Source organism: Pelecanus crispus, chromosome 3, assembly GCF_030463565.1.
Source record: "Pelecanus crispus isolate bPelCri1 chromosome 3, bPelCri1.pri, whole genome shotgun sequence".
In the NCBI taxonomy this organism is placed as follows: Eukaryota; Metazoa; Chordata; class Aves; order Pelecaniformes; family Pelecanidae; genus Pelecanus; species Pelecanus crispus.
Window position 1 is genome coordinate 43,533,338 of NC_134645.1, and position 70,675 is coordinate 43,604,012.

A 70,675-nucleotide genomic window follows, 5' to 3' on the forward strand; every position below is an offset into this window, starting at 1 on the left:
TTGGAGGGGTCCATAGCCCTGGGGCATGCTCCAGCTTGCTCACACCCCCCTGCCCTCTTTAGCTTCCCCCACACCCCAAACGGGGCTTGATCTGCAGCCTTGGAAAGTGGCAGGGGCACCAAGCCACCCTTTGCTTTTGCGTAATTACTTCCGTTCACATTTAAACTTTCATTATTCATTTCATTACCTCTTATTAAAGAGTGTTTATCCAATTTATGCCCACACTTTTATGGATGTGTATTTAAATTATAAATTTTTAATATATATAGCATATACACACTAAATAGGCACATATATAAATACATATAGGAAGTGGATCCACAAATAAAGACAAATATTTATAAATAATTGTATCTTCCTTCAGATATATATAACAGTATAGGCTTTTCTGTCTCATATGAATATACTTGAGCACTTCCTCGTCCAAAGGAAAGGGGCAGCCAATCAGAGAGTGCTCCGAGATCACGTAAGTAGGACAGTCTCAGAAATAAAATGGCAAAGAGCCAGTCAGAGAGCAGTATGAAAAGAGCTGAGGCCTGGCCTTGTGCTACAAGGAGGCTGCCACTGCTGTGGCGGGAGGGGGCTTCCTGTACTGAGGTACCGCGGGGTACAGGGAAAAGGATCAGGTCCTTCCAATAAATGTTTGCAGCACTAACTGTCACCTCTTTATAAAGGTGCCTGTTCACTCTTTGAACCTTACTTTATTCGTAGCTCTAACAACCTTTGATGGCAAAGAATTTCACAACCTAATTATACAGACATTCAAAGCTATATTCACGATAAATTGAGAGCAGGCATACCCTAAATTGCGTTAAGATGGTGCTTTGCTCTTGTATTGTGACAGGAAAAGAACAGCCTTCATTATAAGCTTTTCCAGGACATCCTTCCATCGTTTCTTCTGTTACCCTCTGATTCAAGATAAGCAGTGCCAGCCTCTTCAGTTCTTTGGTGTTTCTACACCCTTACAACAGCACAAGGAGGACAAAAAGTCCGACTGGATATTACAATTCAAATAGTCTTTGGTTTATACTTACAATTCCTCTTAACCTTACTAATAGTGTCAAGACTCCATCATATTCCTGGTGGGGTTTTTTGTTTTGTTTTTTTTTTTGTGTATGCCAGCTTAGAAAATCAATCAGATTATTAGCTCACCATTTCCAGTCTGCTCCATAGCAAGTATTCCAGCAACTGCACAAAAGATAAGTGAAAACAGTTTTCCTTTCAAAACAGAAGGTTTTTACCATAGGAAAGAAAAAAACTCAAACCCCCTCAAGTTTTAGGTTGTGTTTACCATGGCAGTATTTTCAAGCACCAGCCACAGAAGCAAAACAGTAGTGTTTCTCATTTTAATTGCATAAAACCAACATGAATAAATTTTATCAAGCCTGTAAGTATACAGAGGTGTATTTTTTTTTAATACTTTTTGTATACTTTTATTTTCAAAAGGAAAAGTGAGCCTACAGTTTCAAGCCAAATAAAAAGGACAAGGCTAAAAGTGGAAGAAGAGGCAGAAGAATGCGTGGGCTTTTACTTTTAAAAAAGTATCTGGAAGACAAATGAAGGACATACAAGGAGAGCTAACAGCCAGAGTGGCTGCTGATGCCCTTGAATTTGGAACAGCGTTTGAGAAACCAAGTCTTTTATCCCTCACTTAACGTGTGGTGAAAGAGTCCAAAGCAGAGCACTCCGTCAGATGTACTCTGGGGCGTTTGAAGCTTAGTAGCCATATTTTTCATTGAGATGAGTCTTGCCATCACCACTTTGACCTAATGGACAAAGAGAAAGAGTTGGATTATTTCGCCCCCGCCTCCATCCAAGATAAATGTGTATCCAAGTATGAAATAGTCTCTAGGCAACACCAGTCAGACAAGCACAAAGAGTATAAAAAGTCAGACCGGATATTACAATTCAAATTGTCTTTTGATTTATACTTAAAATTCCTCTTAACCTTACTAATAGTGGCAAGATTCCATCATATTCCTGGTGTTTTTTTTGTTTTGTTTTGGCTTTTGGTGTATGCCAGCTTAGAAGATAAATCAGATCATTAGCAGGCAGAGACAGAAAAAGGAGCTCCCTCTTATGGACACAGCTCGCTTGTCTATCCCAGATGAGACCTCTTCTTCAGAGTTACTGAATCAGGTATTTTGTTCCAGTGGATTCACATGCCAGAGAAATGCAGCCTTTTCATTGAACGATGATTCACCAGATTAGAGTTTTCTTCAGTGAAATTTATTCTCATTTTTCTTATTCCCTTTGGAGCCTACCTATATTATAAGCCTGCAACAGCCTTATAAAAGTTACAGTAATGAATCTACCAAATGAAGGCTAAGCTTTGAACTTACTATGAAAACCTCAATGCATGAAAATAAATTTTCCATTTTAGAGAAACTGAAAATTCATTACACTGTTTAAGAATAACCTCACTTAGCTAAAAACACTCTGGAACTAAAGTAAAAAAATTGTTCAACTTTAACATATATTGGACAAGGACACTCTGACTACTTATTAGGTAGATTCTTGAGTTATAGGACTAAAAATGGTAAGGAAGTCGTTGATACCTGCAGGAGGAATCCATATGCAGTAGTCTGGGTCATCGTCTGGGTACTGTGAGGAAAAAAAAGGCTGTTGGACCTGCAAAAGGAGAAAAGATTTTTAAGGTGCTGCACCCCTCCAGCAATGTGTCACAGCCACTAAATCTCTCATTAATTCAGAGACAAATAATGAAAGGTGAGTGTTACGTCTACAAGAGTCAGGGATGAAAACAGTAATACAGAGGAAAGAAGAAATATCAAACCCTCAAATAGATCCAGTTTATTCCCAGTAGAGTCATAGAATAATAGAAATGCTGGTTAGATGGGACCTCTGGAGGTCATCCAGTCCAGTCTCCCCCACAAAACAGAACCCATTGCCAACTGTCCGCTTCTGGACTGTTTAATCTTGTCATTCTAATGTTTGGTAGTGTCATTCGACACAGAATTTCTTTATGCAGGAAAAAGCTTTAGAGTAGAATTTTCAAGAAGTGCTTTACTAATTTCAATGTGCAGTCCTACTGAAAACTTTGGATTTAAGGTGACTTTCAAACTGGAATATATAAAAGTTTAGCTGTTATGTAAGGATAACTTAGTTTTTCAAAAGAAAAGAAAACCCAATTTCTTCAGGCCTCACTGGCATCACTGAAATGTTTAAAGCAAACCAAAACAGATCACTTGCAATTCAAATGTTGACACAGCAATGTCTTTTTGTCCCTAGACTTTTAAGTTTTGCCATATCAGCATCATTTTCTCAACAACTTTTGTTTTCAACAACTGCAGGTAGCTATCAAAAAAAATTCATGCAACTGTAGAGTGCAAGACTTCAGAGCTCAAAATGTAGCCAAGTTACTCAGCGCTGATTTGCATTACTCTGTAGTATCATGACACAGTCTTCAGTTATGCAGTTGAAGCAATTTTTCATTCCCTCAAAAACTTTCCTTCCCCAAATTAACCTCTAAAACAGTTCTTTTGGAAGACTAATGTTTTCCAAAACATTAGACTACAGAGTTGAACAGTATTTAAATATGGCTTATGAACAGTCACTTTAAAATTGTTTTTCCAATTTTATATGATTCAAAGTTATTCCTCAAATATTAAAAGGGGGGGGAAGCTGACTTCTGGTTGATATTTTCCATGCAAGATCTGAGCCCAAAGGCAGAGACAGCATGTGGAAAAAGTGATTTGTGATGGGAGAGAGAATACAGCTAAGCCATCTGGCATTTGGAGAATGCTCACTGTTAGTGGACTGTGTGCTGATGAGAGGTGCTGACTTGACTGCCTCAGCATGAGAAGCTGCCTTGTTCTCCCATATTCATAGAAACGGTATAATTTGGGCTTTAACAGCATAAATTTACTCTTGCTTTCTTTATCAACATGCTTTATAGGCCAGCAACAAAGGACAATTCTAAAGGCTATGCCTGCCCAATCCTTGGGTCCTTTGCCAGGACTAACAAGGCGGCAGTTAGCACACACAGGCTGCAGGGACTTAAGTTTTTTTTTCAGTGGTGCAGGGCTAAAATTAGATGGCCACCACAAAGAAATTGTCATAATGGTCAGAACTCATGGCCCACCAAGTATAGTAATCGTCTTTGATGGCAGTCAGCAGAAGAGAGGGATGCACTCTAAAGGGAAGAGCCTCACAATAATCATTAGGCTAAGAGCATGCTGTCAGAGAAGTTCCTTCCCAGCTCCAGGAAGGCAACAATTGCCTGCATCCCAAAATGTGCAAGGCTCACATACTTCACATTTTAATATAAAACTTAAGCACAGGAGGAACATTTGGTACATCTACTCAAATTTAGTAATAATTTGGTTGCAAAAGACAATAATCTTAGACTCATCTCTTTCCACATCTTACAGGGAAGGGTGAGGTTTGATAATGGCAATACAGACTAGCTACAACTTTAGTACAGCATGTTCTGTGTCAGTCAATACATGCTTCCCAAGCTACTCTCCAAGGAAAGTTTTGCAATGCCATTCCAAAGCTCAGAGGGCACCTACGTTCTACAACACTTGTGATACAGGAGAAGCAGCAATTAGCAGAGGCTAACTGCCAAGTGAAAAGGTAAAAAAAAAAAAAATTGTCATTTAATTTGGAGCCTCTACCACGCTTGAAATGCTGTGCTCTACCTTTTCATTGAAGACGCCAAAATCTGTGTCTAATGGCAGCGTGTGGTTCTACATTTGGGTCTTAGTCAGCAGACGAGCACTATTATCACCAAGTCATACTCAATCAAATTGTTACTATTTCAGTAAAAAAGAGCCTACTAAATGATTTCCTGAAACTTTTAAGCTGCAAGAGTCATGGTATCATAACTGACCTTGCTCGAGCTATTGATTTTCTTAACTTTCTCAGATGACTCTTCAGGTTCCTTATATACTGCCTCAGATGCTGGGAAGAAAGAAGATTTGTTTTATGACACATCACAAATGACCAATTCTATCAGAAATAAGCTTATAGGAAGTTCACAAGAAAATGGATACATCCAAAGGGAAATCCAAGACAGCTCACTGCAACAAAATTCATACTTAAGACTGCTGAACATCTTTTTGTTTTTCATAGATTTATTAACTTATGTTTAATACACTGTCAGTCACCTACCTGAATGCAGTTTAATAAGGTCCTCTATTTGGGATTCTGTAACACACTTTAGTTAATGGCAGATGTTTATTTTCTAAAAGATATTCTCTATCTGTAATCACTGCAGTGATTGATTTAGAAGGAGACAGGAGGAAATGCACAGGACCAACACAGGTTTGTTTGTTTTTTTTGTTTTTTTTAAAATAACTTTACAGTAACATAGGTGAGGGGAATACAGAAAAGATAGAAGTATGCCTTGTTTTTCTGCCACTTAATCTGTGAAATATCGAGACTCTGAAGACAGGACGACATTCTTAACAGTCTGAGGTATGAAAAAATAGAAAATTCATACAGATGTCCATGTTCAGTACAAACAGTCTTAATTTTGAGGAACTGATATTTTTTTGGTGTACATGTAGAGGGGTCGTCTGGGTCATTTATAAAATGCTACATAATATTAGCTAATAATTTGTTAAAAAGTTCTGTCCTTCTGTAGTGTTAAGAGCTACTGCAAGACAATAAAGGGGGGGGGGAAAGCATTACGTTTATGCTCCTAAATTAAAATAATTTTTCTTCTCTTCTCATGCTATTTTTTTAAAACAAAGGATCTCAAAGCAGTTAATGACTACGAAAAGCAAGGAGAACTGAAACATAGCTGAAGTGACCTGTCTTCCCCACACACTTACCACTTCCCAAGCAAACACAATCCTTCATTTCAATTCTAGATTCTTTAGGCTCTAGATCAGGCTTAGTTTCCTTCTACTGACAGAAGACAGTAAGTCCTGTAAACAGTTTCTAAACCCATATGCTACTGTACAGTAAGTACTAAATTGTAAGTCTAAATTGTACCGCTCACCTTGAGATTTCTCTTGTGAGGCTACCATCTGAGATTTATTCCTTATTATCTTTGGCTCAGGCAGAAAATGAACCCCTGCTAAAAAAACCAAAAAAGAGCTTGGTCAGCACTCCACAGTAACTCTGATGAGCACTAGCATCTCTGAGACAAAAGTACACAAGGGAACTCTTAGCTACATTTGTCTCAGGAAGAACTCTTCTCTCAAAAGTCCTCCAAATGATTTCATCCACCAAGTCCATCGCAATACAATATTAAAAAAAAAACCAACTTGTGACCAGTTAAAACATACTTTTCAAGAGCAACCTGTCCAGCATTAAGACAGAAAGTTAGAATTAGGTTTCTGTCAACCACATTATTTACTGAGAAACAACATTACTGAGTTTTCAAATGCATCAAGCTGATACAGAAAAGGAGGGATTGGAGATAAACCACACAGATACAAGTTAGATACCTCTCCATTACCACTTTTAAAATTGTTTTTCCTCCTTACAAACAGATCTGAAGCTTTACACAGACATTTGTTTTCTTATTAAGTCACTCTCCCTGCCAACACCACATTGTGGCTGTTTTCATATGGACACTCAATCTAATGAAAGCAGGGCTTACCAAAATAGGACCTTTCTTGAGTCCAGATTTCTTATATTTCACCAAAAGCATGAAAAACTGACTGGCAAGCAGACTTTCAGCTGAAACCATGTAAAACTCAGCTGTTGGCACACAGACACTGGACTCATGGCAAAAGTCTATGGAAAAGAAATCTGCTGGAGAACCTGGGACTCAAACCTTAGGAGATTCACATAGCTCTGAAAAATTCAGCAGTAACAGACTCAGTTTCATTACTGGAAAAATCAAAACCAATGCTTTACCATCCTGAAGGGATTCTAGATTCTTGTTATTGCAAGGAGAGCCATTGGGAGCATTAGTTTCTTTTCCTGTTTGTTCCTCTGTTGTCATTTTCATTTCCAGGTTTGATGCTCTGCTGTTTATTGCCTCTACTTCTTGCTCCTCTTCCATTTCTTCCTCTTCTTCCTCTTCCTCCTCCTCTGGTCCATCATCTTTCATTTTTAACAAGCTTTCAGGGATGTCTGGACGCTTAACAGGCAACTTCTACGGGAGAAAGACTTGTGCATCAGTGCTAAGATAAATGGAGCTAGATGTCACAGATATTCATTACACCACACATATTACTGTCATAGAGACAGCTGGTAAGGAAACACTCTCAGGATGAAGAATAGTTAGGTTTTAAGGAAAAGTTATTAGTAGAGATGGAAGATGGAAAAAATGTGTCCAGACCATAGACAAGTTGTGCAGTCTTTTTATACAAGAGACGCTGGAAACTGAATCCATCTTGCATATGGTCTTAGCTATAAGATCAAGAAAAACAGAAGTAAGTAAAAGGACCAGCTGCTGAGGTACAGCAGTAGTTCTGCCTGATGTCCCCAGACCGCCTCTTTCGACTGCAGATGTACCCCAGGAGACTGGCTATGCAAGGGCACAGAATGGCAACTGCTGGCAGCAAACAACATCCAACAGCCACTGCTTGCTGCCTTGTGCACCTCCCACTGCCGCAGGCTTGTGCCTCTGCTGTTTCATGCATGCTGTTTCCATGCATGTGAGAAGACACAGCTGCCATGTACAGTCGTCATAGCCTGAGAAGGTGTCTGAGAAATAGCCTCTGACTTGCAGCACTTACAAGTCCAACTTACCCCTAGGCTTCCAGTTTTCAGCTTGAATTTGCTCCCCCCTTTCATTGCACCAAAGAGAGGCAGGGTAATCTTTTTAGGCTTGCTCACTGCTTCCAGACTATAACTCCCGCTCCTAATAAAAATTAGATACAAAGGAAAATGGTGTACAAAGTATCAAATGAGTCTTATATTTACAAACGCAAAAAGCCTGCAAATTAGAAGTGGAGATATAAAAATCCCTTTATTTCTCTCTCACTTGCAGCATCCAAGAAAAAAATCTGTATCACCCAGACTCCCTGAAATTCAATTGCACACACATACTTACATACGTATATATAAAAACACAGTCGGAGTCCAAACCTGAATTTAAGCAAATTAATTAAGTAATTAAACCTCTAATCAAATTGCCACTAGAAAATGAAGAACCCAGCACACACCCTCTTGAATTGCAGTAGCGCTGCTAGGCAGTAGTTGAAACAGCCACTACACTTGACTTCCAGGTACATTTCATGGAGTGAAAGTGGTTTTCATGTCGTACATAATACAAAATTCTTCAGTTCTTTTGGAAGCAGGTTGAGAAAAAGAATTAAAAAGACAGATACCATGCTTCCAGTCCCTTCCTCCTCTCCTCCTCCTGTAACCTGTAATTTAAGGTAACTCCCTAAACACACTGAGTATGTTTAGAGAGGAGACATTGTTTTATTCTGCACAGGGTGCAAGGTGGAGTATTTCCAGAAATCAAGCATGCCTACTGAAGTTCATTTTGACATTTATACATGACAGTTAACACACTACGCCTATCTAATACATAATCATTGAACTGACTGAGCATCCTCTTCTTCCATTGGTCTGCATCTTTTCCACTTAATTTTAAAGCTATAGTGTGATTTTAATTCACTACGCATACTCAAAAGGAGTGTGTGTGTGGGTAGTCCTTTTGTTCCTCAATTGAGTTGGTGGTCGCAATCTCCCCTGCCGGAATTACCTTTCCTCTAGTTACCATGCTTCTGCAATCGCCCAATTTCTCAGCAGCATCTGGGGCAAGATGCTCCCTTTTACCACTGCTGACCTCACATTGTAGCCTTCCCTTATCTTTCCAACCTTCTTTGCAGCAGGATATTTCCTTGTCAGTTCTTGAAGTTCTACAGATTTGTATTCTTTTGAGGAGGTACTCATTAGTGAGGCATGCGTTGCTAATATCCTCTTATCTGGCCTAAGCATTATTTACTACCTTGATTATTCTAAAATTCTCATGCGTTAGTTTCCACTCCTAACTGTGATCCTTTCTTAACTACTACTAACTTCTGCACTATTTCCATTTCCTCTAAGACAAATATATACGTTTGAGGTAACACTCCCAGTGTGGGCTTATCTTACTGCAGTGTTGTGGTGCATCTGCCTCAACCATCGATGCTGCAACAGCCAAAAGGCACAGCAGCTCTGCAGAGAGATGAGCCGGGTAGTTTGGAAGGCTGTCCTGCTTTTGTGTTTGGAAACCTGCCTATTTACTGGGCTTGCACAACTGCCCAGGGATAACAACAATGGTAAAAGTAATTGTTTTACACTTTAGCCAAGACTTACTGGGGCTTCAGCTCAGGCAGTTCTGCAGGCTTGACAAGCTTTATTAACCCTTTCAGTCTCTGTTGCTCTTTCTTCAGTTCAAACGACCGCAAGTGAAGCTTCTTTCGTGCCACACTGTCTAAGGTGCATCCTGATTTTATTTCAGTCATGAATTCATCCAAGGAATCTTGAGCTGCTGGCTGGGGCTGGACTAGGCAAGATAAAGGGAAGATACATATTGTTACGGGTGGGGAAATGAGAGCTGTACTCATCAAGTCCTACCTTTAGAGAATAAGCTACATAGGAACAACTATCCCCTCCTCAAGTTTTTGTTGAACGGTGAAATAATGGAGGTTGTTAGCCCTGGAAAGATGAAAGCATTTCTCCTAACAAAAGCCTGAGAGTAAACTTTAGTCCACTTACATAACAAAGCCTCTCTTAAAATTGAATGTTTCTCTATGAGTAAGTGTCTCTAAGGTTGTTCATCTCACTTCAAGATCTGCTGTCCCTAAAGAAGTGGTTTATGGGTTCTTTTTGTAGTCACAGACTAAAATAAACACAGCTACAAAGAATCCCACACCACTGCATCAGGAATCCCATTTTGACTTTCCTGGAATGTTTATGTAGTAACATTTACAAAGCTCGAAATGAATCAAGACATACCGCTGCCTACTACCCCTGGATGACTGAGTGCATACAAGAATAGTGTCATATGTTAGGCCAATAGTACAAAATTTACCTTTGTTTTGACTGGATTTTCTAACAAGAAAACACTGCTCTGTTCTTGAAAAAGAGTAACAGTCTTTCTGCTCCACCTGATTTCAAATATTAATAATTCTATACATATTTGACTAATTAGAATAAAACTCAGGAGGAAAAACTAAAGCTCTAATGACTAAGAAAAATAAATACAGAATTCTAACATGTGGATTTCAAATAACCAAACAAAAAAACCCCAGGAAAACTCCTTTCTTGGGCTTGAACAATGCTTCAGAAGTTTTTATATGGTGTTCAAAAATAACTTGGAGGCAAACAAAGAATTGTTGCTAGAATTTTAAGAAGCCTTTTGACAGGTAGTCTTCTGCCTTTTAATATTATATGAAAAGTGGCAAATCCAATATTTATTTGCTGCATTATAAGCATTTATGTATATATGCACAAATGTAATTAAGTGACCAATGAGTTATTTTCAGTTCAGCTTGAGCTAATTAAGTACCACTTGAAATTTTAAATGTGTACAAATAAAATAAGTTATTGTTAAGAGTACGTATTCAAGCAGTTTTACGTGACAAATATTTAGAGAAAAGTCTAATAAGACTCATGTTTACAAATGGACTCAACTGAAATGGATATTTCTGATCTAGAACAAAACACAGTTTACAATTTGCAAATATATGAAAGCCGCAACAGTAACTGTTCAAAGATATACAGAATTAAGAGGCTTCAAAAGATAAACAGTTGTAGCATCCACCTCCACACAAATACAAATGATGACAAAAGATGTCATAAAAGAAACTCAGATGAAAATACACTTCTTTTTCCTCATAACTATTTATATGAACCAAGACAAAAATCATCAATGAAAAGGTATTATTAACAAACACTCTGAAACTCCTAGCAGGCAGGAGCTGAGCAGAATGATCATTTAATTTAAACAACAAATTTCAAAGATATGGTTTACTGTCTAGTCAGATAATTCAGAACAATTAAAATTATAGTTCCACAGCTTGCTTCTTTAGCTGTGGAACAGTGCAAATGCTTCAGTCAGTAAGTGACCTTCAGTGAGTCAGATCACCCCTTCCTGCAAATAGGATTCTCTGCTTGATTCCACCAACAGTGCCGAAGATTAGGTAGTTCAGATTACAGGGTTACTGTTAGCATTCAGTATCTGTTGCAACAGTTTTCTACCCTATTGAAGAAAAATCTGGCATTGCTAGGAGGTGAATCAATCATGGCTACTGTACTTTATATTTCAGTGAAAAAAGCTATAGGGCTATTTACTGCACCATCAACTTATTGATAATTTTCTTCTGAACAGGCAACCAAAGATGAGACTGAAGAGCTCCGATGTATTTGATTTTCATTCAGCTGCATCGGTGAATGAGAGATACCAAGTCAGTCCATCAGTAATCAGTTCTGAAGAACTCCAGAGAACAATTTATGAACTTCTACTGTGATGTTTTAGACAACCACTTAATTTCTCCAAGTGCTTGGTAAGAGATGTTGCAATTAAGCCTGTCACTCACTCATTGGTCTCTCTACACTCTTGCCCTTAGGCTACAAATAATCATTTAGAGCAAGAAGTGTGTTAAGGTTTCAGAACTGTATGTAATGCAGCAGCTTTGCTAGACAGCTCATGACAGTGGTAATAATCACCTTGATCAATATGCATGCTCCTGGCTTACACTTATACTCAACATCTGTAATTAACCTGAAGCATCCAAAGAAATAAGAGAAAACACAAATATCTAGAACACACACGCACAAAGTAACTGATGATGCAATATTTGCTATGTTTTATCCTGGCCTAGTTCTAGGAAATTCCCATCCAATACTGAATTACTCTGTATTGCAATAAGTGCTGACACTGCAATTTTTCCAAGGCTCTAAACTATCTGTGTAACAAGTTACAATTTACCAAAGCATGAATCAGAATTATATGGTGTTAGTAGAAGTTAACTGATTTTTCCTTCTCCCAGCCTCTCCTACAATATGATTTAGTAAGCTTGTTGAGAAATGGTATCAGCAGAAACAAAGGCATCGTAACATATAAAATTTCGGAATTACATGTCTTGGACAATATAAAGCATTAGCTTCTCTTGCTAGTCAATTGTTAACTACTTATCAGAACAGTCACGCCAAAAACAATTCCTTCAAACACACTGAACCAACCCATCAGTTAGAATGCTCAGTGGAACAGTACTGTTTGCTGAACAGTGACCTGGTATAATCAATCACTAACAAAAATGTTGATACAAATGAGTTTTGGTGTGGAGCTGAATTACTACAAAGAAACATACCCATATAATGCACAAAAGATAGCCCAGCTGTCAGATTGCTGCTAGGCTTCTTGGAAAGAAACTCTTCTGACAAACTGACACTGCAACCTTTATTAACGCCAACTCTGTTAAAAAGGTTCTTGTATGAAGAACCAGCCTAGACACATTTCCTTCATGGTTTCCTTTTATTCTGCAAGACATCATCAGTAACAGAAAGCAGAATGCAGCTATTTGTATAGTATGCTTTTAAATCTAACTCACTACGAAATACAATCACCACTTTGGAAAGGCTCTGCCTTGGTACGCAAAGGCATAATCCTAGAACCGGAATGGCACCCTCATAAGCTAGCAAGTTCACTGAACATACAGGCTAAGCATCAGCTGCTTCGACTCCACATTTCTCTTTTCAAGGTGCATTTACAATGAGAGATGTGAAATAAAAGATACTGTCTTTTCTGTCAGTTGTTTGCTCTTCCCTTATAAATGGTTTTGGAGGGAGTGGAAAAAAGTGTTCCTCAAACTGGGTCAGTTTCATTAATATGGGCAGATAAACAGTAATAATGCTCACCCTCTTAAACTCCAGGAGCTTGCACACTCACCTCCTCACCTTAACTTAGCTGTTGCTTGCTTTGGAAAAAGCTGCATTTGTTAGCAAGTGACTATACACACAGAGTACATAAACTACTGGATGAAGAGCGTAAGAATCCTTTCCAGCGAACTCAGCTGCAGATCTTCCTACCCCTTTGTGAAAAGTGGACACACACAAAAAAAAGCACTTAAACCAGAAATCCATAAGATATATTTTCATCTGTTTATTGTTCTTTATGGAAAGCACTACGATCAAATAAACTTGCCTTACCTTTCCCTGAAGCCTTCAGCTTCTCCGTTATCTCAGAAAGCTCATTTTCAGCTTCATTTAGCTTTGTGACCTACAAAAGAACAACATGCTTAGATCTTTTTATCTTCTTAAAATCCTCTTTTAAGAGTTACTCAAATATCCTACCAAATTACCTCCATTTTTCTACTTCTGATCTTTGACCAGGAGTTTGTGGGCTGAAAAAATTATAGTCTAGATTGTTCCTAAAAAACTTATCAGTCCTTTCACATACTGTTCATACAATTTTCTTTTTGAAACACAAAAATATGTATAATGCTTCTGAAGTAGTGCTATACCACCACTGTGATGCCCCAACCCTCCCTATCCCTGCTCCCCTACACTCTATTGTCTGTGTAGGACTTTTAGTTGTCATACGCCTGTCAGTCCATTCTTATTATTTGAAGACTTATTCTTTGAAGAAGAATAAGATCCTTCTTTGGGATGTGCCCTGTGTACTTGAAAGCTCGCAACTATTTTTAGGATGCTTTAAAACTATTTTAAAAGTATCCTGTTCTGGTATTTCATTTACCCACTGTCATGAACCACCGAGTAGAAGGCAATACTACACAGACAAAGGCAAGGTAGTATGCTTCCACTAGAATAAAGTGAGCAATATTTTCAGGTATTTATAGATATTGGCGACAAATCAAAAAAACCACTATTTTATTCTAACTTGGCCATAATACATGCATGAGAGAACAAGCCTGATTCTTCTTACCAGGGAGTCATAAGTCTCTGGTTTTTCTTCTATTTTACCAGCTTTTTTCATTCTATTCAGTCGCTTCTTTTCTACAGCACCAGTTCGATCAAGAAAGGTGTCATCATCACTGTCATAAAAATCCTCATCTTCCCAGTTCTTTGATTTCCTTTTTCGGGATACTAGGAAAGGTAAGGGAGAAGGCAAGAAACAAAATGATTTGCATACCATTGATCAATAAAAGAAATGCAAGACAGCCATCTCAAATCCCTAATTTAGGGCTTTTAGAACAATCACAGCATTTGACTAGTTATTCACCTGCTTCTTGCCTCAGTACTCCCCGAGCATCAAGTAGCCTGCAAGCTTCTAGTGCGCACTGTATCATTGCTTCCTTCTTCTTTCCAGAATGGAGAACCTCTGCCACCAGCTGCTTCCCTGATGCATCATCCACAGGCAACCTGTTCAGTTTGAAGGACCAGAGAACAGCTCAGATACAAACGGCTTTTCACAGATGCTACTGAGATATTTTATTCATAATGTTGGCATTGTTCTCTCCATTTCACTCTAGTCTTTTTTTGTGGGTTAACTATTTCCACTTTTTATTTTATACAGTACCAATCAAACACAAGGATGGATTTCCTAAAGCATGCCAGAAAATTTTTATTTCACTAGTCCAAACAAGAATTCTTCCTATATTCATTCCACTGCAAATACAAGAAGTTAGAAGGTTAAATGTCAATTCCTAAATCATTTTAAGCACCAATATCTTGCATCCATGCAACACCAGTAACAAATATTTTCCATGCTGAAACAAAGGTTTCTTAAGTAGCACAATCATTGCAATGGTGTACCTATCCATTTGAGGCCTATCCTGTTGACTTAATTTCCACCTCACCTTCTCCTGTCTTATAAAAGAATGATGTTAGTGGCCTCTTGCAGGAGCCCATCAAAAACTGCCTTATACCATGAAAGAACTGAAATTGGGTACACAGCAGAATGAATGATTTTTTTTCTCTCTCTCTCATTAGGAATTGAAAGAGATTGTTTCCGAGTTTCTTCTTTTGTATTTCAATTTCACATATTTCTCAAAACAAGGGGAACTGAAAGAACCTAGACTCTTGCTTTCCCGATTTTCACCTCTAAGGAAAACCAGATGCTGCCAGACCAGACAGGAACGTAGACACTGAACTAGGCACTGATCCTTGAACTTCTGTCTGTCTCAGTATCAGTGCTTAGGTCTAATTCCAGCTGGCCTCCTTGCCAAGTGTGACAAAACAAGTAATTCCTTCAGCTTTTGTTTGTGAATTCAATTAAGTCAGCTTCTATGTACAAAAGTGAATGGAGACATACATACTTGATCCTGCATAGCCAGCTATTGTGCCCACGATCATCATATTCATACTCTAACTCTTCTCCTAGAGAGAAAAAGAAAGTTGATGTAGTAACCAAAATTGAAATAAGCAGGAATAATCTTTACAGCAAAGAATATAATGGTTAAACAAAAGAGGTAAAATGCCCTTTTACATATCAAAGGACTGAATTTGCCGCCTTTTTTTTTTAAGCCATGGGATCTTCAGTCAGTATTATGCTCATTTGGTTGTTTTTCACAATCAAGGCTTTTTGAGATTAAAAAAATCTGTAAGTGGCCGGTTCAAGTATATGTAGTTCAAAGAAAAAACAATCTTGCCTCTGTATGTGTTAAAGTAAACGACATTGAAGTAATGACAATTTGCAATCTCGATTCACAGACATTGTCTTGAAGATTAATTTTTTACTTTAGCAAATATATGAGTCATCTGTAAGTTTTGCTAGCAGCCACTGAAAGTCTAGACCAATTCATTATTGCCTTTTGTCCTTTTATACTTTCCAATTCTATCTCACAATCAGACTGAACAGTCTGGAATTCGATCGGTTTGGATTTTTCAGCATAGCTTCAAAGCATGGGCACAGTTTGAGTGTCATTCCAGAGGAATACGAGGTGCTCTCTGTAACTCCCAGCTCAGAAATTAGTAACCAAGTCTCAGATATACAATGGTGAGCTACGTTTTAATTAAAAAAAAAAAACAACAAACCCCCCAAAAAACAACAAACTAAACCACTACCACCCCCCCCCAAAACTTGACCAAACAACTTACCTACAATGTAATAGAAAAGTTTAGCTCCCACACCTTAATTCCCAAAGAAAAGCATGAGCACAAATGTCATACTTTGCTAAACAGAAACAATTACATTTAATTAACAAAAACAAACAAAAAAAAGTACCTTCTCTGTCAAAAAAGCCCTGTAAGGCCTTCCTAGGATCTTTCATATAGAAGGCATCTTGTATATCCTGAAAATCAATAGCAATAGGGTTTTCTTCAACCTCATCCTCCTCAGCATCCTCCCCTAGAAGGCGGCATACAAAGTGCAAAAAAAATGGTGAAACTTAGAAAGAGAACACCAGTATATTTCAACTTTTGATAGTGCGAAAGAAGTAGCAGCTACATCATCCTAAAATTATTTCCCGTAACTCAAATATTATTTCTGCATCCAATCAAAAAAAAACCCCACCTGCTTTTTTTTGCTATTAGTTATCATAAGATACAGTTTTGTAGATGAATGTCACTGCAGTTTCAGCACTTTCAAGGGTTTATTTGCTTATACATTTCCATTCAAAAAACTAACTCATTTTGTACTGGAAAACTCATTATTTCCAATTTATCTAGCTTTAAGATGTAAACTTCTTGTTTAAACTTAAAGACAACTATACTTCATAGAAGTCTCAAGCAATTAAATTTCACCTTTCGGGCAAAAGGGTGGACATCATCACAGGAACAAAACATATAGCATTAACCTAAACTCTTGGTCTCATAGCTTTTTATAGGTGCAGGCAAATTACCTTCTCTCTTTTTAAAAGAGCTCTAGCACACTTCTCACCAGATATAAGCTTGCCTTGTCACAGCACTCTTCTTTTTAAAAATAGAAAGATTAATCTGTACTCAAGAACTTCCACTGGATTGGGACACTTGACACGCAGCTGGAATTTCAACCCTAGTATTCACTGAAAACTGGCTTAAAGACCTTCCAAGCTGTATCAGCTGATTTATACATCATCACTTACCCATTCCCCACGAGCAGCTCATAACACTGTTCTGACTCCTCTCACTTCTCTCCTCTTTTTCATCTTCCTCATCAGAGTCCTCTCCCAACATTGTCTTTTCTAATTTTGCTTGCTGCTGTTTACGCAGTGCCTTCAGTTGAGTCACAGTTAGTTCCGACTCAGACTCCTGGTCCTCTTTGGGTCCCTATGTCACAAACAGTAACTTAGCAGAAGTGTTTTTTAAAAGAAAAAAAAAAAAGTATTTTCAACAGAAATGCAGATTATGCACAATAACATACATTATACATTATGCACAATAACGTACATTATACATTATACGTTATTGTAAATATTTATGTCATAAAATCATTATAGTGCTCTTCAAGAAGTGGAATTAGACCATTTGTTACGGTTTGCATCCCCAAGTATATTAGTTGTAATGCCCTTTCCAAACGGGGGGGGGGGGGGGGAGGGGAGCATTATTGTGCACTTGCAGTCAGATCAATCTGAAATATAACTGTATTTTAAAGGCAGAAGGTAAACATTTCCTTCAGTGCCACACAGAAGAATTTGAGGAACGAGCAGCTTCTGAAGTGCGCATAGGGCACGCAAAGCGCTCTCTAAGTTCCTACTGATAAAAGCTCCCCTCGTTCACAAAGAAATATTGGTGCTTTACTTTCCTGACATATCATACTGCTGGAGACTTTCCTGATACATCACACTGTTGGAGAGAAATGCCTTTCGCACTTGCTGCGCACCAGCAGAAGCTGCCATGCCTGTTGTCAGGCTGAGCCCCCGGCAGAGCTGCCCTGTGCCCAGCGCACCCAGATGACGCAGCGGCGGGGGGACCCCACGGCCCAGCTCTGTCCTTCAGCCCCAGCCCTCACCACAGAGCTGGCAGCGGACACCTACCGCTGGCTACTTTTCCCCAGTAAAACAACCACGGCAGCGCTGGGCTCCTTCCAAAGCATTTAAACCGCCTCACGCCTCAGAAGCGGCTTTCACCCCGCGACGCCAGGGAGGTGTAGATGGAGCCGGGTAAATCCCGAGCGTGGCCCGGGGAGGCCGTCAGCAGACGACTCACCCGACACACGCCCGGGGGGGCCGCCCGGGCCCCGACCCACCTGCAGGAGGAAGAGGCGGGAGCTGCCGCCGAAGCGGAGCCCGTGGCCCACCCGCACCCGGCAGTAGGTGCGGGGCGGCACCCGCGCCTTGTTGAGGAAGGTGCCGTGGGTGCTGCCCAGGTCGTACACGTAGAAGCCGGCGGCATCGGCGTCGTCGGGGGAGCAGCCAGGGCCGCGGTACTGCAGCACGGCGTGGTGCCGCGACACCGAGGGGTGCTCCAGGGCCAGTGCGCAGCCGGGCAGCCGCCCCACCAGGAACCAGCTGCTGCCCTCCAGCCGCACCGAGCCCAGCGCCACGCCACCCTTCAGCACCTCCAGCCCGTAGCCGGCGCCGGCCGGCGGGCGGCTGCCCCACGGCGGCTCCTCGTAGCGCGGCGCCGCCGGCGCGGCGGCGGGGCGGGGGGCCACCGGGCTGGGCCCCGGCTCCTCGCCCTCCGCGGCGCGGGCCGCGGCGGGCAGCGGGCGGCTCGGGCGCTTGAAAGCGGCGGGCTCGGCGGCGGCCGCCTCCGTCTCCATGGCCTCCGCCATCTTCCCGGGTCCGTTCCTAAATAGAGTCCTCCGGGGACGAGCACCGCTGCGGGTGCCGTACCGGAGGCAGGACGCAGCTCCAGGGGTTCGCGCCGCTGCCTCAGCCACGGCCCAGGGTAGCGTAAGGGGTGAGACGGGGAGGGAGGCTGCGGCAGGGAAGACGGGAGCGGCGGCGATCGCTTCCCTCCTCCCGGCGCAAAGGAGCGCTGGTGGCGGGGGAATCGCTTCTGGTGACGGACCAGGGCCGACTTCCGGCTCGGCGGCCGGGCGCGGAGCGGCGGGGGAGCTGCGGGTACGGCGGGGCGGGCTCCGCGCCGGGCGCACTTGGGGCCGCCGTGGCGAGCCGTGGGCCGGCTTGAGGGGCCGGGGTGAGGGGTAGCGGTGCGGGGCAGCCGCGGGCCCCGAGCTGGGCCCAGGGCGGGCGGGCGGGCAGGCAGGCAGGTGGCGGGGCCTGGCGGGGGCGGCGGGCCAGCCGAGTGCGGCCCCCGGAGTGTCTCTACGCAAATCAGGGCACGCCGTGGGTCCCGCTCAGCGAGATGTCGGCGTGGCCCAGGTGGAGCCACACCAGGCCCCATTACAAACAGAAATAATTACCGCCTCACGGGTGCGTTCCTTTCTTCTTCCCTCCCTCAGGAGGAGCAGAAATGTGTTAAATGCCAGTGTTGCATCCTGATGCCGTCGTGGAAACCGCGCTGCTCAGTGAAGCACTGAGCAACAGCTTTCTTGACCGTCTTAATTTGCTTTATTCGGAGCGTCATCCCAGCTCCAGTTTCTGTTGCTGCCCAAAGCCTAGCGCTTTTCCCTGTGACAAGGCTCCTTTGTCCTACATTATTTGGTAGCCTTCTGGGCTCTGAGGACGATACGTGACCTTTGTAAAAATGCTGCGATATTGGGGTGAGATTCCAGTTTCATCTAACCAGGCCAACCGCAGCTCCTTTGACCTGCTTCAGCGTGAGTTTCGTACTGTGGAAGTCCAAGATCCTCCATTGCATCAGCCATCTGCAAACAAACCCCGGCCAACCACCATGCTGGACATTCCCTCGGAGCCCTGCAGCCTCACAATTCACACCATTCAGCTCATCCAGCACAACAGGCGGCTGCGCAGCCTGATCGCCATGGCTCAGGCTCAAAACCAGCAGCAAGCGGAGGGCATAAAAACTGAAGACAACGAACCTCTGCCATCTTGTCCGGCCTCTCCACCTCTCCCCGATGACCTGCTTCCTCTGGATAGCAAAACCCCCAAAATGCCATTTCAGCTGAGGCACAGTGACCCAGAAAGTGATTTCTACAGGTGTGTTGGTATTTCTTTGGGTTAGTTCTTGGCTGAAGGAAAGCTGATTGTTTTTTTAATATATATGTAGTTATGTTGATTCCCTTAGGCTGAAGGGTCAAACAGTTGTATGTAAAGTTTGAAAAGGAAAGATTTAGATTTCTCCCATGTGGATAACATGCACGTTGTTTAAAATAAATACGCTTTTGTTTCCTGTCTATAAAATGTGGATGTGTAGCGCTGATTTTTGTCTTGTCAGTGCTACGCTAAATGTTTGTCGATGGTTTTGCTACCTGCAATGGTATTTTGACAAGTTTAGTTAGTGGATGTGAAGTCTCTTCTATTTAGGTCACTTGCTCACAACTAAACTTGCCTTACTGTAACTGAAAATCCAGAAGACGCATGATTAGGTTTGGCGGTTTAGCTGTAGGTTCTGAAAAGATGATTTGATAATGTATTTTTAAGGTTTCAGTGGCCAAGGACCTGTGATGTAGTAACTATCACATTTCACCCTGTTGGTGTTATTCTGGTCAGAGGTGACAATGAGTATGGGTGAAGGGAATTCTTGCCTCTGATACTGGTTCCACCAGCCAAGGGCTGGAGAGAATGTAAAGGAAGGTTGCATTGCTTCTGCCTCTGCAGCCAATCTGTGATTAAATAGTATTGCCACCACCTCCCTCTCTACCTCTCTGACAAGCACTAAATTCACAAGGAGGTGTTGCATTTCTTGCAGGATCTTACGATACTTTGTAGGTTATGTGCATTTAAATTCAGGGATTAGTCCTCACTACTATAACTTCCTGTTCTTAGATTAAAGATTGTGCACCAATGAAAATGATGTGGGAGAGGATAATACATTTTAGTTTTTAAAATCAAGAAAATGTTTATCAATAAAATATAGTGTATCAGTTAAATGCCACTGAGATCTTAAATAGCCTGAGGTTGTGTAAAATGCATGTTACTGAAAGATGTTGCTTTTGGTAACATAGTCTCTCTGAACAGTAGAGCGATTCTTTACTGCTCTTTGTAGAGGAACACCATCATCCTTCTCAGAAGAAATGAAGTAATAAGCCTAGAGGGGTGAAGGGAAATCCAGTCCTGTGAGGGTAAAGTCTGAGCCCTGTGACTCTTGCTCTTTCTGGCTCTGAGGTTTGTAGAACTGAGCGATGTTCTGCTCTGTCCTCGCCAGTGGCTTCAGCTTTAAGTTCAGTTTTCTGTGGCTCTGTCCGTCTTTTGAGGGCTGCTTTGTCTTTTTGTTGTCTCTTGTGAGTTTCTGGGGTCCAAGTAAAGAAGTGTTATTTAGCAGTCAACCACATGGGGGAGTTTAAGGACTAGATTGTAAAAACTGGATAGACAATTTTGAAATTAAATGTTTTGGGGCTGACGGAGAGTGGATTTATAATGAGCTGCTGTGTAGACTAGAATTTAATTGTGTGCTTGCTAAACCAAACACATTTATGCTTTTCCAGGAGGAAAGCTTTGAGTTTGTTGTTGCATGTTTGTTCTTAACTGTTTTAAGACACTTATAAGGCACCAGGCCTGCTGGCGGCTGATGGAGATCAGCTGTCTCCAAAGGGGAAAAGGATTCTTGCCCATGAGTTGGCGGGACTCATTGAGAGGGCTTTAAACTAGGTTCGAAGGGGGAAGGGGATATAAACGGGCCCGCTAGTGAGGAGCCCAGGGGCGGCATGGCAACGTTGGGGGCGAAATTGATAGCCCGTCTCAAGTGCATGTACACCAATGTGCGTAGCATGGGCAACAAACAGGAGGAGCTGGAAGCCCTTGTGCAGCAGGATGGCTATGACATAGTCGCCATCACAGAAACGTGGTGGGACAACTCTCATGACTGGAGTGCTGCAATGGATGGCTATAAGCTCTTCAGAAGGGACAGACAAGGAAGGAGAGGCGGTGGGGTGGCTCTGCATGTTAGGGAGTGTTTTGATTGCATAGAGCTCAACAGTGGTGACGATAAGGTTGAGTGCTTATGGGTAAGGATGCGAGGGGAGGCCAGCAAGGCGGATGTCCTGTTGGGAGTCTGCTATAGACCACCCAACCAGGATGTAGAGATAGATGAAGCATTCTACAAGCGGCTGGCAGAAGTCTCACAATCACTAGCCCTTGTTCTTGTGGGGGACTTCAACTTGCCAGACATCTGCTGGAAATACAACATAGCAGAGAGGAAACAGTCTTGGAAGTTCCTAGAGTGTGTGGAGGATAACTTCCTCACACAGCTGGTAAGTGAGCCTACCAGGGGAGGTGCCTTGCTTGACCTGCTGTTTACAAACAGAGAAGGGCTTGTGGGAGATGTCGTGGTTGGAGGCCATCTTGGGCTTAGCGACCATGATATGATAAGAGTTCTCGATTCTTGGCGATGTGAAGAGGAGGGGCAGCAAAACTGTTACAGTGGACTTCCGGAGGGCAGACTTTGGCCTGTTCAGGATGCTGGTTGGGAAAGTCCCTTGGGAGGCAGTCCTGAAAGGCAAAGGGGTCCAGGAAGGCTGGGCCTTCTTCAAGAAGGAAGTGTTAAGGGCACAGGAGTGGGCTGTCCCCGTGTGCCGTAAGACCAACCAGCGGGGAAGACGACCGGCCTGGCTGAACAGAGAGCTTTTGCTGGGACTCAGGGAAAAAAGGAGAGTCTACCGCCTTTGGAAGAAGGGGCGGGCAACTCAGGAAGAATACAGGGATCTTGTTAGGTCATGCAGGGAGGAAATTAGAAAAGCAAAAGCCCAGCAAGAACTCAATCTGGCCAATGCTGTAAAAGATAATAAAAAATGTATTTATAAGTACATCAACAATAAAAGGAGAGCCAAGGAGGATCTCCATCCTTTGCTGGATGTGGGGGGGAACATTGTCACCGAGGACAAGGAAAAGGCTGGTGTACTTAATGCCTTCTTTGCTTCTGTGTTTAATAGCCAGACCAGTCATCCCCAGGGTACTCAGCCCCCTGAGCTGGAAGACAGGGATGGGGACCAGGATGGTCCAGGAGGAAGCAGTTAACGACCTGCTATGCCACCTGAATGCTCACAAGTCTATGGGGCCAGATGGGATCCACCGAAGAGTATTGAGGGAGCTGGCAGAGGAGCTTTCCAAGCCACTTTCCATTATCTATCAGCAGTCCTGGTTAACAGGGGAGGTCCTTGATGACTGGAGGCTTGCCAATGTGACGCCCACCCATCTACAAGAAGGGCTGGAAGGAGGACCCGGGGAACTACAGGCCTGTCAGCCTGACCTCGGTGCCAGTAAAGATTATGGAGCAGTTCATATTGAGTGAACTCAACAGGCAAGTGCAGGTCAACCAGGGGATCAGGCCCAGCCAGCATGGGTTCATGAAAGGCAGGTCCTGCTTGACCAACCTGATCTCCTTTTATGACCTGGTGACCCGCCTGGTAGATGATGGAAAGGCTGTGGACATCATTTACCTGGACTTTAGCAAAGCCTTTGACACAGTCTCCCATAACATTCTCCTTGGGAAGCTGGCAGCTCATGGCTTGGAAGGGTGTAGTCTTCGCTGGGTAAAAAACTGGCTGGGTGGCCGAGCCCAGAGAGTTGTGGTGAATGGAGTTAAGTCCAGTTGGCGGCTGGTCACGAGTGGTGTTCCCCAGGGCTCTGTTCTGGGGCCAGCCTTGTTTAATATCTTTATCAACGATCTGGATGAGGGGATTGGGTGCACCCTCAGTAAGTTTGCAGACAACACCAAGCTGGGCGGGAGTATCGATCTGCTGGAGGGTAGGATGGCCCTGCAGAGGGACCTGCACAGGCTGGATCGATGGGCCGAGGCCAACTGTATGAGGTTTAACAAGGTCAAGTGCTGGGTCCTGCACTTGGGTCACAACAACCCCATGCAACGAATGCTACAGGCTTGGGGAAGAGTGGCTGGAAAGCTGCCTGGTGGAAAAGGACCTGGGGGTGTTGGTTGGCAGTTGGCTGAACATGAGCCAGCAGTGTGCCCAGGTGGCCAAGGTGGCCAACAGCATCCTGGCTTGTATCAGGAATAGTGTGGCCAGCAGGAGCAGGGAGGTGATTGTCCCCCTGTACTCGGTGCTGGTGAGGCCGCACCTGGAATACTGTGTCCAGTTTTGGGCCCCTCAATACAAGAAAGACATTGAGGTGCTGGAGCGTGTCCAGAGAAGGGCAACAAGGCTGGTGAAGGGTCTGGAGCACAGGCCTAATGAGGAGCAGCTGAGGGAACTGGGGTTGTTTAGTCTGGAGAAGAGGAGGCTGAGGGGAGACCTTACCGCTCTCTACAATTACCTGAAAGGAGGTTGTAGTGAGGTGGGTGTTGGTCTCTTCTCCCAAGTAGTTAGTGATAGGACAAGAGGAAATGGGCTCAAGCTGCGCCAGGGGAGGTTTAGGTTGGATATTAGGAAAAATTTCTTCACGGAAGGGGTAGTCAAGGATTGGAACAGGCTGCCCAGAGAGGTGGTGGAGTCCCCATCCCTGCAAGTGTTCAAAAAATGTGTAGACATGGCACTCTGGGACATGGTTTAGTCTAGTCTACCCTTGATTGGTTTAGTGTGGACTTGGTAGTGTAGGTTAATGGTTGGACTGGATGATCTTAAAGGTCTTTTCCAACCTAAACGGTTCTATGATTCTATGAATTAAGAATAGCAGCTGCTGTTATAGCAGTGAAAATAAAGTTATATGGTTTGCTGACGCTTATTCTTACTGTGTAAAAACAATTTAAGGAAGACCATTCTTCCCCTTGATAAAACATGGTAGTGCTTAATTTTATGCTGCCTTCTGAAGTGCCATGGTCAGAGTTACAGTATTCGACTAAATCCATATTTTAATTCCATCTTATTTGGCAGTAACCTGGGTCTGTGAAGCACTGTATAGGTATATTGAGACATAGGAAGAAAGGAAGATAAGAACGGCTGGCTTGAATCAGACCACAAATTTCTTTATTATAGACATGTCCTCTTCTGCTTTCTTGTTTTTAATTTTCATCCTTTGACCCCACACCCTTGTCTTTTATTTTGTTATTCCCTGGATTCATTTTGGTTTTCCTCCCCTCTGCCCTGCCCCATACCTGTAACCCCTACCTCCTCATCCCTTTTGAGATGAGGAAGAGGCAGAACCAAATTTACTGGTATTTTTCTGTAGTTTTGGTATTTTCAACTCCCCAAAATCTGTACCACCAGCAGTTTTAATCACGATGCTATTCCTTTACTCCATTTTCCCAGACTGTTTATAAATATGCTAAAACAAACCTTAATTCTGGCACAGATCCTTGAGGGAAGACCTGGGCTCCACAGTGGAGATCTCTTATGTACTTGCTTATTGATGGATTTGGAGGACTCTAGTAGGTTTGTGGGACAGGTTTTCCATTTACAAAAGCTGTCTGGACTCTTTCTGAGTGTATCTTATTTACCCATGTGTCCTCTAATTCTGTTCTTATCATTTCTTTGAATTTCCCTGATGCACCAGAATATATCAGGCTTCCCAGCCTGCAGTTCTTCACATCTCTTCTGAAGCTGTTAGAAGAAAATGTTTTCGTGTTTTCTGTCTTCTGGTCCTCAAGGGCGAAGACGGTTTAAAGCAAGAGGTAACTCACCACAGCTATTCAGCTATTTCATTCTTGAATTCCTTTAGTGTTCCTGTATGAATTACCATCTGGTCTTGCTGATTTGCAACGGTTGATGTTACAGTTCTTGGAATACACAATAAGGGATTAACATTTGTTTATGGTTGGTATAGAAACAGAAGGTAAGCTTAAAGCATAATCGATGAAGAATGAGTAAGGAACTGTAGACGTGAAACCACTATTTGAACAGGAGGCTTTTACCATAATATGGCTGCTAGCTTTTCCTTCTTCTCTGTTCAGTTTCCTCCGATTAGCATGAATGCACCTTCAAAAGAAACCTAACCTTCTCACTATGTGCCTCTTCAGATGCTTTTTCGTGTGTGTGCGTGGTTGGTTTCTTAACAGATTTCTCTGCCATTCTCTCATTTGTGTTTCTGACCACATCAGCTGTGTGCTTTGCATTGAAAGACAATCTGTGAATGAAATTGGGACATTGCAATGGGAAGACAGTTCATGGCAGAAATGTCTGTACAGAAGTAGGGAAGCATGTGTTGGCAGGATTGTAGGTTTAATATTGGGAAGGATTTGCAGCAGTGGAAACTAGAGCAGGCAGAACATACTTCCTCTGCCGGATGAAGCACTTCAGCTTAGCCCCTAAACTGTCCGATCTTCTGGGTTGGGCCACTGGGACCCAATTTGTTTTCCAGATGTTATCTATTACCTCTTGCCATTATCTGTTGAGCATTTTCTTTTTATACCTGTACAGCCTTCTGTACACGTAGCAGAGAGATTTAAAAAGAGGCTTACTCAGGATGAGGTGGAAAGAGGCCCTTTTTCAAAAGGAAACAACTTTCTGGTTTGAGTTAGTGTGCTGTGTACTTTGATGCACTCTTTGGTATAATCTCATTTTTTTCAGCGTTCTCTTTTATTTTACTGTTTTGGGGAAAATGGCTGTGAAGCGACCTTGTTGCACATCATTTGGTAGAAATTCAACTCCACAATGTAGTGTTTCATAAAATGGATGTGTTCATAGGAAAAACAATCCCTCCCTCCATCTGCTGCTAGCTTATGCTCACCTAGGAGGGAGCAGAGCACTTCAATCCATTACTGCAGTTGAGTGAACCTCAGCTGTCAATCCTTGTACTGACTTAGTCCACACACTTTCCCCTAAAGATAGTTGCACAGGAAATGAACCATGAGATCTCCTTCCCTCTAAGAAAAACAGCTTTACAGAAGAGGAGCTGGGGTGAATGGATCGTGGTGCCTTTGGGGAATGTCTTGTTGACACAGAATATGGGCCTTTTGTTAGTTCTGAAACCTTATGAATCCTGAAAATAAGCCTGTTTGGTATAAATGGACACTTTTTTCTGTTGTGAAGATCTGCATGTTGCGGGTTTGCTGGCAGCAGTGGGAGAAAACTGGGGTTTGGGTCTGATGAATTAGTGGCTTGGCAGGTAGATTTCTGTCTGGAACATCATCTAGTGTTGGTGACTCATATATAAAAATATAGATCCTATTGGAAATACAAAATTGAAGAGCGACAAGTTGACCAATATTTGTGATAAATTGCATACTATATATTCTGTAGAGATGATCACCTCCAAGTCACAGGCCTAATTGCCAGTTTTGTTAATCTCTGGTGACAGGGATTAAACCACTCTTGTTTACTTGCAGCTGTATGACCCTGGTAATATGTTAAGTAGGCTTGGCTTTGGATGGTTGCTGGATGGGGAGCCTTTCAGGAAAGCAGTAAGTGCTGCAGAGGGTGGCATTCTGCATAATGATAGTATCTGGAAGGGTGCTTTTGTAGGTGCTAGGTATCTGGATGAGATCTAAGACCAAGGCTCTTTAGCTATGATCACCAGGGAAAAGAAGTTGTTTGCTGGTCCTTTTTGGAAGGCTTGACATTACATAGCTTAAATGTGTCTATATGGCTGTTTTTGTTTATGTGCATTCTTTTCAGACAGTACCTGAAAGTCAAAGGAGATGAGGAAAAACGGATACTTTCTCATTTGTTGGTTTCCATTAACACCCACAACAAGATTTCAATTTTTGCTGTCTAATCAGGCTTTTAATCATCTTCCTCTATTGCTTATTGTGGGAAACAGGAAAACAAGAGAAGAAAACATAAGAAAAACAAAACAAAATTGATTGACCTTACCAAGAACAAGAGGTGGGGATTTGGATTTGAGTACAGTACCTGAAATTTCTTTTCTCTCTGTCCTTAATTGATTAGATTCCAAGTTGATTATATCCCTTTCAGCATAGTGACCTAGCTGCATTTTAATGCTGGCAATTAGTTTCTTTTCCTCTAGGAGTTTAAAAGAGATATAACATTCTCTGCTGCTTCTGAGCAGCGATATGTATTGCTAAATGGTTGTTGTGCTCTATTTTACAAGTGGCTGAGTATCCAGCTTGGGCTTGCCAAATTCTGTGTCTAGTTTAAGTTTGTCCATAGTGCTTTGAGTGAGTGGCAGAGCATCAATAATGGTTCTTTATTTGTCTCTGTATTAATAGTAGTCTGGTGTTTGGTGGTTTTGGTAGTGTAAGATGCTCTCAACTGATGGCTGCTGGACAGATAGGTATGTCCTTTATATGTGTTAAAAAAGAGGAGATTCTTTTTTATAGGCATAAATTTTCATGGTTGTTTTCTGGTTGGTTTTGTTCGATGGTTGTTTTTTTCTGTTGTTTGTTTGATGGTTGTTTTTTCCTGGTCCCAGTGTTGTATGAGACATATGGCTGTTTGTGCACTTCAGAAATCTGTTGCTGGGAGGTGGAGGGGGGAGTGAGGGAGATGTAAAAACAGTATGGGTGACACTTGGTTTATAAGGGAACTGATGATGTTTTAATTCATCTTGTCAGAGCACCTGCTGTCTTCTTTACAAAGTAGTTACATAATTGAGTCGGAATTGGGATGTGAGTCATTTTCCAGCAATTAATAACTGGGATGAACCCATGACCTGAGATCCACATGCTGTTCTTAATATCCACTTAAAAATATCATCATCTGCAGCTCTTAATACAGTGTGATCCCCCCTTTATTTGCATAATCAGAAAGTGCTGAGCTGGTGTTCTTGGAAATGAATGATTTTGGTCCTGATAGCTCTAAGTTTAACCTTCCATTTTTACTCCCCTGAAATGTTCTCTTTTTAAACTGCCGCGTTTCAGTGGTTTTCTATGGGTCAGTTCTGAGGATCAGGGCGAGCTCTGTGACCACAGGAGGCTCTGTGACCCAGCATCTCAGTGAGACTGAAGGGTACCTAATGCACTCCTTGGAGAGACAGAGTAGTGAGAATTTTATCAAGGCATCAATGCTGTCTGTGTACTGTTTAATCGGGTCTTGTTACTGGAAAGGGTGTGTGGTGATATGGAAGTAACGTAGGGTGGGAGCGAGGCGAATCTCAGGGTGAGCTGCGGAAGATGTTGGGAGAGATTGATCAGAAACAAGTGAAGGATGAAATTGTTAGCTTAATTCTGCTATTGGTGCTGAATGAAGTGTAAAAAAGTGCATAAATATATTTAGCAGAAAGGAAATGTGATATTTTGACATCAGCATTTGAAGACCGTGTTACTGATACAGGCAAATACATCACATGCATTAATTGTGAGTTGAGAAATCTGGTAGAAATATGTTTACCTTTCAGAGGCCTCGCCTTATCTCATCTTCTCTTTTTCCTGTGTGGAATTTCTATTTGTTAATTCATCTTGATGAAAAACTCAGTTGCCTGACTGTAAATGAATGATGTTTGAAGTGCTCATGTCAGTTGTTCTCCATCTCCTCCGTCCTGTGTGGTCACTTCTTCCTGTGTAGCAACACCAAGAAAAGAGGTCTCAAACCCAAGGGCAGGGAGGGAATGCTGCTCCACACCAGAACCTCTCCAGGCCTCCTCCCAGGGCCTGGTGTTCACTTCTTAGGTTGCATACGGGGATACGTATTTCAGTGTCGTGCTTAATGATTACTGGAAACGAGGGAAAGGAAATGGTCCTTTTGGCTACAGTGTAACTTTATACAACGTATGTGTATCCTGTTTCTTGCTTTTTATGTGTGTCTTTTGCATTATAAATTCAGATCTTGTCTATCCCAGAAGCCTTTGCATCTGACTATTAGGCCTGTGACATCAGAGATAATAAGGAAGAGAAATGTAATTAACTGAGAGGGGAAATGATTCGCATTCATGTTATTTAAAATGCCTTTTTTTGTTTGTGTCAAGGACCCATTTAATTCACATCTCCAGGAGAAAAGCTCTTGGGTGGGAAGGGAGTTGCTTAAGCGTTCAGAAGATTTGCATCCCACATTCATGAATCACCCAAGGAATCTTGCGGCATTAGGAGGGAAAATGAGAATTGTCAGTGCTGAATTGGAGGGAGGGGAAGAAGGGAAAACAGATAAACCCTTACTAGGTAGTCTTCATGTGTAATGGAGCAGCTGTGGAGAACCCCAAACAATCTGCTTTCCCTTTGTACATCACCTTATTATTGACAATATCTCTTCAACTGATACATTCCTGTCAGTTTTGGAGGTGTGCTATTTTTGTCTTTTCTGGTTTTTAGAGGAAAAGGGGAGCCAGTGACTGAGCTGAGTTGGTCCTCCTGCCGGCAGCTTCTCTACCAGTCAGTGGCCACCATCCTGGCTCACACAGGCTTTGAGTGTGCCAATGAGAGTGTCCTGGAGACCCTGACAGACATTGCCCACGAGTACTGCTTGAAGTTCACCAAACTGCTGCGCTTTGCTGTGGATCGAGAAGCTCGACTTGGGCACACCCCTTTCCCCGACGTCATGGAGCAGGTCTTCCATGAAGTGGGCATTGGCAGTGTGCTCTCGCTGCAGAAGTTCTGGCAACACCGCATTAAGGATTATCACAGCTACATGCTTCAGGTGAGAAGAGCAGTAGGGACCTGACAGCACCAAGAAATGTACCCCCACTACAACTGCTTATTCCTATAGCAAGTCCGGGGTCTTACTGAGGTAAAATCTGATTAGAAAACCTCTTGGGTGTGGAGGAGAGTCATTAAGGAAAAGAGAAACAGGATTTTTTTGACTGGAGGACAGACCCCTTATTTGTGTCCCTACTGAGGCTAAGAATGCTCTACTGATTGTTTGTCTGGGTTTAAGAGGAGGCCCCCAGTTCTTGAATGGCCCAGATGAAAATACCAAGTAGAGGTAAACTCAGTAGAATTCATAGAATTTTCTGCTTTAATGGGATATTTGGCTGCTTGCCATTTCAGAAAACAAGTAAGCAGACAGACAAAAAATACTAGGGTGTACAGTGCCTTGTGTTCGCTTAAGCAAGGGGTGACTTGCTTAAGCTTTATGTGTGTAGGGTACTATAGTGCTGATCTAAGTTGTCACACAGGTGCTACCTTCCCTTCTAGAGGGGTCTGTGCTTCCGTGGCGAAAGAAGAGGAAATGTAAAATTCCTTGGAATAAGAGGTATCATATAAATGTAGGTTGTAAGAATAAGGGTATGATTTCTCTTGGCCCAGGTATTCTGTGAAATTAAGCATATGCATTCTATTTCATAGAATAGAATCATGGAATCGTTTAGGTTGGAAAAGACCTTTAAGATCATCCAGTCCAACCATTAACCTACACTACCAAGTCGACGCTAAACCAATCAAGGGTAGACTAGACTAAACCATGTCCCGAAGTGCCGCATCTACCCGTTTTTTGAACACTTCCAGGGATGGTGACTCCACCACCTCTCTGGGCAGCCTGTTCCAATGCTTGACTACCCTTTCTGTGAAGAAATTTTTCCTAATATCCAACCTAAACCTCCCCTGGTGCAGCTTGAGCCCATCTCCTCTTGTCCTATCGCTAACTACCTGGGAGAAGAGACCAACACCCACCTCACGACAACCTCCTCTCAGGTAGTTGTAGAGGAATAGTGTGGCCAGCAGGAGCAGGGAGGTGATTGTCCCCCTGTACTCGGCACTGGTGAGGCCGCACCTGGAATACTGTGTCCAGTTTTGGGCCCCTCAGTACAAGAAAGACATTGAGGTGCTGGAGCATGTCCAGAGAAGGGCAACAGACTGCCCAGAGAGGTGGTGGAATCAACATCCCTGGAGGTGTTCAAAAAACGGGTAGATGTGGCACTTTGGGACATGGTTTAGTAGGCATGTTGGTGTTGGTTGATAGTTGGACTGATGATCTTAGAGGTCCTTTCCAACCTTAATGATTCCTAGTTTTGCTTTCATTAAGAAATAATCCAGCCACCAAGCCAGGAAACGTGAAATTAATTATTATTCTGCCCTTAATTGGTTTAGAGGTGGATTTGGTAATGTTAGGTTAATGGTTGGACTGGATGATTGTAAAGGTCTTTTCCAACCTAAACAATTCTATGATTCTGCTGATGCAGGTCTCTCTCATCCTGCAGCTGGTCACTGCCTCTTACTTGTTCTGTTCTTTACGCAGGGCTGAGGTCCACAGTAGCCTCTGTATTTGGAAGTATATCTAGAAGGGGGAAATAGGCTTTGCTATTCTTTTTCCTTCTTGCTTCTGTTGTTAAAAAGCCTTCAGTTTTTCCTGAGCACAGTTCACTGGCTGTTGGGATCCAGTGGTATAAACAAGCATTTGTTATAAGTGGATGAAATCTGAAATTTAATTGCTTACAGTTGTTAAGTTTCTAGAAGTACAGGGTAGTTCTAAATCTTGTTCCTGTATTCATTTCACTTCTCTGAGTGGAGAAAACTTCTGTGTTTTTTTGCTGTGAATCTGACAGAAGGTACCCAGGCTTTGTCCAGTGGTGACTACAGAGCTGATGAATAACTGAGCTGCTTGTTTTTTAATGCTAGTATAAATTTGTTACTGGCAGATGTTACTGTACAGTCTTACAGGTAAAATCAGAAAGTAAGACTGAGGCACTTTGCTTTTGTTTTGTGCTCTGTTTAAATTTCTGGGCCTCATCATCTCTGTCTGTGAAATAAAGGTGCTCATATTTATCAAGCAGATGTGTTAATGGATTAAACCTCATATTAAAGTCCCTTGTTGCGAGACAGAAGGTGTTCTTAAAAGGGAAAAAATCTTTCCTGTGTAGCTGGTGACCTGTTTACTTGTTTGTTCAGGTCAGATGTTAATAATATTCTGGGAACAGAGTGCCCTGCAATGTAATTGCCATCAGAGTCTCTGAAGTCACTCTGACCTTTCTGGCCTCTTTTTCACCCCCACTGATCTTTGACAGGTTAGCAAGCAGCTCTCTGAAGAATATGAGAAGATTGTCAACCCTGAAAAGGCAGCAGAAGACACAAAGCCTGTGAAGATTAAGGAGGAACCTGTTAGTGATATTACTTTCCCCATAAGTGAGGAGCTGGAAGGAGATCTGGCTTCTGGTGACCAGTCTTTGCCTGTTGGAGTCCTTGGAGCTCAAAGCGAGCGCTTCTCTGCCAACTTGGAAGTAGAAGCTTCCCCACAGACTTCAGGTAGGGGTTTCTTGCTAGGCTGGAAACAGTCCATCAGCAGTTCCATGTGATCTTGTTTCCATTTGTAATAGCAGATCACAATGTGAGGAAGGAGAGGGAGAAGAAATTTTTAGGTTTTAGTAAAAAGACTTGGATGGGAGGGAAACCCTTGCTTGCTTTTTAAATACAAACCCAAAGAATCAAACGAGGAATCAAAATTAGTGGGATTAATTAAATATTTACTCCATTCATGGACCCTAGAGAACACAAAATGCTTTATATGGTGTATCTTTCTGGGGATTGTTAAAGTTCTCGGCTTTGTTATTGGTGTGAAGTAGATTTTTTTCTACAGTGATGGCCCAAGGGCTTTATTGTTGTTTTTTGAACTAGGGTGTTTGCTGCAGATGTGAGTACCAGGGTTTTTTTTTCTAGTCTAATGTAACAAAGATAAAAATAACTTTTGGGTTTATATATATGTATATATTTTAGTTTAAAAGAGACTAGAGTTTTATCCTTTTTTCTTTTCCTTTTTTTTTTCCCTGGGTAGTTTTGGATTCTTGTCCAGAGATTCATGTTACTGAAAAGATGAAGGCCATGTTCCTTGTGACTGGAGTAAATTCAAGACCCTATATAATTTAGGCACTGAGTGAGTTATGGAAATACTAATGATACTTGGTGCAGTCTTCCATATTCAGAAGTCACCCTGGTAGTGACAATCAGTGTTTTGTGAAAGCTTATCAGTGACTTATGTGAAGTGGGCTTGAGGAGTCTCTACTATTCTAGCATCTCTACCCCAAAGTAGTTAGCTGAGGCCATGGAGAGTGAAATGGTGAGAGAAGTAGTGGGGTTATGGAGACTGCACAATTTTCCTCAGAGCGTTATCCCTTGATGTTGGCATTGAAGCACACTGGTGGCCAGCATGGGAGAATCAGCTACTGCTGTGCCTTTTCTATACCTATATACAAGTTTTATTCTGTGCACTGTTCAGTAGTGCTAAATTTTCTGGAAAATGAAGAAGACTCTCTTTTCCCAAAGAAAACCAGTTTTGATTTTTGTATAGAACCTTCTGAACTCTGGAAATCCCTGCAATAATAACTGTTTCACTTAAAAATCTGGTTAAAAAACAATGAAGCCTGTCCTTCTTTTAACCTTAAACTAAGTAGCATATATAGTAAGGTTAGAGTATACCTCTGAGTCCATTAGTTGGTTTTTTTTAGATAGCACATTCTGCTGAGTTTTAAAAAAGCACAGATCCATCTGATGTTTTTCTGGAAGCTCATACTGTTTTCCATAGTACCTCTGAAATGCGAAGTGCTTGCATTTTTGTGGGAGAGTGAATGGCAGACTCCTCTGGCCCATGTGGGGTTGCGAGTGATTCATCTGGAAAGCTTTGTATTAGCATCTACCACTTGAGATCCAGAGGTTAGCATGCTAGCTGTATATTAAATGCCTCTTGCCTCTCTGATACCGAATTGATGTTTTCTAATTAAGAATACAAGTGCTCTGTTCCTCCCTGAAAATCCCTCTTCGCTTCACAAGGGCCTTTGGAAATCTCATCACTGTGAGAAGTCCCAGTCTAGAGCTGGGCAGGCTGGAGAGTGTAATATCATAAGAAGCGAGAAAAAGCTGCTGCAATTAGGACACCACCATCTCGAAAATACAAGTGTGAGGCCTGTAGAGAGGGCAGCAAGGCTTCAGTGTCTGAGGCCAAAACTCTCGTTACAGCCTTCCGTGTTCTGCTTGTGTTTCTGCTTATGCCTGATGTTGTGGTTGTGGACTAGCTGCTTGATTTCATTGCAGTTGGGGAAATGGAGACAAAATTGGGGACCTTGTTCCTCCACCCAGCTGGATAACACAAGGATTAGCTCATTTGTAAAGTACTTTGAAGTTAAAGTGCTTTGAAGATGAAACGTCCTCTGTAGATGCTTAAGTACTTTTAGTCATTAGTGACACTCTTACTGAGAGGTGATAGAGCTGAAAGGAATAAGGCTGAGCAATGAAGAGCAATTGATGAAAGAAAGACACAGTTAAGTTTAGTGACCATCTTTGGTTATTGTATAGACTGGAGCTGCAACTCTGTGGAACTGATAGTGTTTTAATGATGTGTTCATTGTTGTTGAGAGGAATACATTTACTTATAATTAACATAAAAAGGGCTTTTCATTAAGGCAGCTGGACACCAGCAAGCGCTTTCATTCTGTCTTGCTGTCTAACTGCTGAGCTAATGTAGGCTGTGTTAGCACAAAGGTCTCCTAAACCCTGGGTTGGGCTAAGCTGCTCTGGAAAAGATTCCTGACTCCCTCATAAGGAATTCTCAGTACAAACGTGTGGTGGAAGTTTTGTTCTCTGTGTAATTGCTAGTAATAAGGGACTATTGTTAGTAGTATATTGATAATAGGGAATAGTAGTAGGTTTGGCTCAGTACAAGAGGTTTGGTTGTGCTTTCAAACTGTAGCCAAGCTCCTTGAGACACAAAGTTTGGAAAACTTATTAAAATTGGTTTCCTAGTTTTTTTTATTTTCCATGTGAATTTAACCCCACACAAGAGGGACCAGATTTAAAAGTGAGAAGATTTCAGGCTTTGTTCAGTTCTGGGCTGTTTATGCCCATCTCAGCAAGGAGCCCAATTAGTGTATTTTTAATAGGGTTTTTGTCTCTCTTAAAACTGTAAATAACCAGAAATAATGCAATCTATAATTACTGCTCTCGGGGAGAAAAACATTTGCTGCTATCCAGAAACATGTTTTTGTAATCTTGTACAGAAAATCCTCAATCTGCTCAGATTGCACACTAGTCCAACAGGTTAAAAAAAAAAAAGGGGAGGCGAGGGGGAGCTGTTTCCCAGCAGTTGAGCCAAGAGGGTTTCTTCCTGTTCTGCTGAAAGATGGGATGAGACCTGCAGGTGTTGAGTACAAGGAGGCAGGCAATCAGGTAGCTGACTGCAGCTCTGATGTCCCTGCATTTCAGTGCTGGAAGTGGTATTTGAGGCTGTTCATCTACCTGCTCCTCAGCCCTCTCACTTCACCTCCCCTGCAGAAGTCTAGTATGTCTGACAGCTTAAAGGAGGTTGCTGATGCTGCAAGGACCTCATCATCATGAATGACTTCTGGACTGCCTCTAAGTCCTGCTTATGCAGGGTCTAGTCCATGTGCTGTTGGTGTACTCATTGCTGCTGAGACACTCCTTCTGGAGACTGATGTGGGCTCTTTAAGTTGTTTCTCATGGAGAAAACCATGTGGAGGATTGCTGTGAAAGGATAGTGTCATATTTTTTAGAGTGGCAATTGCTGGGCTATTAAAAAAAAAAAGCCAACAGATTTTTTTTATTTACTGTTTCACAGTGCTTGGTGTGTTTTGTTTGTTTTCCCCCCAGCCTTGTTCACCTATAGCTTTGCTTTTGCTCCTTCTTTACCAGTGCTGCTGTCCCTTCCATCTGCATGCTGTTTGTAATTTGTCTTTTTACTCAGTTACTAGTGTGTGCTTTTTCTTTCTCTAGGGGCTGAGGTCAATGCTTCCCCACTCTGGAACTTGGCACAGGTAAAAATGGAGCCACAGGAAAATGAGGAGGCTAATGTACATGGCCATGGGGTCCTAGGCAGTGACGTTTTTGAGGAACCGATGTCAGGCATGAGCGAAGCTGGGATGCCACAGAGCCCCAATGGCTCTGAGAGCAGCTACGGTTCTCATTCTGCTGACAGTCTGATGGGATCCTCACCTGTCTTCAACCAGCGCTGCAAGAAAAAGATGAAGAAGATGTGAAAAGAGACAGTCTTTTTATTTAGTCCTGATAGTATGTAATAGACTTGAAATGAACTAAGAGAGTACTGTGATGGCTATAATTCATAAGCAGGGCTGGCCCTGGTGTATGAGAGACCTTGCACAAAATTACCATGAAAGGTGTGATGTGTAGTGCTCTTCAGCTCCCTGCTTTGCTGGCTTCTGTACTCCATCCTGACTCATGAGATTGAAGATCACCCTATACATTTGATGGTGGCATGGCCTGCTTTGGCAGACTAATGAGGAAGTTACCAGTGGAAAGTAGTTATGAGGAGATTTGCTAAGTCATAGAGTCATTGAGTAATTTGGGTTGAAGGGACCTCCTGACATTTCTCGTCCAGTCCCCTGCTTGAAGCACAGCCAATTCAAGCAGGTTGCTCAGGGCCTTGTCCACTTGAGTTTTAAGTATCTCCAAGGACGGTGATGCCAAACCTCTTTGGGCAACGTTTTCCCATGTTTGTCTACCCTCATAGTAAGAAAAAATATATTCTTGCATGTATCTAGTTGGAATTTCCCATGTTCCAACTTGTGTTCGTTGCCTCTTGTTCTATCACTGTTCATCTCCAAGAAGAGTCTGACTGTCTTCTTTAACCCGCCCATTAAGTGGTTGTATACAATGAGATCTCTTTTTAGCCTTTTCTCTTCTGAAGTGTGAAGAAACCAAGCTCCCTGAGCCTCTCCTTGTATGTCCTGTGCTCCAAACCCCTAACCAGCTTTGTGGCCTTCCACTGCAATTGCTGCAGTGTCCTTCTTTGTAAGGGAGAGCACAAAAGTGGATGCAGTCCTCCACGTATGGTCTCACAAGCACTGAATAGAGAGAAATAATAATTTCCCTCGATGTGCTGGCTACATGCTTGCTGACTGTTGTGGGCAGCAAGACAGTCTTAAGTCAGGGTATTTCACTGCTTGGGGAGCTGTTGCTGATGAGTATGATGACCTAGCAAAGATGCTGTAAAGTGGCCTCACAGTACCATCAGCCAGCTCCGTCAGTGCCTTCAGATCCATCCTGTCTGGTTCCATGGACTTAGGTATGTCCAATTGGCTTAAGTTCTTGCTAACTTGATCTTCTTCTACTGTAGGTGATGCTTTATTCCCGAACACTCTGCTAGAAGACCCAGGGACCTGGCAGGCCTGAAGGCAGATCTTATCAGTGAAAACAGGCAAAAAAGGTGTTGAGTACATCAGCCTCAAAGTACAAAGTGCATCCTTTGTCACCAGATTGCCTGCACTGTTGAACAGTAAACCCATGTTTTCTTTAACCATTATTTTGCTTCCAGTGTACTTAAGCCCTTCTTCAGATTTCTTATCAGTTTCAACTCCAGCTGAGCTTTTGTCTTTCCTGACTGTCCCTGCGTGCTTGGGCTGTGGCCCTGCTGGTCAGCCCATCCTCGCTTCCACCTCTGTGTACTTTTTCCTTTGTGTTTGAGCTCAAGTCAGGAGTTTCCTGATCATCTGTGCTGGCCTTCTGTCATGCCTGCTTTACTTTCTGCTCATCAGAAAGGACTGTTCTTCTACTTTGAGAAAGCTGTCTTTTAAGATAAGGCGGTACACTTGGTCCCTTTGGGAGGCCAGGGCAGTCCCTCATGAGGTCCTGCCAAGATGTTCCTTGAATAAACCAAAATATGTTGTCCTAAAGGTCCAGGACTCTGTCTTGTACACGTTTCTCAGGATTTTATATGCCACAATTCCATGTCTGATGCAGCCAAGACCTTCACATTTTCCACCAATTCTTCCTTGTTAGGAACAAGTCCAGCAGAGCTTCTTCCCTAGTTTATTTCTTGATCATCTAGTCAGGGAAGTTGATGTGGTTTCCTGGAGAGAATGAAGCAGCTTTTACTATTGGTGTGAGCCAGTACTGGCAATGCAAACTTTCCCTTTGCTCTCATTGGATTGAGTGTAGCAGCTTCAGGCTGGCTGAGGTTTTGTATTCAAAGTTGTTATCTTGACAACTTAGTCTGAAGTAGAATCTATTTTGCTGCTTGCTTTTACGGCCCAGCTGACTGATGGCATTTTTTTTTGTTCTGCACAGTCCTCGGTTGATCAACTCAGTCTTTAACTTGATTCAGTGAGTATCTCTCTCAAAAAAGCTAGAATGAACATGAATCAAGAATGAACAGCCACTTAAACTGGCTTTATACCTGTAACCCATTGGGATGTTTGAGGGAGATTTACCAAACCTCCCATTTGTCCTTACAATTGCAAGTTTATCTTTTGAAAGAATGAGCTCCAGGCATAGTATTTTGGTTTCTGTATAACATGCCTAGCCTTAATTCTTTTTTCCTGACTGTATTTCTCTTCCACTTACAGAAGTAGAAGCCAAACATAAAATTCCTCAATGTCTAATAAGAATGTGTGACCACAGGCTTTTATGGACATAGGAGTTAAAATTGTCCATCACAGTTTTAAAGGTTTCTCCTGGGGGCTAAATTCTGGCTATTTGAAGCCTAGTTAATAGTAGAAGAGCATACCCGTGTATCAGGAAATCTTTATTTTGATTCCCTCTGAGTCACCGTTAGGCAAGCTGCAATGTCCCTGTTTTCTCAGCTGTAAAAGAAGAATAGTAGTGTTTGCGTCTTAAAAATGTGTTTGAGATTTAGTTACTATTCAGAAAAGGCACTGTGATCATTCAGAGAGTTTTGTGAGAGTTGTGAGCTTTTCTTCCATTTCAGTAGGACTGTTGCTGGCTGGAGAATGCTTGGATGGACGCTGAAATGTTACAGGCCTATATATGATACTGGTTTTAAGCAAAACTCATATCATGAAGAAATACAGCACAACTGTGCTGTTCAACTGTCCAGGTACAGTGAGAACTCAGCTTTAGATGTCTGCATCTAAAATTGTCCCATTTGCAGCTGAAGAGAAATAGTCATTCTTAGATCACCGTTCATCTGGCCTTGAAGTAGAAGTATAAAGCAGGTTAGGTGAATGGTGTTTCTAGAAATGTCTATTTTTCCTTTCTGTGCCTATCAAGTGAGTTCAACTTGACTACCTCAGCTGAAGACATCCACACCATCAATATCTGAGTTAAGTGACCTGACTTTAGCCCTTCCGGTATGGCAATCAGGGGAGACTTCCTCCTGCTGGGCTGGTGCTTTTTCTTTTCTATACGTTTAGTAGAGCTTGCTGTTCAAATGGTAGTATGGAGCTAAAAGCAGACTGCCCATCTTACCTAAACCAGCAGATCCAGTGTTCTCCACAACACACAGAATGTGCTAGGCTGAGCCCTCAAGGCTCAGCCTGATTTGTCCCTTGTGTCTTTGATACTGCGTGAGAACACTGTCATTGGGCCTTTCTCTGTAGATGCTTTGCCAAACTGTTTTAGTAAAGTGTTCTTGAGGCCAGGACACCTATGCAAAGTCCCTTGCACTATTTTCAGGAGCTAGAGGACAGTGACTGCTGCCAGCATCGCTTGCTCATTTGCAAGATTTCAGGTGGGCTAAAAATGAAAATCTAGTGTTCTTCAGGGCTTTGGTTAAACCTCCTAAGCATCAATCTTAAGTGCTTTCTTTATATTGCTCACGTACAGATGTTCCGTCTTACTTTTAATTGTGGGGTTTTTTAACTTCACATCCCTTTTCCACACCCATTTCACCCTGTAACACACACTCTGCAATAAGCCCAGCCTGAGTGCTTCCAGTATATTTAAATACAGTGGAAATTCACCTTCCTTGGATTCAGCTGTGTTGTTACAGTGTAAGAGAGAAGTGTTACTGATTCTCTTTGGGACGCATGTTTATGCGGAGATGAGAAATGCATTGGTATCGCTTGCACATTTAAAAACGATGGCAGAGTAAAATCTCTACCTCCCGTTCCCCCATTATGCTAAGTGTCGCTTCTGACATTTGTCTGCTTGACGTTTCCTTTTATGCATGTGGAAGCTTTACCTTCTGAGTGAGACCTTCCCCTCTGAACGTTTACAGTCCTTAGATTTACAGTGGTGTTCATCATGCATGAAATAGTGAAATTTCAAATCTAGCTCACAAAGTCAGATACAGACAATATGCTCTTTTGATGAATCAAGTGAGATTTTGCTAGGTGTTAATGTGGCTTTGAGGGACTAATGAGGAGTTCATTGACCATGTGATCCCCAAATTTTAAGCCACAGTGAGATTATGCAGTGGGTTGGAATGAAGCTCTGCTCTCACAGTTGTCATTTTTTGCTGGTCACTGGTAAAGCGTTCTGCCGACCCACCTGCTTTAGCAGTCTGCAGTTTTGTTGGTTCTTTCGTCTTTCTCCCTTCTCTTTCCAAAGGTGGGTGGATGGCAAATTGAAATATTGAGTATTGACCACGCCCATATCCAGTAGCATTGATGTCTTTAGTGATTTATTTTGCCATGATTGAAACTGGTGGGAACTTTGATATCAATTTGGAGAGCAAGATCTGTGAATTACTTGGGTTTTGAAGTGTTTTGCATGGGAATCATACGGGATTGTAATTGAGAGAGCGCTGTGTATCATATTCCTTTTTCCCTCTAGCAATACCTTTTTATTCCTTTTGAAGAGTTTTGCCTGGTATCCAACAAAGTTCACTGTATAAACGGCAGTGTAACAACTTTAGTATACAGCTGTATGTCAGACTGTGCTACCTAGTGATTTAATTCCAAGACCATCTATGCTAATTTGAATATGCATGATGCTGTTCAGAAGAAGAGATGTTTCCTGCATAGAAATTTGCAATTTAAAAAGAAAACAGGAAAATAAGATTAGGTAGGGCAGGTGAGGCCAATCTGATTATATGCTCAATTCTGAGACTAATGCACAGTGTGATGGATGTTTTACTTAAAATGTTTTTGTACATGCATGTGAATGAAATATGTAATTTTGCTTGTGTTTATATGGAACGAAATTGCTTGTAAATATTTCAGGGTTGTTTTTTTTCCTTGCTCTCCTGGAGAGAGTTTCTTTGTAATTTCTAAGAAAATAAAATTAAAAAAAAAAATTCAGAAATAAAAATCCTAAAGGTGTTGTGTGGATTTTTTTTTGTTTGCTTTGAAGAATGGTGCCGTGAATGCGAAGGCCACTCTTGGGGTTCTGTCTACCCTTAGGTGGGGACTGGAGTAGACCTTTTGCAGGCCTGAATAAGGTACTGAGGTAGTATCAGTGTTAACGTCACAGCTAGGGAGATAAGAGATGTTATTCCAGGATGTGGCCAGAGAAAATGGAAGTCTTATTTTTCACAGGTGCCAGTGCTAGCGAGCCCCAGAAGTGATATTAGTACCACAGTGCTAGTATTGGTATTCATCTAGCGTAAGCAAGTGCTATTTCTGAAGCAACTACTTATATATACTTCTACTACTTATATTACCAGACTACCTAGGAGCCCTGCTCCAAGCCTCCTGCTTTGCTCTTTTGTGTGCTGGTCTGCTTGTTCTACATACTGCTTTAGATTGCAGTGAGTGAAGCATAGCGTATTTTCCCCTCTTCTCTGCCTGTCATGGTAGAGCTGAGGGAGGATGTTTGATGCTTGATAGCCCTGCTAAGCAGTTGCAAATAGCACGCCGTGAATTAGGATACAGGCCCGTGTTGCTTGCCAGGAGAGAGGGAATAATAATCACAGTGCTTCCCATCACCCCCGTACCTGAGAGCGGTCTGCCCGCAGGACTGCTGTCCTCCGAAGCCTATACTACTGAATTAATTTCCCAGTCCGCGGGTGAGTCTGGGGCTATGCTTTCCACTTCCCTGGCAGGGCCTGCAGGAAGAGGACAGCAATCACCCGTTCGATTGCACCCCACCAGATTAAAACCCGAGCCCGCTTGCATCCCGGTTCTACCTCCCCCTGCTCCAGCAACCTGAAGTGCCTGTGCTGCGGCAGCCTTGAAGGTGCAGGCTGCCGGGAGCCTCCATGACAGATGATCTCAGCGGGGGGACCCCACTTCCCTGCGCCAGCTCCTGGGCTCGCTGTGCCCCTGACTCTTGTCCCTGGCCCTGCTGGGGATGCGGCTGGGGCCGGTGGTCCGTGGGGCGGCCGTGGCCGCGTGGTGGTGCTGGCCGCACGCCGCTGACGGGGGGCTGCCGGCTGGGGGGATGCTGCAGCCCAGGGAGGGCTGCTGGCAGCTGCAATGACAAGCTCTCCCCTCCCTAAAAAAACCCCAAACCCCAAACCATGTCATTTTCGCTGCGTCTTTTATATTGGAGATTAGAATCACCTCTTTGTTGCTATGGAAACGCTGGCATGAAAGAAGACGACCTCATTATGAGTTATGATGAAATCTCCTTTGGGGTGGGCTCGGCGCCCAGCACCCTTGCATCGGGGAGAGTGGGGCTGGGGGATCGTGGCAGGGGGGTGGTGGGGCAGTCACCCCTTTTGCACCAGTGATGCTCAGCGGTTTGCAGAGCCTGTGGGTCTTTCCCTCCAGGCTTGGTGGGCCAGAAACAGCCCCGGCTCCTGGACCAGCCCTTCCGCTTGGGAACTGGCTCGAAAGTTGTGGCTGCATCCCTTCTGCGCCCGGCCTGTACATACCCTTGCTCCAGGGGGTATGTGGGGTGTCATTGCAATAGGCAGCGGGGCCCTGACAGTGAGCTGGATAAAAGGCTGGGGTGTTGTGAGGGGTTGTCTTTGCTTCTGGTGTCTGTCAGGGCCCTGGCATCCATTCTGTGTGCTTTTCTCTCAAATCTGGGCTGCTGCCTCTGAGCCCAAACCGTCCCTACAGCTGTGCCTCACAGCTTCATGCCCCATCCAAGCATCCCGCTGCCTCTGCTCACCCTGTGCCACTGCTGGCTCTTCACCTGGGTTTGCCCTCATCCCTCCCTTGACCCAAATCGCTCATTCTCCTCTTGACCTCCTGCTGGTGTTTCCGTGCCCCCACTGCCCAGCTTCTTGTGGCACACTGTTGCTGCCCATCTTGAATTGCAAAGCCAACTTGGGAAGCAACTTTTTTCTCCAAGTGAAAGAAAAATCTGATAAGATTATTTATCTTAGTTTTAGCCAAAGGTGGGTTTTTTTTTTTTTTTTTTGGTGGAGGGAAGGGAGTTGGAGCTTGGATATGCTTTGAAGGAAGGATGCTCTCTAAGACCAAGTTTGGTTGTGATGAGGCTTTGGGGAGGTGACCCTCTATCCTTTTGTTAGGAGTGTCACACAGTCCCCTTGCCCATGGAGTCCATCTGACTGGGAGGCAAGGGAGAGGTGGGATGCTGGATTGTAGGGAAACTGGATTTTCAGGTCATGTGCTGAGATCATCTGGGCTGTTATTAGTGTAGAGCGGGTGCTAATGACTTTATGTTCCTCTGAGAAGCTGTGGAGGTTGGTGAGAAATGAACCTCTTGTCTTTGGAGTAAATGCTGCTGGAAAAACTAGTGGCCCAGCACAGAAGGCATGCTGGATTCCAGCTCCAGCATAAAACTCCTCCATCCCTGATGCCTCCAGGCTGAAGGAGGGGGAGAGGTAGGACTTGCACAGTAGTAGATCAGGCGGCAGTCGCTGCAGCAGCCTGGGCCAGGCATGGAGCATGCTCTGGGGTCTGTGTTGCCCTGCTTTGTTGGAGCTGGCATTTGTTAAAAGGTAACCCTGTGAAAGATTTTGTGAATTACAGAAGCTTACCCTTTCTGGGTATCAATTTCAGACTATTTTGAGAAAAGCTGGAAACATGATAGTGTTTGCCAGTACTAACACAAACAAACACGAAAAGCAGGCCTTTTTTTTTTTTTTTCTTTTCATTACATTTTCCAAGCATGGAGCAGCCACAATGTTGGTTTTGGTGTTCCTGATCTTGCTGGAGGAAATTTAGTGTGCTTGGTAAACGTGACATGGCTGCTGCAGCTCCTTTGAAGACAGCAATGCTGAACGTTTAGCAAAAACGTTCTTTTTCATCTACAATGCCCAGTAGTGAATGGACTTAAATGAATGTAACCAGACCAGTTTAACACTCTCCATCTTCCCCCATTGTCATTCTCTTGACTCTTGTAATACCACGATTTTGCTATTATTCGAGTTGATACAAACTCTTCTATTGTACAGCAGTCCTGGATTTCTCTAGTAAAGAGAAGAAGCAAGGAAGCCAGTTGCTGGTAACTCTTAATACCTAAATTAAATGACATGAAACAATTCTAATCTGAAAAGGTTTAGTATCTAAACCCATCTTCTGAGACTTCCTCATACCCTCTAAAGAAACAAAGGACACCTCCACTTCCTGTCTTCTTTGATTGTCACATTGAAAGCAAAGTAGTTGCATTTATATTGTGGTACCTAAATTAAATTTGTCTGATATGGCTGAGGTGTCACAGCCCTATTAACTACAGGTGCCCTACAATACAGTGTATTTTTAAACAGGCAGGTAGGATAAAAAATAATTGTTTGTCTACTGAATGGATTTTTCTGTGGAAGAGTGAGCAAACCAGTTACATCTCAGTATATCCAAATCTTCCACCACAACTTCAAAGAAACCAGACAAATTAAATGAATAAAAAGACACTCTCTTTCATGTTTTCAGATCCTCTAGCCTAAAGCTTAGAGACCTTCCTGCACTCATTTCCATTCTTTAAAAGATGAGCTTTGCACAACAGATCAGTGAGAGCTCTACAGCTCTCAGCACTGATTTCTTTTCCTCTTCTCTCCACGCCTTGCAATTCTGTTTGCATGCTCAGTTTTGATAAGCCGTGTTCTTCTTGGGTTGGATGCAAAATGTGCTTCCATAATGAATGAATGTACTTCCCCTTATAGGGCATCTAATAAGAAACCTTGTAAGATACCCGTCTTATAAGGCATCAAATTAGAATCACCCCTTGAAAAGGTACTAACTAATGGCCTGATCCTACTGATACTGAGTATTCCTGAAGCAAGTGGGGATTAAAGATGCCTTGTCTTGCAATTGCAGGCCAGAAAGGAGATTGCTTGTTGGCCTGGCACAGACCCTTATGCATAGACTCTGTTTCATGTTTATTTCATAAATTCTTCATGAGTCTGGCATCTTCCAGAGTCTTGCTTAAGAACCTACAGACACAGCCTCTGGTGCTGTTTGTGGGAGTTTCTGGGGTGCTTTAATGAGGCACAGAGGTAATTCTGTAGAGTCATGCTGCAGGTAGATGTTTACCCATGAGCGCCAGTGTGGGACTGTGAAGGAACTGAAGTTCCTTTTTGGAAAGGCAGATGGAAGAGACAGTGACAGTCTGTACAGAAAATCTGTGAGCATCCTCACCCGGAGGGAAAGCGTGAGCTCTTGGAGCATCTATTGAAAATTCGTACAGGGGTGAAGGATCTAAAAGTGAAAGGCAGAGAAAAGAGAAAGGTGAGACAAAGTATTCTAGGAACTGCAAAAGTTAAATTACAAGTCTTGATTCTTCCCTCTCCCCCTGCCCCAAATCCTGCTGCATCCATGAGATTTCAATGATTCAACATGACCTAGGAAAGGCTGAAGAGATGGAGAGGGCAATCTATATAGGTATGTATTTGGGAAATACTGATGTAGTTAGTGTTTGCATATGCATTTAACTATGCAGAGATGTACAGAACAGTTATAGATGTGGCTATGCTGTTACCATCATATTTACAGTTCCCAAAGGATTGTGAGTGGTTCCCATGCCACTTCTGTCAGCCTCTTGGCTTTGTGGGATGTGTGACCAGAAGAGTTTTGGCTGCTTGAGATAACCATGTAATGCTCCTAGTCTTTCAGCTAGCAATTCAGATCAGCACATCTGTAATTTTAAAGTATATGAACAACAGGGTGTGGATGTGCTTTGAATTATGTGTACACCTCAATGCTTTGCTGGATAAGAGCAGTACAGCAGAGTAATGAACAAAATTAAAAAAAAAAAAAAGCTCATCAGGCTAAATTTAGGTCAGGCTCTGCAGTTCATCTCTCTGGACACCTGATGCCTGTAGCTACCTGGCATGACTGGGCTGCTCCTGGAATAATTTTTTTATTCCACTGATCTGACAGTACCCGTCATTTTCTTATACACAAGTGTCCATATCACTAAATCACCTCTGCCATCATTAGTGCTAATTGGCTCCCTTGCTGTACCCTCGGAGGAGCATGAAAAGTCCAAATGGAAGCTGAAGCCCATCTCCCCACAGACCGGCACTGGGACAACCTTTGAATATATAACAACTGCTTTCACATTATGCTCCCTGGTCTCACTACAGAGAGGCTTTCAAAAGCCAGGGCTGTTACTGTCACCATTTTCTGTCAGGACTGAGTTTGCCCACACAGAAGTTAATACAAAGCATACTAGCCATTAGTAATCATTTGCTTTCAATCATATTTTTCTGCTAGTGGATGCCTGTGTGTGCAGTCTGGTGCTCTGGGCAGGCTCCAGCCCCTGCTAAACAAGAGAGACAAAACTGGGACGTGAGTGGAGTGGGAAGACAGATGGGTGTTGGCATGAGATCAGTTGCTTTTACAAAATACCACCCTTCATTTAAGCTGTGTCATGCTTTCTGATATATCATATTTTATAATGGATAAGACAAAGCTAATAAGTTTTTCACAGACTGAACAAAGCTCATGCAAGAGTAGGTCTTTTTACAAAAATTTCTCTTTCAGGACCCTTCTGAGAAATCCCTAATTGTCCTGGAAATGCTCTGTTTTACATGTAGATGTTCAGTGTGTAATCCTGAAACAGATCTTCATTTTTGAGCAATAATTCTTTGAGGACTAAGTAGAAATACATCCATTGTCTTGCAAAGAAATTTTTCTATCCTTTTCCAAAAGGAGCAATGAGCTTCTCTCCTTAATAAGGACAAGAGAGAGGAAGAAGGGGAGAGGCAGAGCTGACATCTGTAGTCCATGCATCTGAATTGGGTTCCATTATTTATTTTATATAACCAGAAAATCTTGAAATCTGCTTCTGAGAAAGGAGAAATGAAGTGGGCTGTGGAGAATGGAAATGTCATGATTTCATTCCAAGGAAAATGAGGGAGGAAAACCAAGAGTCCTGCCAGCAGAAAACAGTGCTCTTCGTCCTCTGTCACTTCAAGATGCCACCCCACCAACTATGGTGGAGTCCCTAAGGGAAACAGAAGTAACCAGAAGGCACAGAAATAACTTCACATGTTTTAAAAGCCTGTTCTCAGTTGAAGTTATTTACATTCTCTCTTTATCTTGTCAGTTCTAGGCCCTGAGGGTCTTCCTATCCTTTTCCTTTCAATGTGTGTGGGTGAATAGTGGGATCCTTTCTGCTCTCCTCCATCTTCTTTAAGGTCTCCACTTGGTTTCCCGGTGAGATGCACATAGATTTGCTATCTGACAAAACACAGCATCACTATTCCATACTCTGCTCTAAATCTCATGCATCAGTCTGCTTCCAGCTTTGCAGGTTTTGTTTGCATAAATGAGCGGGCTGCTACCAAAAGAATCTGGATTGGCAGCACTGAAGACTGTAATCCTTTTTTCATCCACAGAGCAGAAATAACACAGCAGCAATGTGACTGGGATGACTGCTATGCTGGCTAACACCAGGCACTGAACTGGGGAACTTCCAGAGCTTAAAAGTGTGACCCCCTTTATAACCTGAGCTGAAGGTAGGAGGTCTGCAACAGACCTGTAAGCTCTAAGGACTGGGCATGCAGAGCGCGAGCTGGACAATGGACTGGCTGCTCAGTTACATGAGTTTCCCCTGAAAATGAACTCTTTCCAAGTGTCTGGGCTTTACAGCATTGCAAGTCCTGTGCAAGTCACTACCTAAGTGATGACAGTCATCTTACTGGCCATACCAGAAACTGTGATTCAGCCTAAACTAGAGGGAAGATAATCCTTAGGTCAAGTTAGTCTTAGATTCTCTGCAGATACTACTGGCATATTCACTGGGCTTGTTTTATGGTAATAATCCTGCCATGGTTGCAAGTTTAATTGTGCCTCTGGCTGTCCCAAATCTCAAGCCTCTGGCCGTCTCCAGGCCTTGGATGAACTGGGTAGTCCTTCTTCTCCTGGGCCCTGTGCAGCAATAGAGCTGTCCTGCAACAGGTCTAGCTCATAGCTCCGTAGAAATATAGAGCTGGAACAGGTATAGGAAGGTCCTGTAGTCCAGTGCCTTGTCTCACCCAGGATCACTGGTACACAAATCATTCCTGACTGACATTTGTCCAAATCTCTCCTTGAAGCTCTTGAGTGATGGGAGACTCCATGGCTTCTTAGGCAATCTATGTGACCAAGCTGCTTTCCTTACTTTTCTAAAAGTATTTTCTGATGAGAAGCCTGTATGCTTCTTGCTCCATGTTAAAGTACCACAGGGTCTGTTGCTGATTTTCTGTAAAACTCCTATATGACCCATACCTTTCCATCTTGTTTTTGTGCTGCTGGTTATTCAACAGTGTAAAATCTCACACACACCCCTTCTCTAACCTGTTCCTTCCCCAGACCATTTCCACAGCCTGTTAAGGTCATTCTGAATCCTGATCCTGTCCTCCATTGTACATGCAGTCCCTTGAAGCTTAGTGCTAGCAGATTTAATAAGCATAATCTCTCTTCCATCATCCAATCTGTAGTGAAAAAAATGGATAGAAGCAACCAGAGGACAAGCCATGCAGAACAGTTTTGGAAAAACAATGATGGCAAATAATTGAAGGCAGGTTGTGTGATTCTCAAAGCTAATACTGTTTGGTTTTCCAGTAAGTGCCAGGATGTCTTTATGTGGGAAATCCTTGTTTGAATTAAAGGTATTTATTATTAATAATATTTTCACTAGCTGTTATATCATTTGGATCTCAATCACAAGGTTACATTTCACTATTCTTAAATTATTGCACAGACAGCATGGCTCAACTCATAGCCTGGATCAATCCTTGGGTCACTTCCATCCAGGTGGGTTATCTCTCCCTGAAGTGTGCTGCATCTCTCTGCAGGGGGCATTGCACTGGCTCCAGGTCGGCTGCACCGACCAGGCATTATGCTGCATTCACCACCCAGAACTGGGACAGCACATGGCAGTTGCTGTCCAAGAGACAGACACAGTGGCACAAGGTCTTCCCAGGAAGGTGGGAAACATGCCATGGTGGAAACCTTGGCAGAGTTCACCCCCAAGATATCAAAACTGGTCTGGATGGGAGATTCCACTTTGAGGAGCTCTGGCACATAAGTTTTACAGCCATAGCTGATACCTGCTCATTCAGAGAATAAATAAAACTGTGTTTAAGAATTAGTAAATTCACAAGGAAATTTTTTTTTTTTCTGGGTGCTGAAGTCATTCACTCAGGCCTTAAGAAAGTTATCTGAAATAACTACTTGTAGAAAACTACAGGTAGGCAGCTTCATCCTTTGTCCATCTCTTCCTACTCCCAGCCTGGGGGGAGGTGGGGGGAAATATGCAGCTGGGGACCCCCAGGGGAGCTGCCACAAAGCAGGGATCAGGCCTTTCAATTTCTCCTCTGCCTGGGTCATTAATTCACTCCGTGACATAAGCAAATGTCTTATGAGTCTTGAACCATAGTAAAATAGTGGTAAAGATCCATACAGCCCTCAATACATTACTGGTTGCTTTCAGAGTCTTCTGAGAAGTTCAGGAGCATCCCACAAGCTCAACAGCCCCATGAAACACAGACCTTGTCCCCAGCCTGCCGCTAAGAGTTTTGGCTGTCCTAAAAGTAACACTGGCCACTGGGCCCTTCTTTAGCTGGTAGGAAGAAAAAGATGCCAGCAACGCCCATCTCAGCCCAGATACGTGCGAGTTGTCATGCTTATCATTACTGTTGTTCATTTGCTGCAAAGCAGGTGTTAGTTCAGAAAAAACATAAAAGCTGCATTCTGGATTGTTTGTTCCTCGTTAAAATGATCTGGGCCCCTGTGGGCATGTGTTGTCTTAATATTCTGGTGCTAAGAAGTGCCGCATTTTCATAATGAAAGCTGTTGCAGGAAAGCAATTCCGAGCTCAGATAAAAGGAGAAGATTACACTTGCCACTCGAGTTATGGTATTAGAACAACTGATTTTATTTGTTTTCATTTCATTTTCCCTGTCAGCTGTTGCTGAACCTCTGTGCAACGTTCTTTAGAGATGTTAATTGTATTTTGTGTGTCTGGATCCCCCTAAGAAATGACAAACATTTTCACTCACAAATTAGATGTCTCTTTTCATTTAAACACCAACAAGAAAAGCTAATTTAAGAATGGTAGAGCCATTGTTCCAGCAAGGGCCCTGATGTGTGATAGAAGCTGACAGATAAATTTAGGGACATAGAGCAACAAACTCTGTGTTGAGAATGTAGATCTATAAGATGCTCATTTAATTTTCCCTCAGCCGGTTCACAAGTGAAAGAAAGGGTCACTTCTATGCAGTAGGACACAGCAACAAAGTAACTTCATTCAGTTTTCAAGGGTACAGTCACATAATTTATGTCCAGCATTGAAGTGGACACAGCAACTTTTGGACAAAGTTCCTGGGGACATCTGTAGGTGCTTTGCCTGAAGAAAGACTTGAAGGGTTTTTCTAAGTATTGAGTGAATGAGAAGGAGGAAGAAATTGTAAATAACGTGCAAAGACATGGGGAGAATGCTGAGTAAGTGGATCTGTGCAAAGTGGGATGTAGGGAATATATTGGTGGTACTCCAACCAGCTGAGCTCCTGAATAGAAAGAGAAGATGACCAGAACAGACCCTGCTCTTCTGGCAGAGGCCCCTAAGGAAATTCACTCAACATGACCAAAGTCATGCTGGAGTTGCACCTGTGTATCGTCATTTAACTCTGGGAACTCAAACCCAAATGTGAGTCTGACAGCAACACAAGCAGGTATTTCAGGAACAGCTCCCCTCCCCATGCTAGTTACTAGGACTTCACAATGGCCAGAGATGCAACACAGGTGCTCAGCAGGTGTCAACAATTCTCTCAATCACCTTGGAGAAAAAAAGACACCAGGACAGCATACATCCCTCTTTCAGGCAGCTCTCCCTTCTTACCTTCTGATTCTGCATAGAAAGATTGCCTGTGGAAAAAAAGCATGTGAACATCAGGGAGGCAGTAGAATATATTCCCCTTCTTTGTAGGTCAGCGTCCAACACATGTTTCAGAGCTGGAGTTCCCACATGTTCAGGGTCTGTTGCTCATGGTTCTCATTTTTTCCAAGCTAGTTTGGGTGTGCTCAGAGCAGGGGCAGCTTTGCAGCATTTAGGCAGCAGACGCTTTCTGATAGGCTTTGTGCTCCCTTGTGAAAAGTGCAATGGTCCTTGACCACAATCAGTCACTGAGTTCATCAGTAAATGCTTGAAGGTGACTCCAAAATGCATGTCTTAGCCACATATTTCTTGCCCTGGTGCTCCAGAGAAAATAAGTCATCCCATAGTTCTGCAGCAGGACTGCCAGCTTCTGTGAATCCTGCTGGACTGTGACCTCAGCTTATCCATTGTGGAATGCGCTTTCTTATCTGTAGGCTGGCCAAAGCAAGTTTCCAAATTCAAACTTCTTTGTCTTTCCCTGTGGCCCCAATAACTTGTCAAAGGGAAGTTCAAAGGAATTCAGAGCAACCTTGGTCCCACTTTTTGACTTTTGCCAAGCATAGCATAGACCCTTGTGGAGAATGATGGCCTGTTAACATGGAAATTAGATAGCCACCAGGCACCTTGTGTCAGCCATCAGCCAGGAGGCTGAGGGGACAGGGACTGCCATGCTGTGAAGTCCTTCTGTAACAGCTGTGTGTTCAGCCCATGACATGAGAGAGTCGCTAAGAGCTACCCTACTTATTTTCTAGTGCCGTCGGGCAGTCGGGCAATAGGTAGAGCTGCAGGAAAGCTAATTCCCAGGGGAGATGGCTCTGGCTGCCTGCATCCCTCAGGGCGTACCTCCTCAGGCACTGAAAGCACACAGCATCTCCCAGCACAGCCTATGGACTGTAAGCTGGGTTTTGGCAATTTTAGCTGTGCTAAGTAGCATCTTCTTCCATAAGTGGTCCTACTACAGTCAGTGGAGTAAATTCCTACCTGAGTGAGGAAGTCAGGCAACAGCTGGTCCTCAAGAGCTGTGAGTTAAAAGTCTAGCAAGCAAGCTGATTTCCATAAAAATGGAGATGAGTCAGAGAGGGGAGAACCATATTTGAGTGCAAATGCAAGCAATTAGCTCAAAGCCATTACTGTAATGGCTAGAAAGATTTTTTTTTATTATCATTACTGAAATGCATTAGCAATACCTTTTTTAAAAATGTAAATATACACAGTACAATCCCATCTATCTGCCAGAGCATGAAGTAACCCCATTTCAGTGGTACGTGCAGAGGAGTCTGCGGAGGCTCTTAACCACAATCACAGAACAGTACAGAATATGAACGAAGGCATTACTGGGGAGCACTTGAGAAAGGCAGCTGTGATTAGGTACCAACACAAATATTTGCTCAAACCGAAAGCTGGACTTTCAGAACAATTTCTAGGAATACCTGCCTGGCACTACCTGCCTTCCTGACCTTGACTTGTGCTAATGCTCCTCTTCCCCAGAGTACTGCTTTTCTCTCATTCAAGTCCCATCACAAGGTATGGCAACACTGGGGACTTTCAGGGTCCTGGTGGTGTGGGGAATGAGTGTTGACTGCAATGGAAGTCATCTATCAGTCTCAGGGTACTCCTGGACAGCTTTGGATTTTTGTTCAAAGAAAATTTTAAGTCCGATTTCTCCACTTCATCTAATCTCATTGCATTTGCAACTACATGGTTAAAATAGATGGTCAAGGAATTCAATCTTTTCTATGAAAAATGTGATGGAAGTGAAAAGGTTTGGTTTGGTTCAAGCTGGGAGTACGTGGAGGACCCCCTGATTGTGAGTGGAAGTGGGTTGAATCTTAGGTTGCTTTTCTCTCCATCTTCTTTTTGCCCTTGAAACAAGTAAACAAAGGCAACAGAAGAGGAAAAACCCCCAATAACATACTAAGTTGTTTTGGCCGGATTCAAAGAGTTCAGCTCAAGATTTTGGAACCTACAAGGTGGGCAGTGCAACCTGGTCCCCTGCAAACCACTTTCACATCTCCAGTTGCATTTCTTTAAGGGTAACTATAGCATCAGACTGAGATAACAGCATGAAGCATTACCTGTATGAAATGAACCTTAGACACACACAGGAGGTTCTCAAGTATAATTCAGAGATGATCAGTCCCCTGAGGGACACACACTGCCCTGATGTAAAGAAGATCATGTAACTCAATCCAGTAAGCATGATTACAGCCATTCACATTTTTCCAGTGCTGACAGAGCCTAGGACATCCAGGAGAAATGTTCTTTTGGCAAGCTGGGGAAAGTATCCATGCTTTCTAGGTCCTGAGCATCACTTCTTCAGTGATAAATTTGGGACCTAAACTGTGCCTTCCTTGACAAATATTTGCATTTTTAGGGTTTTGCTTGCGTGGCTACAGTGGTCGGTGGTGTGGGGATATTGAGTTGTGCTCTCACTGCTCTGCAGCCCCGCTGCGGTTCTGGAAGACCTGCCCTATTCCTGTCATAATTTGGTAGAAAAATACCTGGAAAAGCATAGCATTACCAACAGGTGCATCTTCCCTGTCAGTGCCTAGTCCATGTAGAAACACTGAATGGCTCTTCTGGCAAAGTCACTGTGTACAAGTATAGTTTTTTTCACACCGGTAGCTCTGCTAGTATCTGAGCTGTTAGTGTGATGAGAAGGCAATGCCGCATGACAGTCAGCTTGTTTGAAAATGTAGGTTTTTGCTTCATTAGACAGGTAAGGCGGAGACTTATAGGCCAACCTCTGCCTTTGAGTACATGTTCATGGTTTTCACTGAAGGCAGTAGAAAGAAATAGGCAGAGGTAGGGTGGGACAGGCTATTTAAACCTCTGTACAGTAGTTTCCCCTACAGGCAGGTGGTGAATTCACTGTGTTTGGTGCTCATGGTAGTACCACTATGCATATGTCTGCATGTAATTTATACCTTTCTTCAGGGGCCTCAGTGGGTCTGAACCTGTCCCACAGGTGATATGGAAGACATTGTCTGCTGGAGAAAGATGTATCATATTTTATACTTGTTTTGGATTCAATGAGGTGACAAATGTAAGCCTGTTTTTTATTACCAAGTGGCTGCTGTATTTCTCACAACTGCTTATTGAGCGTTGCCTGACAGAGACAGAAAGTCCTGGGTTGTGCATTTCTGTTATTTATATGCAAGGACACTCTCTGTAATCCTTTCAGAGAGATGACTGATGCTCTCGGTCCCGCCAGCTCAGCCTGGTGCTCATTTCTCTGCACAAGGTGCTTCCATCCCCCAAAACGGCGTGGGGTGGGGGTGCTTTCAGCTGGGACCCTCTCCATGTCTGACAGGCCCTTGATTTAATGGCACTTCAAATCATGTGCTGAATTTTAGGCTTGCAAACAGCCTCACCAGTTTGTGGTTCAGTTCATGGACGTGGCTGTTTCCACCGAACTCACATCATGGACCAGCAGAAGACCTTCGGGCAGCCGCTGTGCGTGGCCCCGCGCAAAGCCAGTCCACACTGCTGCTGTTGGTGTTCAAGCAGTGCTCGGACCCACTGGCTGTAAGCACAGAGGGCATCCTGTGGCCCGTCATAAGCCTGACAGCTGCTACCCCCCAAGACAGGCTTGACGTCACAACACCATGATGCTTTGGTGATGGAAAGCTGGGGATACTCTCCTGGAAGGATCTGACAGCAGGAAGGGAAGGAGAGTGCCCCTCCTTGACTGCGGGAGCTTTGCTGGGATGTTCCCGCTCGATTCAGTCTTATCTCTGGACTCAGGAAATGGGGACTGGTTTCTGGGATGGGTCCCAGAGAGCCAGTGGCCGGGGCACTGTCTGGATGGCTGGATGTCCTCAGTTGTTCTCTTTCTGATTTACCTTTGTGAGAGGTGTCTTCCACTCCGGGATGTTTTCTGTGTGGGAGTGGGAGAGGTAGCATGAGGGGGCTGTCACCTCCCTGTGCTACCCCAGCGGAAAGCATCCGAATGGACATGAAACACTCTCTTGAGCCTCTGGCTGGTGATCAGCTTCCCTGCGCTGTTTGAACAGGTTAAGGAGTCAATGCCAGATGAAGGAATTGCATCTGGTCATTGCATGCACCACAGCCCCTCAGAAAAAAAATGATGACACTTGCTTTGAGAGGAGAGCTCTGCGTGGTGGGTCTGGAAGGATTTCACAAGTCAGTATGTGGACTGCTGCCGGAGCAGGGAACGCCAGGGTGAAACAAGCAGAGGAGGATGCAGTTCATTTTGGCTCAGGATGGACATCAGTTACTGACACAGTCCATTAGTGAGGCTGTTTGTTATACCAACATAATCGTGTTTTCAGAAAGAAAAGGGGAAAAATAATCAATATGCCCAGTTCATTTTAAAACAATAAATAACCACAGGTCTCTCTCCTGCCTCATTTATAGTATCGGTCTCAGCTGGGAGAGCGAAAGGGGCCGTGCTGGGCTGTTTGGCCAGCAGAAACAGGCACTATGGCTCTCTCTGAACTCTTTCCCTGCCTCCAGGCACTGGAAAGAGATCCCACTTCTCAAAGGTGATGCACAGAGCAGCTGCAATACTGTTCTTTGACCTGACCTTTCACATCCGTCATTACTGCTTGCTGCAAGCTGCTTTTTCTGCTCCGGCCATTTTAGCATAGCGGGTCCCAGCACTCACTGCCCCAGTCCGTGCCCATGGAAATGGTTTCCTCTATTCATTATGTCTAAAAGAAGGCTCTGAACCAGAAACTCCAGTGCTTGTTGCAAGGACTGTGAAGGCAATAAGTAAAAACCTCTCCTAGTGAACACAGTCCTTGCCTCAAAGCTTGCATCATTTTTCGCTTCGCAGTGCACAGGGACTACACGTGCCCTGAGATACCGTGGTCAGATGGAGAGGGTGGGCAGGAACAACACCAAGCCCAGATCCCCAGACCAGAGACTACCCAGAGCATGCATGAACCATGCATGTAGTCCAGAAGAGATCAATGAGCATTTCTTCTGTATACCCTCACGTAGCACAAGCCACAGTATAGGAAACACGATCACATGTAAAAAACATGCGGTAATTCTTTTTGCTGTGCTTGAAGAGTGTAATTTTACCACCATCAGCTTTTACCCAGTTTTCTCATGAGCCTTCTTGAAAATTCATGGGGTTGGCTGGGAAATCATATGATTAATAAGAAAACACTAAGTGTGGTTTGTTGTTTGTTTTGGTTTTTTTTTTTTTTAAAAGACCTGTTAGGTTTCTAAGTCTGTTTTAGAAGGAGAAGAAATGTCCATAAAAATAAAAAGAAAGCTGAAGATCTAGGTGGTAGACCTTTGAGACATACTATAAATATTGCAGAAATTATGATGAGCTTACAGCAGTTTGTGAGAAAAATCTGTCTACTTAAAATAAAGCCTCTCAGAGATTGGGACCATAAATTATTCTTGTGTGTGGAGAAATATGCTGTAAGTGCTTAACAAATTATAAAAATAATAATAACAATTAATAATAGATGAAACCTGAAAAAAGATGAATCACTGCATTAGAGGACCCAGTAAAAATCTTTTGTTTCTTGTCAAGGATCCTGTGCTGACAACTGCATCTACTACAGCAGCATATGCTGGAAAAATGCTCGGAGATAGGGCTTGGTTACACATATTTACAAACTGGGTGATGGGAATCTGGGGTGCAGCATGAAAGTCTCATGAATCAGTGATAAGCCTCGCTCTGCACAGCTTGCTGAGCCATGAAGCAAGTGCCATCGTTGTGGGGGTAGAGCATGGCTTGGCTACATGGCGATGGTGTGTCTGGTCCTGGGATGGATGGTGTGTAGGAAGGAGTTTGGAGAGACTGGTGTTACAAAGGGTGGGCCCTGTGATGCCCAGGGTTGTCAAACATGGAAAAGACCAACTCCTGATCACCAGACCTGTGCAGAGAAATTGGACAGAGAAATGTTTTCCCAATGTTTTCCATGGGAAAATGAACGGGCTCCCTGTGGACTTGCCAGCAGCCATAGGTGAGGCTCTTCATGCCTGCCTCCTCCAGCCAGCTCCGGGTGCTGCCCAGAGCTGACCGCTTGTCTCCCGGGGTGTACAAGCAGACACCATCCTGTGTGCTCATATTAGGGTGCATCTGTCCTCAGAGTGAGTTTATCATCCACATGGGAGCCCACAATATGTTGCATGCGTAATGCAGATCCTTCCCTTGCCCGGGGCTTGAGCTCTCTGTACACTGACCCCAGAGAGAGTAGCATATAATGCAGCTGCTGAGCAGAGAGGGCATATCTTGGCTTTGCCAGCAAAGCAGAAATCCCAGCTAAACTGCTAGGAAGTCTGCCCAGGGCACACCTGAAGGCAGAAAAAGCCAAAGGTGTACGGAAACATTGGATCTATGGTAGCATTTCCCTTTCCACTTTTAGCATCCTTTTACAGACACATTTCTGCTGGGTTGTTTACTCTGAACTGAATAGGTCTGTACATTGGAGATTAGTTTTTAGTTATAGAAAGGTTCTTGTTGCTATCTTGAAAATGTAAAGGAGCCATAGAATAATAATAAATTGGATTTTTTACTATGTGAAATCCTCTTTACATTGCCAAAGTGATGAAAACTGGCCTGACTGTAAAAGGAGACTTAAACCTAAATTGCAAATTGTTGTTGTTCTCTTAACCTCTGTCATCTTCTCTCAGAGTATAAGATCTTGCGATCTGGCTCCATCCTTCTTCAGTGTTTGGAAACTGCAAGCACATGTGGCAGGCTGCTGTAAACGTGTGATAAATAAGTACAGCATGATGGGTTACAGCGTGGGCTTCAAACTGGTTTGAAGAGACAGTGGACACAATGCCCAGCTCAGGGCTCCTTATCTTTCAAGCGCACAGAAATTTTAATGAGAAATTATCAATACAAAAGGTACTGCAGAAGATTTCTAAGCTGGCCAGTGATGTGGAGATATTTCCTCACTTCCTCCCTCTTGTTCCTTGATTAAACTCTCTTGTTTTTTCCCCATTAGAAAATTCTTCCTTATTACGTAATGCTTTCCTCATTGCCTCAGTTGCAGTCCTTATGCTACATTTCAGCTATATAGAAAGAAAGGTCTTTAAGTATTTCCACTGCTCCTCTACCACAGCTAGACAGAAAGCCCTTTTGCCTCAGGTTTTGGTGGTGTTTGCATACAACAAAGCATTTAAGCCCCGATTTAATCCTTTTTTCATAGAAGTGGAAACCTTTCCTATACCTTTGTTTCCACTTCATCTTTTCCTTCTTTTTACCCAGGAGAATTTCTTTGCCATCCCTCCCCGCGGGCTGAGCTTTCCATTAGGATCCACTCCAGGCTCCACTCTTGCTCTGTTTTTCCACTCACAGCCTCAGAGACTTTTAGCACAAGGTGGTGAAACCAGTAAAAGAAGGAATATAAATATCCATCACTATTATTAATGATTACTGCAATTTCTCAGGATGATGCAATACGGCTGTTGGTGGAGCAAGAATATCCAGGAGACCCTGTCTGTGGCCAAGGTCACTTTGGCCAAGCTTTGCAGAGACACAGGGCAAAATGGCAGTTATTGCTCCCAGGTGCAAAAAAAATCTCAGTTTATATAATCTGTGGTATAACACAGAGAGGGGTGGCACGATGAAGCAGATGTGGGGGTGTGGTTTCAGCGTGGCAGGAATGAGAGAATCCCCTGTGGAAGGACATTTCTCCTTCTGAGCTGAAACCTGGAGCAGAAGTGGCCCATAATGGACTAGAAAAGAAAATCATCTGCGTATAAAAGTCATCTGGATTTAAAATGGAACCACACTCAATGAGAGCATCTGTCTCTACCTACCATCACTGTGCTTACCCTGGTCCCAGTTACTCAGGGCTTTTAATGAAACCTCTTTCTCAGTTCTTAACTGTACTTGAAGGAAGAGAGAGAAGAGGAAAAAATTCTAGGTCATTTCCATAGCTATATCTCCTTTCCCATAATCTGAATGACAATCTGACACCGAGGTTTCTATTGTCAGCTGTTCCTGAGAGGGGATGAAGGAAGAAAAATTTCTTGAGGTTTCCAATTACAAACGGAATGATCTCCACAGAACAGAAAGCAATGTCTGTCTGTAATGCAGACAGGTTGAAACAGAAGATGTAGAAGAGGAATAATAGAAATGAGAGCATCACACACAAATACAGAGATGCTTCTGACATCTATCCCCCAACAATCCTCTATCATTATTTGCTGAAAAACTCAATTTACTTGTTTGGGGACGATAAAAGAAAAATAAACCATAAAACCCAGAAACAAAGAATTGTGTGGCTGGAGAAGGGGAATGTTCTTCTTCCCTTCCACCATCTCCAAGGTTTTTGGAAAGCTGATCCCTCTCACACAGCTGGACATCCTTGTGGGTATCTAAGAATAATAAACACCTAATGACAGGTAGCAGCTGGCATATTTTAATTTTATCAGAATGTTGATATTACTGGTTTTGTCAACTCTTGGATCTGACTCCCGTCTCGGTTACACTGCCAAAGTCAGGGCTTTTCTCTGCATCTTCTCTGGTGCTGCCAAGGACAGACCCTGGTTCATTTTGGGCAGTCAGGTCTTCTTGTATCATCTTTCCCATTTCTCTGACTGTAGGAAACATTTGCGCATGTCTGGAGGCAATATGATCAGTGTGGTAAAATTGGTGCTGTGCAGAAGGTTGGAGGTTCCTCATTTAGTCACCTCTGGCATTTTGGACTCCTGTTTTAAAAACAAACAAAATCAGCAACCTTTTCCTCTCCACGAATTTTGCCTTAGCCTATTTGTTTTCCTACTTCCTGAGGGCTTTTGTAACCAAGTGTTACAGGCTGTTTGACTTATCAGATGCAGTTGTAGGTGATAAGCTGATGACTTATAAGAGCAATTAGTGCAACCAGCAGAGACACCAGGCACAGCATGGTTTTGCGAGAGTGGTTTATGGAGAAATGTTATCTACTTAGACACTGATCTTTCTTGAGTGTGCTTTAACATTTCTTTTGAATCTTTTTTTTTTTTTTTTTTTTCCTAAAATCCCTGATCCTGGTGTCTCCCTGTGGAGGGGCTGTCCCCACCTGTGCTGAGAGTGTCAGTGCTGTGCCCAGCGACAAGGGCAACAGGAGTCTTTCAGTCAACCCCATAAAGCATTCACTGCTCCACCTCTCAGATGAGAAACCTGAGATGAGCTGAACGTAGCTGTCAGGTGTCCCAGAGCTGTGTCAGAGAACAACAGGCACTTCACAGAGCTCACTACCAGGGGCTGCTGGCTGGGTCTCCGTACACAAGCAGCCTGGGTACAGCACTGGTACTTCACAAACAGTAGGTGATGTCTTGAGAGCTGGCTCCAAGAAGTAAAACACACGTGCACAGATATGTCCAGCCCCAAGGAAGGGAGGCTAGGGTGACCATCAGCTACCCTGGTATCCTATCTCTTTTGGACTCCTTGGGGTAGATAAAGGCTCTGGCACAAAGTAAATCAATTCCCTTTCCTCTTCCTGTCTTAGCCCTGCTTGTTTTTTCTTCCTGCCTCTAAAAACTCTCCATGGCACTGTGAAGTGGCAGGGTTCACATCCCAGTTATGGGTCCACCTTCAGTAGCAGCCTTGTAAGGTGGCCTGTGCTGTGGTGGCTGGAAATGCAAAGGAAGGGCACTGCTTAGTTTACATCTTCAAGGCTATTCCTGCTTTGAAGGGTTTTCCAACTTGTTTCCTGGAGTCTGGGGAATTCCAGGCATTTTCATCCTTTTTCATCATCTCACAGGGACCTGCTATTTGCCTATCGGCTCTGTCCTTGCAGCCAGGTGGGGCGGGCGAATCAAGCCAACAACATTGTTCTACTAGTTAAAAAAGTTGTTTTGTGGACTTTGCCGCTTATTTTAGTTTGGCAACTGCTCTGAACCAGGTTGTCAAAAGCAAAAATAATGTGTATTTCTAGCAGAAAGACTTGCTGGGATAATTACAGCTCTGTGCGTATACTGACCAGCCCCTTTCACTGCACATGCAACTTTCAGATGTGTGCAGTGACAGCTTCTTTGGGCTCTAGCCAAAGGACTGGGATGCACTTTTCCCCCATGTTTTAGTTAAGTGGAAAAGAACAGCCTTCTCTGCACATAGCATGGCATGAAGCCTGTCTTGCAGAAACTACAAAAGCCAGGGTCTGGGGGTCTGTCTCTGCTTGAGTGTTTTAATTGCTGACCTGGAATATACATAAATCTACACTAGAGCCCTAACAGTGACTATCAGGTTGCATTCAGGCAGGTTGTGGGTGCCAGGGGCCAGGAGCGGTGCACAGAGTTGGACACATGGGTTTGGCAGCAAGGAAGGGGCTGATCAGCCACAGGGTTCACAGGAGAGCCTGACCTGTTTTTTCTGCTTAGACGAGGTCATGCGCCACCTAAATTTGTTAAAGTTCCATTTACTGCATCTGAGGCAAGTGGAGCCTAAATACTTTGATCTCTAAGGATGGCATTTTGGCTCCAGCACGTAGCCTTGGTTAAAATGCATAGATTTCTGGGCTGGTAGGCTGCTGCTGGGAATGAATTTGTTTCAGACTTTGTCCTGTGCTGCTGTGAGCTCTGTGCAGCCACATTGTGCACTGACGGAAAACCGGGGAGGATTAATGGGAAGTGAAAGTGATTCAACCCTAGGGCCTCAGAAATTCTCTTCTAATGCCAGTTTTCCAGATGAGCAGTACCTTGACTTTAGTGGAATTACCCCTGATTCATACCAGTGTACGTAAAGGTCCTAGAAACAGACCAAACCGGGATGGGTTTTGCATCTGACTTAGCTTGCTGCTCACGTTTTAATTTTCCAATATCAAGGGTGACTTGAATGCCAATCCTATTTTCTCTCAAATCCCAGAACACGGGTCCGTGGAAATATGGTTTGGATTTGGGCTCCATCTCTGACAACCAGTCCTGTCTAACTTCACCATCCATCTTAAAAAAAGCATAAGCCTGAACAGCCGGCGTCACCGAGGAAAACAAATTAAATTTGAAGAATGTGTTAGGTTTAAGATCACAAAGAGGGACTGGAACAATGAGAGGTTTACAAGCCCAGCTCACTTTGTTAATAGCTCAAGAAAGGAGACATCAATTCTTTTAATGTGATTTCTGCCCTGGTAATGTTCCTTTAAGAAGAGCGAGGCATAGTGAGATACTGTAAGGTTTCATCCCCGCTGATGGGGGTCTTTGCTGTGAGCCTTGTTATTCTGATCAGCTTTGACATCGTATAAAATAGCACTTATTCTCCAAGTAATCCAAGAAGCTCTTCAGAATTCATGAGGTTTAAGGCCAAATAATTACATTTATTGATCTCTGCTATGTGAAGAAAATTTCCAATTTATTGCAGACCTGTTTGGTGTTAGACCTCAAATTAGGATATGTCAGGAATTTCTCTTTTTCTGTCTATTTTTTGATGCTTTTGTTGGGCCTGTGATTGTTCACTTGATAATAAAGGCTGTTGAAACTGTTGTCGCTGAGCAGGTAAACTAGGTCATCTGGTGCCGGCAGCAAGCCCCAAGCCAGGTGAACTCTGCGGCGGTCCAAGGGGAGGAGGGAGAGGCTCAGGTCTGCAGCTCGCATCTCTGATGCTCTGCTCCCCACCCTGCCATGGCCTCGTGGAGGGAGGCTGGGTGCTAACCACTCTGATTTCCTCTGGAGAATAAAACGGGGATAGTGCTTCCTCCAGTACGGTGAGGTTAAAGCCCAAGCACTTGGACATCCCCAAATGCACCCTCTGCCTAGAGGTTTGTTCTCTAGGAAAAGGAGGCCAGTGTTCCTGCTGCTCATGACAGAACTAAAGGGGAATTACCAGTATGGCTTAGCACTGGCTAGAAGATCCATCCATGCTACATCTCCACCTAGATTAATTCCCAGGGGTACCAGATCATAATCTGTGCTGGTCTGGGGTTTCCTTAAAGCACAAGGGGATTAAAGGTGTTTGCAAGTAGTCCTCATCCCCATTTGCCCACTGCTAAAGGACCCTGCAACCACAGTGAGGAAGAGGAAGACTCCGTATCTGAAAAGCAGATGTTGTTGCAGATCACTCCCGAGGTGCACAAGCAACACTGCAGGCGTACATGTGCGTACTCTGGAAGAGATGAAGTCAGGCATCAACAAACTCATGTGGGCAGCACAGTGCTGCCAGGACCAAACTTTGGTTTTGGAGTCACCTACAAAACACCAGCCCAGCACCTACTCAAGGCCCAGGACGGATGGTAGGGTCTGTCTGGAGAACTCACCTTCTGGACATACATTTTTCTGCTTCTGAAGGTAGGTCAGCAGGTCCCTGACAGAGCAAAACACTTACTGTGAGCTTTGCCTTAAGCATGGAAATAGCCCAGGTGCTTAAAAAAAACCATGTTTTACAGAGTTTGCCAGCTCAGAGGTTCAGAAGCCAAAGCTGGTGTATATAAAAGCCATGGCAAAAATCACAGGGATGTCTTAATATACGCTGCATCAGATATTGGCTTTCTGTTGGGGGAAGCAAGGACTGCACAGCTTGCTGCTCGCTGCCTCCCTTGCTGCTGGGCTCTGCACTAAGCCCTTGGGCAGGGAGGCTCAGCAGGTGCTCCCCGTGCTGGGGGCACTGGTCTGGCCTGGCAGTGGCCACGGGAAGACCATCCCAATGCCCTGGGAGAGGGCAGCTCCGTGCCTTTCTGCTTTGGCAGGGTAATGCGGGCTTCACTGGGGCTGGCGAGGGATCCAGAAAGGCAGGAAGGCGATGTTTGTGCTGTGGGCATCCTGCAAGACTGGAAGGTGTAGGCAACAATTTAATAAATGATGCCTTTCCTCAAATATGCCTTTAAATTTAGAGCTCAGTTTAATAAGCAGTCCTCACATGTTCTTTCAGGGTACATGTATTATTTAAAAAACATTTATAAAGGATTAATGTACTCCGGAGCCCCACTGACACAAATCTCTGTCATTTCCAGTGTCAAAAGCCAAAACAGTCCAGCTTATTCTAAGAAACCCTTTTTATCTGTGTGTTTATCTCTAAATCTGGCAGTGGGAAAAGTGCTAGACTCACAATCTTTTGTTTATCTACAGGAGTCCTTTGTTTATCCAGTAAACAGGGACAACACACGCAGCAGCAATGCCATCTCTTCCTGTGCTCAGCCTATCCTTTCTGTTTTGCACATAGTTAGTACATTTGCACAGAGGATCTCAAAGCTTCTGACAAATTTATGCTGACTTCTGCCTTCTTTGACCATGCAGGCTGGTTGCCTGTACCTCCGGTGTCCTAGGTAGTGATTTGTAAATTGGAAAATGTGTCTGTCTTTTGCAAAAAGTTTGTGCATCTGCAGGTGTCGACAGCTAGAGGGCTCTTGCAGATGGAGCTGTTATTATTTTTACAAGTCAGAGAGCTGTGCAACAGGGAACAACAGTGTTGTTTCCCTCTGTCACGCCACGGTGGGCTCCCGGTGGCTGCCCCCTCTGTCCTGACAACTGCAAGCTGTTGGGCAGTTTTGTTGTTTGTGTAGCTGGAGCAGTCAGCATTTCCAAGTGCAGCTCAGTTTTTGCATCCTTAATCTGCGGAAGCTGTGATGCTGGAGATAAGCTTTTGTGGGGAGCAGCAGCTCCTATCAGGAGAGGAGCAGGAGGCTTGCATGGGGCCTTAAACATTGCTGCTTTTCTGGCACGCTTCCAGAGGACGGACTTGTGTCAAAACCACCATCTTCAGCTGTTCAGGGCCAGCAGCAACCTTGCTGGGTAGTGAGAGGGTGGTGGAGACCAGCTACCCTCTCTGATCCCATCTGAGCACCCCTTATGCAGCCCCGTTTTGGTGCTGTAGGCGTGCGGCTGGTGTTGGGGTGCACCAGGGCACCCTTGGGCTTACCTTGCTCTCTCAGATCAGTGGAGCTGCTCTGTTAGGCAGAGGGGGGGACATGGCAGGAGTGGTGGAGGTCAGTAGTTTTCCCACACAGCTGAGTAGAGAGGTGGGATGAGAGGGAGAGCGAGCCAGGCTGTGCCTGTGGTCTCACCCAGCGGAGAGAGGTGGTGGTGGGATGGGCAACAGTCTGGCTTTGCTGAGCCTGGGGAGGGGCACCTTCCCAGGGGGTGTCCGTATCTGCACATGGGGAGGGTGACCCTCGAGCTGCTGGCTGGGCTCCATCTCAGCTGCCTGCCTGACCCCGCGTGCCGGGGGAAGTTTTGGGACCAGGAGCCTGGAGAGATTTTGCCGCGCCATCAGCACTGCAGAAAGCAGACGGCCGTTAACAATCAAGGTTTTGCTGGCACCTAAGATCTTTGCAAATTATTGTTGTGCGCTACTCCTCTCCTGCCATTTCCTTTCTCTGTGCTCCTTCCCCCGGCCTTTGATTCAATAAATCAAAGCTTAGTGTCAAATCTTGTTAAATTCCAACTTTCCTGTTATTCCCTCTCTGCCCTTTGGGAGATGAAAGTTTGGAAATGTGTATAATAATGAGGGTTGTGAGATGTGAAAAAAAGACATGAGAAATGTAAACTAGGAGGATGATCAAAGATGATGCATTAGCTCTGATGAGGAACCATATCGTTGCTAATAAGGTGGCCAAACCAATACAGAGCAACAGAAACAAATCCCTACTGTGGTACTGCCGAGAAAGTCTCAGCCTGTGTTGGGAGGAAGCTGAGAGGAGAGCGTCATGGAGAGGAATGTGTGATATTTGCACTTGTCTTTGGTGGCAGAGGTGGATAATCTCAGCTCCTGAGGCAGCTGAAGGGCTGGTGAAAAATATCCAGTTATGCTTTCATAGAAAAATAGGAAGTATTCCCATTTCTTTCATATTTTTTAATTAAGAAAGAGGAAATAACATTAATTATTTTGATTTTATCTTTTATTAACGACCATCCTTGAAAATTGACAAGATAACAAGTTTTTAGTTCTAACTTTTTGACTTTTCTGTCTCCTGTTCACCTGCACGTTTCATTTTCATCATCCTATCTTTTTCCTCAGTAGAGTGAAGGGAAAATATCAGAGGAATGAATCCAACCCTCCACTAAACTCCAAAACAGATATGATAAAATAATGTGTATTTTATTTATTTATTAATTAAACATCAAAACCCCCCAAAGGGGGAAAAAAGATCAATTTCCATTGAAAATCTTTTTATAACAGCTTTTTCTAAAACATAGAGGTTTCCTGTTTCCTGTTTTCCAGGCCAAACAATGTTGTGTCCTTCACCATCTCTTCTGGTGCCATGCTTCCTTAGTCTCTGCCTTTCTTGCAGCTGTCTTCTACGTTTTCATCTGCTTCGACCTTCATGTCTGGTGCACAGACGTGGATACTAGACACCAGCCCAGCCCTCACTGGGGTGGAGTAGCACAGAGAGATTTCCTCATGATTTTTGCAGACGGCACTGAGTAAGAGTTGCCAAAATGAGACCAGGTTCACCTTGAGTTTGCATTTCAGTGTATCCTGAAATACATGCTTCTAACTTACCAGTTATTCCCTGTCTGATGTCTCAGCATTTGTTTTCTTTTTTCCTATTTTGTTGAAGGCTTTACTGAATTGTGGCTTGTTTATTTCAGACAATTTCTCCAATTTATGGAGATTATTTTGAATTCGGGTCCTGTTCTACAAACATGCTCTTAACTCAGAGTGATCTGCAGATTTTATAATGCACACTCTCCTCAGTTGTTCAAGATACTGATGAAGAGCTGGAACAGATCCAGGACTGGGACAGATTCTTTTGGGATCCAGATGAAATCTCAGACTGGTAGTTAATCACTGACACTTTGTGTGGTTTTTTTTCTACCTAGTTGCACTTAACAGGCAATTTCATGTAGGTCAGTGACTCCCACACCATCATCTGTGAACTGGTGATGAGCCGCAAAGCCACAGCACATGGTCTGCAGTCAATCCAAGGAAGCATCGTTCCTTATGAATGTTTTCCTATTAAAAGTTTGATGATAAGGCCAGATAGCAAGGGATTTTATGGCCAGCTATGCTCAAGGGTCCAAAAAACTAAAGAACTGCTAAGCTAGACTGTATTTCCTTGGTTTGCTCATGGCCATGTGAGAGCTTTGCTAAAACATGTATTTCAACTACTTCTTCCTTACCCACAAAGCTAGTTACCTTGTCAAAGAGGAAAATTAGTTTTCTCTGGAATGAACAACTGATTTGATGTACTGTTCGTTGAAATGAACAACTGAAATGATTTTTTTTTCTGATAAATCCATTATGCTGAGCTGTTCTTTATAACTGGTTTTCCTTTGGGTTTTTATATATTGATCAGGTAATAGTCTGTTCTAGTGTTTTTCCAGGGAGACTGACTAGTCTACATTTTTCCATGTTCACCTTTTCCCTTATTTTAAATAAAGATACTGTATTTGCCCTTCCTGTGACTCCTCGGATCTTTCCCATACCATGAATTTCAGGGATGATTTCTGAACAGATCAGAGATTTCTACAGCTGGTACCTTCAATGCTTGAGGGTCGATTTCAGAAGGCGCTGATAATTTGACCATATCTCATTTATCTGAAGATTTTTTTTTTCTTTCTGTGCTCCGGCTTGCATTTCTGTCCCCTTGTTCAAATAAATTTTTGGCATATGTTATGAAGCCTGAAGCAGAGATGGATTAGGCTACTTCATCCTTCTCTATATCAGCCATTGTTTCCTCTTTTCCCATTAAATAATAGCCTGTATTTTCTCTTTTTCTGCCTCTGCTGATACCCTAGCACTTTTACTTGTGGCCTTATGTCCGTTACTAATTGTAATTAATTTTGTGCTTTAGCGTTTCTGATTTTTATGCTGTCCTTTTATGCTGGTCCTTCACTTTGTGGTCTAGTTTTCTCTTTTTCTGTAATTTCTTTTTGATTTTCAGGTCCCTAGAGAGCTCTTGACACAGCTATAATGGTCTCTTATCCTGCTTCCTATCTTTCTATCACAATAGGATAAGTTGCCATTGTGCTTTAACATGGTCTTTCTCACTAACTGCCAATTTTCTTGCTCTCCTCTATGCTTAAATTCCCTTCTCAGGAGACCTTATTTGCCATGTTGCTGAGCTTGTTGGAGTCTGGGAGGGAGGGTCTCCATTTTCCTTGGGCTCCTGCTAATTCTGCCTCTTTCAAAGAACAGAGGGTGCCAGCATGTCAGAATGACTGCACTCAAATGACTTCCCAGCTGAGATTTTTAACTAGTAGTTACCTACTGATTGCAATCAAGCCTAGAAAAGCTGCTCCACCAGCATCTTCCTTCACTCTTTGGAACAAATCCCCCAAACATTTGAATGACCTGGCATAGTGTCTGACCCTGCTCTACTCCTTTTCTAATGTTTCTGGTGCCAGATGGGTATTGTTGCCTGCTGCCAGCGGCAGTTCTGCCCTTTAGCTGCCTCTGCTAATTTGTAAACACAAAAAAGCCAAGCCTCAGCTTCTTCTTGGTGAGATAGGGTGCAGTAGCATTGTCTTTTGATCTCAGCCTTAGTCTTGTCTTTGCTTCACTTACGAAAATTAATTTTTTTTTTTTTTTTTTTGACTTCAGAGTCAGGTTATGTGCAATCCTCCTCCTGCTTTCATTCTTCCAGTCTTCTCCTGGGAATACTGTACTTTCCCATCCCAACATCCCGGCAGGACCCTATCATCAGCGACCTGTGGTGTGACTGCCTACTAGGAGTTTACACTCCCTGAGCGTGTGCAGGCCACTAACACGCCCCAGAGGCTGCCTTCACGCCTCCCTCACCTGGCATTTCACGTCTCCTGTGCAGCAGGTCCTCTTTCTCCTCGCCAATAGGTTTTTATCCCGTGTCTTAGCGACTCAGTGAAAAGCTGCCAGCACCCAGAGGTGGGCAGGACAGTGTGTGGGAGCATGCTTTTGCTGCTTACCCGATGGATGCACCCTTCCTGCATCCTCCCACAGGGTCCTGGGAGCAAACGCAGGTCCTGTAGGTAGCTAAAGGACAACATATGAGTCAAAACCGTTAACTGTTTTTCACACACAGTATAAAAAAACCCCAGCATTTTAGTGTCTGCTATGAAATTAATTGTTTTCCAATAAACTGAAAATGCTTTGGTTTACAAAAAAAACACTTTATCTTTTTTATTTTTCCTTCTCCTCTTCTGGAAATTGTCCACTACGGGTTTTTGGGGGTTTTTTTTGGTTGTTGGTGTGGTTTGTTTTTTTTTTTTTTTACAATAACACCCTTAAAACATAAAGAAAAGGACATTTCTCAAGACAAATGTCTATTTTTCTGTAAAATGTCTTTTATATAAAGTATTTAATCAGCTCTATAATTTACTGATTTCCCTCTGCTGAGTACAATTTACTCCTTTTTTTTTCTTATCTTCTCTCCCCGGCTTCCCCAGAAGGTGCTGGGAATCCATCCTGCAGATCCTGTGATGCTATCAGCTACATTTACAAAAACTCAGGTAAATATATGTGCCGTTTTCATTCTTAGTTTAATTTTATCCTTGCTTGTATTAATATGAGCAGCTCTCTTTATCTGGGGGTGGGAGGAAGGAACTAAGAAAAGAAGAAATAAAAAAACATACCAAAAAAAACCCTGCTAAGTAAGGGCATTACCCTCTCCTCTCCTTGTCTCCTGTCCTCCTGGTGCATATGCAGGAGAGATTTAAACACAGCAGAGGAAATCCTCTGCGTTCCCAGCTGAAAGGTGGGAAGGAAGGGAAGGAAGTGAGGTGAAGAGAAAGATGGAAAGAATGCAAAATGAGGGCAGGGGAGAGGAAAAGAGTATAAAAAGTGAGAAGAAAGAGTGCAGAGAAGGGTAGGATGAGGGGAAAAAAGATCATTGGGAGGTGTCAAGAGGAGCCTCAAAGAGAGAGGGAATGATCTTGTGAAGCGGTCTGAGGAAAGAGAGGAGAAGACACTGGGGGAAACACAGCACTTGTGCTTTGGCTCGTGACTGCGTAGCTGAGGGTGAGAAGGCATCTGAGAAAACTGCAGGCAGAAAGCAGTCAGGAAGAGAGGACAGAAGGCTCAGGGACTGCAGCCCAGCAATGCACAGTGAGGCAGAGCCGTACCCATGAGAACTGGGGGAGACGCGCTGGTGCCGTAAGAGGGGAGGAAGGCCACTGAACGTGGGGCAGGGGTGTGCCCTGGTCCCTGTCACATGCTGCTTTTTAAAGTTCATGTAGTACAGCCCATGAGGCTGTAGCTGGTGAGTTTTTGCTCACTGTTCAGATAATTTCTGATTTCACATGAGGAATGTCTACAGTGGGGGTACAGCTGCTAGAGAGGCTGGAGGAGGGCAGGACAGGGAGGGGAGTCATGCTGACGTGGTGAACTGCTGCTCATTGGGAAACACTGGGGAGATCAGCGCATCCCGTTATGTGTTACACGCCTCTGGGTAATGTAACTCCTAGAGGTTTTTCAGACAAGAGAGACGAGCCTGTGATGTATTGTGGTGGATTGATGACACGGCACCAGCTGGGCACTGGAAACAATTTTGTGACTGTCTGCTGGGCA

General features: G+C 43.5%; 2 protein-coding genes across 4 annotated transcripts; one reads left to right on the top strand and one right to left on the bottom strand.

Moving 5' to 3' along the window:
- Positions 1-1,192: 1,192 nt before the first annotated feature.
- SLC4A1AP (solute carrier family 4 member 1 adaptor protein) lies at positions 1,193-18,517 on the bottom strand. Its single transcript, XM_075707278.1, has 14 exons — positions 17,990-18,517; positions 16,887-17,070; positions 16,049-16,171; positions 15,141-15,201; positions 14,105-14,244; positions 13,808-13,968; positions 13,072-13,141; positions 9,235-9,424; positions 7,675-7,786; positions 6,835-7,075; positions 5,969-6,043; positions 4,853-4,923; positions 2,559-2,631; positions 1,193-1,766 (listed from the first exon to the last, which is right to left on the bottom strand). The coding sequence occupies exons 1-14, from the start codon at positions 18,515-18,517 to the stop codon at positions 1,717-1,719; spliced, it is 2,079 nt and encodes a 692-aa protein (XP_075563393.1). The 3' UTR covers positions 1,193-1,716.
- Positions 18,518-18,782: 265 nt separating this feature from the next.
- On the top strand, positions 18,783-41,415 carry SUPT7L (SPT7 like, STAGA complex subunit gamma). Of its 3 annotated transcripts, XM_075707579.1 has the most exons (6): positions 18,783-18,809; positions 19,151-19,808; positions 29,863-30,187; positions 32,490-32,727; positions 34,001-34,128; positions 36,202-36,233. In XM_075707579.1, exons 2-5 carry the CDS (start codon positions 19,396-19,398, stop codon positions 34,117-34,119), a joined length of 1,095 nt encoding a protein of 364 aa, XP_075563694.1. In that variant the 5' UTR covers positions 18,783-18,809; positions 19,151-19,395; the 3' UTR covers positions 34,120-34,128; positions 36,202-36,233. The 3 variants fall into 3 exon arrangements, with proteins under 3 accessions (XP_075563694.1, XP_075563693.1, XP_009479821.1); XM_075707578.1 differs by lacking the exon at positions 34,001-34,128 and having other exon boundaries at positions 36,202-41,415; XM_009481546.2 differs by lacking the exons at positions 18,783-18,809; positions 19,151-19,808; positions 34,001-34,128 and adding an exon at positions 25,834-25,847 and having other exon boundaries at positions 36,202-41,415.
- Positions 41,416-70,675: the final 29,260 nt, after the last annotated feature.

What these genes read in the sequence shown, in the direction of transcription:
- SLC4A1AP (XM_075707278.1), bottom strand. Translation starts at nt 18,517, where the DNA reads ATGGCGGAGGCCATGGAGACGGAGGCGGCCGCCGCCGAGCCCGCCGCT. An exon ending in GGGCTTTTTTGACAGAGAAG is followed by an intron (nt 15,202 to 16,048) that starts GTACTTTTTTTT and finishes TTTTCTCTCTAG; the next exon opens with GAGAAGAGTTAGAGTATGAA. An exon ending in TCTAGAATCCCTTCAGGATG is followed by an intron (nt 6,044 to 6,834) that starts GTAAAGCATTGG and finishes TTTTTTTAGCAG; the next exon opens with GGGTTCATTTTCTGCCTGAG.
- SUPT7L (XM_075707578.1), top strand. Translation starts at nt 19,396, where the DNA reads ATGCTGCGATATTGGGGTGAGATTCCAGTTTCATCTAACCAGGCCAAC. An exon ending in ATCACAGCTACATGCTTCAG is followed by an intron (nt 30,188 to 32,489) that starts GTGAGAAGAGCA and finishes GATCTTTGACAG; the next exon opens with GTTAGCAAGCAGCTCTCTGA. An exon ending in AGCTTCCCCACAGACTTCAG is followed by an intron (nt 32,728 to 36,201) that starts GTAGGGGTTTCT and finishes TTCTTTCTCTAG; the next exon opens with GGGCTGAGGTCAATGCTTCC.